Source organism: Quercus suber, unplaced genomic scaffold, assembly GCF_002906115.3.
Source record: "Quercus suber isolate HL8 unplaced genomic scaffold, Cork oak 2.0 scaffold_9, whole genome shotgun sequence".
Lineage (NCBI taxonomy): Eukaryota > Viridiplantae > Streptophyta > Magnoliopsida > Fagales > Fagaceae > Quercus > Quercus suber.
Window position 1 is genome coordinate 2188577 of NW_027069475.1, and position 72089 is coordinate 2260665.

Here is a 72089-nt window from a genome sequence, read left to right on the forward strand (position 1 = left end):
ACACTCTCCACATTGAAGAATTTTATATAAACAAAAAGTCTAAAGCTAATTAAACCACATTGTGATATGCCAATTGCTGGGCCACGTGAAGTACTGTGATACTCCCACTGCCTCAAAGACTTATAAACTCCCTGCTGCCTATCTCACTCCCACTGCCTCAAAGACTTATAAACTCCCTGCTGCCTATCTCGCCTCAAAGACTTATAAATGCCTATCTCGCCTCAAAGACTTATAAACTCCCTGCTGCCTATCTCAATCAAATGGACAAATATTGACTTATAAATGCCTATCTCGCCTCAAATAAACTCCCTGCTGCCTATCTCAATCAAATGGACAAATATTGACTTATAAATGCCTATCTCGCCTCAAAGACTTATAAACTACCTGCTGCCTATCTCAATCAAATGGACAAATATTGACTTATAAATGCCTATCTCGCCTCAAAGACTTATAAACTACCTGCTGCCTATCTCAATCAAATGGACAAATATTGACTTATAAATGCCTATCTCGCCTCAAAGACTTATAAACTACCTGCTGCCTATCTCAATCAAATGGACAAATATTCTCGCCTCAAAGACTTCTAAATGCCTATCTCGCCTCAAAGACTTATAAACTCCCTGCTGCCTATCTCAATCAAATGGACAAATATTCTCGCCTCAAAGACTTATAAATGCCTATCTCGCCTCAAAGACTTATTAACTCCCTGCTGCCTATCTCAATCAAATGGACAAATATTTGATACTCCCACTGCCTCAAAGACTTATAAAGTTCTTTTACCATATTCCTCCACATCTACGTGGATTGTCCCGTCGTACCATACGGCTCCCAATTCAAATATTTTATAGTTGTTAATAAAGTTTAGTATGTTCGATGTGGGACTCACTTGATATATCTGTTTTCCTTTTTCAAAGGAATCTCCCGTATATCTCATCAAATATGAATGATGCTATCAAGCTCTTTATAAAGAGGCCCAGACTTTGGTTTTTCTCACACCAACCGACTAAGCAATCCCTTTTTTTTCCTCTGGTTTCTCTCTTGCTGCCTTGTTCTCCCTTTCTCATTGCTTTCTGCGTCTCTGTTTCTCAAATTTCTCAATTAGCATGGACAAGCCTATTACCGTCTGTGAGTTTCGTTCTAAGTTTCTCTTCAAACCCACTTGGGGTTCTCACAGACGAAGATCAAAGCCTCCTTCCAGTGTGAGTTTTACTTTTACTACTGTGATGGATATAAAGCTTGAGCTCCACTCATGAAGCACTAGTTTATATTTGTTTGTTCAACAAATATGTAAAGTTGAAGCCTAAATTTAACTTACAGGCTATCAAAAGAGCCAAGATTTTAAAGTTTCCGTGCTTCTTATTCTAATATAAATGTTTAATGGTTAGCATAAGATTTACTATGTATTTATTCACATCATAATTTACGAGGAACTCAAGCAATTTTCATACTTTGCTTGCAGGTTTACAGCCAACGGTGGAAAGACAAAGCTAAGGGGTCTCCCAACAAATATCATCATCATCACAAGTTTGAGGGTTTGTCTGTGCTTGCTCATGCCGTTTCACTCATCACCAGTCCAAACCAATCTGACTCTGTGCTATCTAAAGAAAAGCCACCCAAACCCAAGAGGCAGCGGATCAAACCCAAACCCAGACCCAGAGTCACTCGGAGAGCTAGTCCTCACCCACCACCTTGCTTGCCCACCCAATTCAAGGACAAAATTAACGGGCTAAACGGCCAAGATTTGAAGCTTGTTATCCAGAAAAGATTGTCCAAAACCGATATGAAGCCTCACTTTTCTCGCCTTTCCATACCAAAGGGTCAAGTAAGGACTGACTTTCTCAGCCAAGAGGACCACACCATTCTGGAGCAAAGGGAAGCAAATGGAATCAATTACAAAGGAATGGAGGTCCCCTTGATAGAGCCCAGTCTTGCAAAATCAACAATCGTTTTGAAGAAGTGGAAGTTGGGTTGCAGCAAGTCCTACATACTCAGCTCTGGGTGGCAAAAGGTTGCAGTTGACAATGGACTTGAAGCTGACAACATCATACAGCTGTGGTCCTTCAAAGTCAACCAAATTGTCCACTTGGCCCTAGTTAAGCTTTAGATTTCTGAACGTGATGTTTACTAGTTATTTTGCTGTTTCATTTTAAATAGAGTGTTGTTTAGTTTGTGATAGGCTACCCAAAAAAACAAAACAATGGTATTTCTTGCAGGAAAAAAAAAGGTATTACTTTTTGATAATCACCCTAATAGCTGATACTGATAGTTGAGTCTGTTCTACTTTGGTTACTCTGTTCTTAGGTATGGCTCAGCTTGTGTAAGAGAATTTGGTATGACAGTTATGGATATTATGTTTTTTTAGTTATGGATGGTGTTTACAAATTGAGTTTGCTATAATCATAACTTTTACCATAAATCTGCCACAACATATCCACGTGGAGAGTTATGAGTGGTGGATTTGTGGACTCATATGAATTCACCACTCACAACTTGCCACATAGACAAGTTGTAACAAAAATTGTGGTAAAAGCAGTGATTCTAGCGTTTTCCTTAGGAATTTTGAAGTTTTGAGTTGCAAATTTTCTAAATCCTTGTGCATGTATTTGACCACAAAATGAAATTTCCTCCAATAGATAACAATTGTGTTGATTTTTGAGGTTTACTTATTAGTATTATAATAATAATATTATTATTAATTGCAATTGTATGAATGTTGTTGGGGACTCTTGATGGTAATTAGTCTAGACTCTAGACACTAGACATCTCACCCTTACGGTAATTAGCCTAGAAATCATTCATTATTATACCATGATGTTTTTGTGGATAAAATATCCTATGAATTTTAATACTTTTGATAAAATGTAAAATTTGACACAAACTATTTATGAAAGGAAATAACCACTAAAGTACCAAACCATTCATTATACCAAACTCTCAAGTGACGCATTATTGATTGATGACACATTGATATTCCACACTCAATTCTGTATGTTACGAAGAATATTTGATTGATTGGATTTTCAGTCTTCAAGACAATTATTACTAATCAAAATTGCTAGAAAGTTTACATCATTTGATGCGATCAAGACCTTTACCAAAAATCAGGTCCATCTCTAAACTTGTTGTGGACTCTAAACTCGTAAAAATTACGGAGTATTGTTTTTATGATGATGATGATGATGCATGGATGAATGGATTGATGCACCAAAATTAATCAAAGCATTAATGTAATGAGTTACTTCAAAAGCATATAATATAAAGCATATTCCCCTCTTCATTGAATCTCATTGACTCATTTTAATCTATTGTAACCACTTTTTTTTAGAAAGTTTCAACTTATGACGTCCACTCCTGATAATAGCTCTCAATGCATTTCAATCCAAGCTTTGAGGACTCTTTCTAGCTCAAGTCTCAACGTGCCACTTCCCCTATCAAAAAAAGAAAAAAGAAAAAAAAAAAACGTGTCGCTTCCCTTTTTGGGGACTCTCAAGGAAGAAAACTTAGGCTGAATTTTCTGTGTCATGCATAACCTGAATAATGGTCCCTCTCTTTTGGACCTCAAATTATGGTTTTCTTCACATCCTCATTTGTTTTCTTTGTTTTTTGTTTTTTTAGAGACTCAAAGTTAAGGGCGGATATAGGAATTTTTGTTTGGGAGGCCGAGACTAAACTATCAAATTAACTAGTAATATGTGCTTATACACAGGAATTTGTCAATTCTAATGGTGTTAGGGGTTATTTTTATATCTTATTTTATTTATTATTTTTGTCAAAATATGTAAAATTCTTTAAGTCATAGGATTAGCTAAAAATCATGATAAAATTCTATTAATAAGATATAACAACACTTGATATTTTTATTTTATTTTATTTTTGTTTGTGTTAATTCTTCGACATTATCATTTTTTTTGTAAGAATTGTGGCGGTGCCAAAACTTCTTTGCATTTTTTAAAGAGAAGTAAATTTTGTTTAAGAATTCTTTAGTTATAGGATAATGAACATTAATTCCTTCTAGAGAAGTAAATTTTTTTCAAAAAGTATTTTAGTAGTATGACAATGATTTTAACAAAATTGGCTATGCTATGTGCTAAACGTATGCCAAATTGACTATGCCACTTGTTATTATGTGAGACAATTTAAGCTTTTAATAAATTTTATTGAAATCAGCCCTAGTAGGAAGAACATAAGTCTTTTAATTATAGAATGATGATATCTACAAAGGTAGTTATGACACTCGACAAAATTTATACAATATTAGTGATACCATGAGACAATGATATTTATAAAGTTGTCTATGCCCCTTGACAAAATTTAAACAAATATAGCTATACCACTTATCAATACATGAGACAATTTAGAGTTTTTTGGGTTTGCCTTGAAATGGAATTAGATATTTAGACCTCAAAAATTGATACTTTGTTGAATCTTAGAAAGGCATAAAAATTGGAAACAAAATTGAAATAAAACACAAAAGAGTTCTTTAAAAAAAAATGAAAACATAAAATCTAAAACACTTCTACATTTTGTTATAATTTTTTTTTAATGCCAAGTCATTATTCAATTAAAGATATAAAATAAATAAAGAAAAACCTAACTTTTGTCACAACTGATTTGGATTTTAAAATTAACATTTGATTAAATCTTAGAAAAACGAACCGAAAAAAAAAAAAAAACATTTGTAAAAACAGGAAAAAACACAAACCTGAAAATGCATATTATTGATGTTAATCCTGCAAAAGACATTGGAAATTTTGGTCTACTTTGAGATCTCATATATGTTCCAAAAGCCCAATAAATGATCTCACAGAGAAAGCAAACACGACTAATTTGTGTAAAATGTACAAACGCAAACCCACTCATGCGTGATCTTATACAGTAAAAGAATTTATATTAGAAGGAAATTGTGTAGTCGTAGCTTCCATTGCAAACATTCTCCCCTACGCTCAAATACCAAAACCCCACAAACCTTACTGCCAAAACAATCCCACTCTTTCACCAACTCTCTACTAGAAAGAAGCCCAAATTCACTACATAAATGACATTTTTATCACTCAAACCCTCACTATATCTTTATGTACAAATTTCAAACCAGGCCTACAAACGAATAACTTTGATTTTATGCTAGAATTGAACATGGGTCCATTGAAAATCGACGATTCAAGCACTATATCAATAAATTATACCAAGAACTAACCTCAACATGGCCCAAAATTCTACCCCTGAAAACTAATGGGTATACATAGGACAAAACTATGTAAGAATATACTTTAGAGCTTTACAGTTTGGGAAGAGGGGCATAAAGCTATATAATTTGCCCGAAAATAGCAAAGGAAAATTTTGTCCATAAAACTACGAAGCAATAATATGAATAATCTACCTTCTGCTATCTTGGAGGCTTGCAGGTTCTATTGCTCTGCCTTTGGATTTAATAAAAGTTGTAGTCTACCAAATACAGTTTAGTAGTTTACCAATGTGACATTAATATTGGAATATAAGTCACAAATTACAATGAACAATATTTTGGTTATGTGATGCAGGGTTAGAGAATGAGTCCCCTAACCAAGTATCCATCACTTCCACAACATTGCCTTTTTTTTAGTCTCTATTATGTCTAAAAAATTTAAAATATTGAAACCTATTTGTCTTTGGTCGGTCTAACATATCCTGAAAAGAAGTAACTATTAAAGATATACGTATCCTATGAGGTTAAGGCTGAAAATTAAAGATCGTAGCAAGAGAAATATAGTTTGGTTTTAAATTATGAATTTGAGAGACAAATTGAAGAATGGAAAGGTCAGAGAGAGAGAGAGATAGAGGGAGAGTGTACCTAGGTGAATGAATGTAATTATTGTGGTCTCCTTGATTTTTGAGATGTGTGTTGTCAATAAGTCATTGGGCACTTAGATTAAAAAAAAAAAAAAAATTAATTAGATAAATGGCGCAAAATTAAACTCCAATTATAGAATCTAATTACACTTTCTTTGAGCTTTGGTTTATATATGTCTGTATGTATACTCACAAAAGTTACACATCAACAAAATTATCTTACATGAGACTTTTGCATCTTTCTAAACTCTATTGAGGATTAAGAGTTTTTTAATTTGCTACATACATATTTAACAAGTATTTTAATAAGGATTCAGTATCTTCCATTAAAGTTATGATTGCATGATAGTCTTTCATATAATAAAAATCCACCCATTATAATCTCCATTGTAAAATTTTGGGTGATTTCTTTTACAATACAAACTACTATTCTTTTCAAAAATTAACATTTTCCATTTGTATGCACCTCTCAAGATTTTAATGTCATTATTGCTTATGTTCAATAAGAAACTCTTTATTAAAGAAGAGGGAGGACTTAAGTAAGAATGTGAGAGCATTAGATGAAAGTGATGAAATCATGAGAGGCTTTTGCCTTTGGGAAATAGGGTAGTTGGTTTGTGTAAGAGTTTTGAGATATGAGGATAAAAATGTGAAGCTTCTAAAACAAGCCAATACAAAAATTCAAGGTCAAACTTGGTTAAAGCACCTTAGGTATAGTACATCAAGTCAATTAAATTTAAAAACTTAGTTGCATTCACCAATAAAATTAAAAAAAGTGATTATTTTCAAAAATAATTAAATGCAATGCAACTATATATTTGAATTTAATTTAAGAACTTAATATATTGTCCCTTATATCTAAATTTTACACAAAAAATTATTCGCTATGGTCAAAGCCAAAATAATAAAAGCAAATCAATATAAAAGGTGGTGCTGAATTTGCATCTGACAACAAGCCAAATGTCCAAGCATGGCCTCTTGATGATTGTACGAGTGCTTTTCTTATGATTTTAATGACGGGTTTTGACATTTAAAAAGAAAAAAACAAAACAAAAGTAAAAAAATGAGAGCAAACTTTTAATGTACACGTACTGAGGGTCCAAATTTTTCCTTAGGTGGGCCAATTCTTGCAAAGTGCAAACATGGATTGGTTCTTAAATATAACCTACTATAATCAAATTAAAAAAAAATATATATATATATATATATATATGGGTTCGAAACTTCTTAAGTTTTTTTTTTTTGCAAAGCTTATAATTGGTGTAAATATATGAAAATTTTTAAAACGGTGAATATTTATAATTTTTTTATTTTAAGTAAACATAAAATTATTTGAGAAAGAAAACAATATGGCATCATTTATTTTAGTATAAAATAATAATTAAAAACATCGGCCTTGGTCTGTTTTTGTAAAGGGTTAAATTAATAGTTTAATACACTTAAGATTAAATATTTTCTAGAATATGATCCTACAAATATTCTAGAAAATAAATTATATATTATATCGCATTACAAAATAATTACATATTCTTGCATATCACAATGGCTGTGACTGTTATTAATCAATGCCTCAACCCAACCTCGAGCCTCATTGTTTATAAGATCATCTACAATTAAAGGCCCCTTTGCAAATCCAGATTACTATTTGGGTTGGCTTTAAATGCCTAGAACCATGGAATCCAAAGACCTTGTTACATATCAATGCTATTAGTATCACCTACATATCATGCACTTATTATAGCTTTTTCAAAACCACTCCATAACAAGAGTCCTTTCCCTTCAACCACCTTTGCCACTTCTTGCTATATGGCCATACTTGCCTCTTAACACTTGAAACAAAGGATGTGGTCAAAAGCAACCATCCAACCTAGTTTGGCAAGTATGGCTTGATTAAATTCTTTGAACTTTCTGAAACCCAGTTCCCCACTTTTGCTTAGGCTGCCGAATCAAATCCCATGTTTTCCAACCAACAGACCTGCCATTTCCATCAAAATTTTCTGACATCAGCTCCCCTTTTTTTTCACACTGCAAATTGAAAGAAGCCATAGTGTATGTAGATATAGATTGTGTCACACAGCTGCTGTATCATATATTAATTCATTTGATATGAATTCGTATGCTGCAAATGAAACCGTGTATACAAGCCAGGGGAAATTCAGTTGTTTTACAACTGGCATCCAAAATTCATAGAGCTAATACTATTTCTTTTGGTAATTAGAAACGGTTTGCTCGGGCTAGTCGAAGTTTGTCTACCAAATTAGTAGATTTTAATTTTAAATTAGATTCATGTTAACTTAATCTAATATTGTTGTTTCATTAATTATAAAATTATTAATTATTGTTTAGCCTAACATAGTAACATAATTTAATTTGTTTGTCTTTTATAATGTATTAGTTAATTAAATTATTAATTATTGTTTATTAGTTGCTTCCTCCAATTAATTATTGGTTAATTAAATGATTGTTTATTAATTATTAGTTGCACTATTGCACTAGCACACAGCCACACACCCATGTGCATTTACCCTGGCCCCATGCCCCCATTCGCCAGACAAGCCCCAATGCCCCCATGGCCCCACTCACAAAACTAGAACCAATCAGATAAAGCCAATTAATTGTTTCTCACCAAAAGACACCAACACCAACACTAAAAGACAATTAATTTATCTCACCTACACCAACACAGACGGATAACTCCAAAAATAGGGCAAATATTAATAAAAATTTATAAAGTAAACTAGGCAAAAGCAACAGACAAATGACCATCATAGTTCAAAGTCTTAAAGAGAAAGAGTGAGAGAGAGTCTGAGTCAGTGATTTCATAATATCATTTTTTTCACTTTCATTCTTCCCTCTTCAAATCAGATAAAGAGCAAAGAGACTGAGACTGAGTCACAGAGATGAAATACCTGAGGCGCGGCATCGTCAGGCACACTGGCGAGGCGAGGAACTGAGGAAGACCGATTGGGCAAGCGGGGCAGCACGTCGAGGTGTAGCTTCCGTTTGAATGGGAGATCGAGTTTGAGCCTTTGAGGTCCGATCTGGCGATCTCCTACTCCGTCATCCATTCTGTTGGTTGTTGCGTCTATGAAGTTTTTGCGTCTGTGAAGTGTGAAGTGTTTGAGGCCCGATCTAATTTCAGTATATTAGGTTAGGTACTTTATTTATTTATTTATATATTTTTGAGAATTCGTGGGTTATTGGGTTTGCTACCATCTGTTGGGCTTGCGGTGGGCTTGATGTTGGGCTTGCCGTCCGTTGTTTTTTTTTTTTTGAGAATCAGTGGGACCATCTGTTGGGCTTGCGGTGGGCTTGATGTTGGGCTTGCCGTCCGTTGTTTTTTTTTTTTTGAGAATCAGTGGGCTTGCCGCTTACTCTGTTACAATATATATATATATATATTTTAGATTTTAGTTCAAAAAAATTTTTTTTTGGCTTGAAAGTAGAACAAATAAAAATTTTTTTAGGGTGTTCCTAACTTTGATTGAGGTTGTTCCTAATTTTTTTTAAAGGGTAAACAAATAAAAAAAAAATTTAATTATTATATATAATATTTTTTTTGGGAACACCCTGAAATGAACGTGGTGTCGCCACTGATAGTATACATAGATTGGGAGATCAGAAACCTATTAAAATAAAAATAAAAATCTAATCCTAATTCCTAACTCTAAACTTAACCCTGCCACCTTTGGCTTTGTCTCTATCTCTCAAGTCTCATCTCCATTCCAAATCCAAAAGATTCGTTTATGTCAGGTGGGTCAAGTTCAGGTCAGAGTCAGGGGCAAACGAGAGTTTTGAGATAGTTTTCTGGGGAATAACTTTGGTGAGAGTCCCTTCCACTCTCTAACAGGACATTTCCTCTTGAATGTATAGGGCTCTTTTATAATCTAAAAAGAATATTACTTTACAACTGAACTTGTTTGAAACTTTCTCCTTTTGAATTGCAAGTAATATATTGTTTCATAAACATTATCTCAAAAACAAATAGAAGGCAGATATGTGACAAAGTTACCTGATACTATTGCTCGCAAGCCATCCAATAGCACTAGCCCACTTGAAATTCATCCAACAAAAAAATATTATAACAAAAACCATAAAACTCCTTATCTGTCAAGAGCTAGACCCCCTTTAAAAATAGATAAATAAATAAATCTTAAAACTCCATTTTCTTTTTGAAACAAGATGATAAGATATGCCACTTGAACAACTTCCCAAATTATTGAAATTGAACCAAATACAAATTTAAAACATCTTATTGAATTGCTTGTGCACATCTAGTTGTCAACGCCTCAATTGATATTCATCCTATGGAAAATAGCTAGTCAAAGTATAAACAGGACATGAGGGTCATCTTCTGTAGTCAAGCCAATCATCATCATCATAATCATCATTTGCATGTGCATCATCATCATCATCTGCATATTCATCATCATCTACAAATACATCTGCATATGAAGCATCATCATCTGCAAATACATCTGCATATGCATAATCATCTACAAATACATCATCATCTGCAAATACATCTGCATATGCATAATCATCTACAAATACATCATCATTTGCATATGCATCATCATCATCATCTGCATATACATCACCATCTGCATATGAAGCATCATCATCATCATCACCCCAACCTGCATATACATCATCACCACCAATTCCATATTTGTCAACATCTGAGTTAGTAGGGTACTATAATTAAAAAATAATAATAATAATAATTCACTCATTACAAACTAGTGTCATTGGAGTTTCTTGTTATCTATTTTATAGGGCATGACACCATTGATTATCAAGTATACACATGGTAGGGAAGGAAATACTATTTAGTCCTTAGATTTCAAGTTTGAAGAAGTTATCAGGAAAAATTGTCTTGCATTTGCCAGCAGAAAATGAATATGCAAAATGGCATGATACTCTGATAGTTACATGCCAAATTAGGATTGAACCATTTACATTACCAAAATTCTTGGTCTTGGAGCAGTGTAACGAGTAAAGCTTTAGAATGTATTTCCTAGGGGGTGGGGGGGTGGGGGGGGACACTCTTTCACGTTCTGCGCACACAGTGATTGTACAGAACCAGCTTTCATGCTGGGCCAACTTGCGACATTGCAATAATTGCATAAGACATTAAAGGAGACACGCTTACGTTGATTATTCAGTATTTCGAATAATTAATAGTAACACTATCTCTCATGTGACAGTGAATAATTTTCCCCGCCGATGAGTTTATCAAAAAAATCTATAGGTGCTACAGATTTTTCCTATAAAATGGCATAGAGCCTAAAGGTATCATCACAAGCCCTTTAAATTTGATTCCTTAAAAAAAAATATAGCTTAAAATTTGCAAGTGATATGGGTTCAGTTCGAGCTACAAAGCCCCATGCAGTATGTGTCCCATTCCCAGCACAAGGCCATGTATCACCCATGATGCGATTAGCCAAGCTCCTTCACTCAAGGGGCTTCCATATAACCTTTGTCAATACTGAGTTCAACCACAGACGCTTAATCCGATCCAAAGGACTTGAATACATAAAGGGGCTACCTGATTTCCAGTTTGAAACAATACCAGACGGGTTGCCACCGTCCGATCGTGATGCAACTCAAGATATCCCAGCACTATGTGATTCCACAAGAAAAAACTGTGTGGCCCCTTTCAAAGAGCTAGTGCTTAAGCTCAACTCATCCTCTGAAGTGCCTTTGGTTACTTGCATAGTTTCTGATGGCATCATGAGTTTTGCTATTAAAGCTGGAGCAGAATTAGGCATCCCAGAGGTTCAGTTTTGGCCTGCCTCAGCTTGTGGCTTTATGGGATGTCTCAACTTCGCTGAACTCATCAAAAGAGGCATTCTTCCATTCAAAGGTACTTTGAACAATTTTTTTGTTTTTGTTAGTACAACTGTTAAAGATCAAATTCATATTATATTTTTCTAACCACACCAATGGTACTGATCAGACGACTATAAACAACTTTATTAATTGAACTGTAACTCAGATGGTAGTATGAGGTTACTGAGCATATCTATCACTTACCACTCTAAGCTTAAATAGCTTAATGGGCATATATACTAAGTCCCCCTGTTCATAAGTTTCTCATTTACTGTCTTTGTCAAGTGCAATGTAACTTACATTATGTAAGTAGCCATCCAGCCTGAAGTTGTTCATAAGACTTTAATTAAGAATTGTAAACCTGGAAAATATTGGTGAGTTCGCAACAGCCAAGTGAGACTGAGATCTCATCAACCAATATTTTCCCATAATTAATTAATAATAAAATTTTATTATATTTTATAAGATTTTGTTTGGTTTTTTTTTTTTTAATAAAATAAAAGGTGAATTATCCAAATTATCCACGGCCATTATATAAAATTATAACCTTTTCCGATTTAATTCTAAATTTTGGGAAAAAAAAAAAAACTGCATTTAGCACTTTGTATACTATTAAATTCATGAAGTACAATCTTGTGAGAATGTCATAAAGTAATCTTAATTGTGAAATAAATGCTCTTAATTTAAGTTAAATTTTTGAACCATCACCCCGTCTCGATATTTCTCTTTGCCAAAACAACCCTCACTTTCTCTCAATCTTGAATATCGATTTGGTATGGTGTCATTGCTGATCATCTCAGAATAGTAACTCTAAAAGTAGTGTAGCTTTGTAGTTTGTCAAATCTCTAAATGTTATTTCTTTCTAGTTACAGTTCTTTATAATACCAAAAGTTTTACAACAAACGCTACAACTAAAACTCCACTTCCTATAACAAAATCAAACAAATTCGTGTTTTTTTTTTTCTCAGTGGATTGCTATATTTCATGAACGCAACTTCTTTATAAGAGGAAAAATTATCTTATAAAATTGCCTTATGGAATGCTCATTTCATAATAACATGAGGACCTTTTTTTTTTTTTTTTTTTTTTTTTCAATAATTAAATAACATGGGGTCTCATAAATGTGTGAGATCCATCAAATAGGAGTGGTGTATTGTTCCATAAGAGAGATATTTTCTCTTGTCCAAGAGTCGGAGTAATTTGTCCTATAGTATGGATAGTAATACTTCTCATAATTTCTTTTTGCAAAATAACTTCACTACTTGTTACATCAAAGTCAAGTCCGCAAAATTAGAAATAATAACATGTCTATTTTACAAAAGCAATCTCTCAATAGGAGGTGGTATTATATGTAACAAGTAGTGAGTTATTTTGCAAAAAAAAAAAATTATGAGAAGTATTTACTATCCATACTTCAAGTCCGCAAAATTAGAAATAATAATACACATCTATTTTACAAAAGCAATCTCTCAATAGGAGGTGGTATTTTATGAATAAAAAATTTGTATCTACCCTCTCATATGAGGGTGGTTTCCATCTCATTTAAGAGAGTAGATATATACATGTATGATGTATTGGATAAATGCAACACTCACACCATGTAAGAAAGTAGATACATACATGTATTAAATACATATGAGATCTAACTCCTGTGGTATACATAATAGATTTTCTTTTGTTCATGGGATAAATAATGTGTAAAATTGCTTTTTTTTTTCTTTATTTACTTGAATATATTTAAAGTTACCTTTAATTGTTGATTGTCATTGTCGTCTATCGCATTTAGTTTAATATTTCTGGCGAATGTGGATTATAAGGGGAAAAAAAGGTTATGCTATGATCTACTAGAGAAATCAAAGAAAAGCGAGACGTAGCCGTAAAATATAGTAATTGCAGGAAAATTTTATATGAAAATCTAGTTTTGGTCTAATTAATGAGAGAAAGGAATTGTGTATATATATATATATACGGTTATGAAACTCTGTATAGCCAATCGCTGATCAATAAATTGAATCCCTTCATAAGCATTATTAACTAAATTAAGATGATTCTCCAAAAGAAAGAAAAGAAAAAAACTAATTAAGATAAACCTATCCTCATCATAATGAAACCTAAGATCATATTTTGTTTTATCAAAGTTTAAGGAATGGGAGAGGGATACTTTGTTGTGTAGACCTGTAGCTTATAAATCAGGATAGTTTCTTAAGGGATCACAATTCCTAACTTTCCTAGCCATCATTTATATTATGAGAATGGGACTTTTAATTTCTTTGTTTTGTGATAATAATTTTATTCTTTTCTACAACAATAATGAGTAGTAATGATCTTATGTCCCAAAAAATATGTTTACAAAGTTAAATTCTCGTTGACAAGATACAAGAAAAATGTTTAATATACTGAAAAATTACATATGGGACATGCAATTTTTTCATTCAAGATGATTTCGGTTTGTAAAAGTTGAAATATTAAGAATCACTCTAACAATATTTTCTAAAAGCATATAATCTAGAGTCAAAGATAAAGCCAGGATTTTTAGGTTTTGGAAAGCCAAAACGTGAAAAAAAAAAAAAAAAAAATTCAAGAATGAAAAAATATAATGAAATTCATGTCTAAGTATCCTACTATCCTATAAAAAAATAAAATAAAACTAGCACTCATTCAATATTAGAAAAATGAAAATTAGAAAATAGACATAGAATAATTGTTTCAGAAGACATTTTAAATCAATCATTTGTCCTATTAAAATTAGTTTTTTTTTTTTAAATCCCAAAAATAATCTATAATTGTTTAAATATACTAAATTCAGAATAATTTTCCTTTGGAAGTACAAAATCAAATAGTAATTTAGATTATGAAACTTAGTTTTGACAATATTTATTATTGAAAATGCATTTTTTTTTGTGTGTGTAGTTGTGATAAAAAAAAAGAGTAATTATAAGTACAATCACTCTATAAACAAGTTAGTAAGTAAATGATATTTTTATTCTTACAAACCGTTTGATATAATTCAAAAAGAAATCATAAAAAAATATATACAAACCTTATAATTTTCAATCGATTAAGAAAGAGAATCTTCTTTACAAATACTAAAAGATGAAAACAATTTTTAAAAATGTTTTACGTTAATTAATTAATTTATTTATTTAGAGGATGGCCACACATTAGACTATAACATTTTTTTAAAACTTATTTGGACTAATTTATTTTATAAGATGAAAAGTGTGATACCTAAATTGTGCGTATTTGATTGGATTTGATTGTTTTAGCGTGAGTTGTATAGGCATGCGCTGAGTTCCACATTAGGTGTATACTAGGTGAATCTTAAGTTCATAAGTGATTACAAAGATTCTTAATCGTAACAAATAAGTGACTAGTTCTCTTTTTAGGTCATTACAAATTATATATATTAGAACAAACATGGTATAACACCATGTGTGTTGTGTGGGCGTGTACATAGTCTCACATTAGATATTTACTAGGTGGATTTTATGTTTATAAGTGATTATGTGTGTGTTGTGTAAGCATGTATAGAGTCCAACATTAGATATTTACTAGGTGGATTATAAGTGATTATGAGAAGTGCTAATTGCCACTTAACTAGTCATTTTGGGGAGGATGATGACAAATTTTAAATATGCATTATTAACAAAAATTAAAATATTGAAATGGGGAGGATGGTTTAGCGTTGGGCTAGTGGTTGGCCTCCCTTGGTCCAAGCATGAATTTGTTCCTGTCTAGAGTAATGCTATAAACTACATTTTTCAATATTACTTAAACAACATTTTCAATATTGTTGAGTGGAGAAGTGATTATTGATTTTCATATAGACTCACTATTGACACCATTTTATTATTAATCGTTAACAACTTATTGCATCAACAATTTATGAGAAAAGTTGTGATTCTAGACTTATTGTTTTATATTTCTATTGTTACAGATGAAAGCTTCAAAGATGATGGAACACTTGACAAACCAATAAATTGGATCCCGGGAATGAAAAACATCCGGCTCAAGGACCTTCCTACCTTTATTAGAACTACTGACATTACTGAAACAATGTTTGATTTTCTGGGATCAGAAGTACAAAATTGCTTAAATTCTTCCGCGATCATCTTCAATACATTCGAGGAGTTTGAACATGAAGTCCTAGAAGTACTTTTAGCCAAATTCCCTCATGTTTACAGTATAGGCCCACTTCACTTACTAGGTCGGCATGTACCTGAGAGCCATTTCATGTCTCAAGGTTTAAGCTTATGGAAAGAAGACTCCAAATGTCTCCAATGGCTTGATAAAAGGGAACCAAACTCAGTTGTGTATGTAAATTATGGAAGTATAACTGTGATGTCAAACCAACACTTGAAAGAGTTTGCATGGGGTCTTGCGAATAGCAAGCACACATTTTTATGGATAGTTAGGCCTGATTTGGTAATGGGAGATTCAGCAATCTTGCCTAAAGAATTTTTTGAGGAGACTAAGGATAGGGGATTGTTAACAAGTTGGTGCCCCCAAGATAAAGTGCTAGCACACCCATCCATAGGGGTTTTCCTAACACATTGTGGTTGGAATTCTACATTGGAAAGTGTATCTGCTGGCGTGCCTATTATTTGTTGGCCTTTCTTTGCCGAGCAACAGACAAATTGTCGGTATGCTTGTACCACTTGGGAGATTGGTGTAGAGGTTAAGGAGGATGTTAAACGTCATGAGATTGAAGCACTTGTTAAGGAAATGATGGAAGGGGAAAAGGGACATGCCATGAGGCAAAAAGCTAGGGAATGGAAGAAGAAAGCAATGGAAGCAACTGATTTTGGAGGATCATCATATAAGAACTTTGAAAGATTAATTAAGGAGGCTCTCCTAGTTGGTGAGTGAAGAGTCAAGATGTCTTGTGAGAAAACTATAATCTTATGTTTACATCTATAATAATACCATCAGATCATATTTCCCCATTGGTGTAGTAGAACAGAACATGGGTTCAACCTATTAATTTTTATTATGTAATTTTTTGAAGATTATAATTTAAGGTTTTATTTCCTTGATTTTAGATGTTTTCATAAATATTTTATGGTATTGTTAACCACAATTTTTTTTATAAAATTAAATAAATAAATTCAATATTGTTTAAAAAGTAAATCCAAACTTCAAATATATTAGTGAAGTTGGTAATTAAGTAAATATACAATGAATGTCATAGGCAAAACTAAAACAACTAGGGATCTTTTTATAGTGTAAATGGGCTTTTGCCCCTAATTTACAAACAATGTAGCAAAATCCTCATGATTTGAAACTATTTAGCATAATGTCATTATTTTTTAAACTCAATTTTAACAAAATCGAGTTATATGTATATTTTTAAGTGGAAGTTTCACTTAAATTTTCAAAAACATTTAAGTGGCAAAATATGCATAGCTAATGTTCCACCTGTAACTTGATTTTCAAAAATATGTGCATTTTGCTAAATAGTTTCAAAACAGAGGCATTTTGCTGCATAGTTTGTAAATTAGGGCCAAATACCGATTTTCCCCTTTTTTATGTATCAAGTACTATTGGAAACAATTCGTGTAGCTCTAGAGATAGTAAAATATTCGAATCTATATGTGCAAAATTTTTTGTTTATTTTAGTAGAAGAACTTACTTTTTCTATTTTGCATAACCACTTTTCAGAAACACCAACATTAGATTATTCATTCAACTATCTATTTTATTCAAATACCATTTCTTCATCTAATATTTTACTAATATTTTTGTCAAATCATCTCTTTCACTCTAATCTCTACTCTAAAGTCACAACACCACCACCAACCCACAACTCCTATCCTTTCTCTTTCTCAACCATAAACCCACCCATATGCAAACTTAGATTTTCAAGCCAAACAAAAAACACCACAAACAAAATCTCAACTGCCGTCACCACCCTCAACCACCTTGCCGCCACCACAAACCCCTATACTACATCACAACACAACACCAATTTCACCCCAAGCATCGCCAAAAACCACTATAGTTGCCACTTGACAAAATCCCTCTACCCAATACCCAAGCCATGAAAAAAACCCATCCATATGCCCACAGATCTCAACTCGACAGAAAAGAACCCAAGCTCTAGTGAATCTGAGACCCAAACCACCATGCCACCAGCACCACACCAAAATCTAGCTCATTTGTCATGGCAGAGGTCACATTAGAGATCCCAAAATTGCACTGCTGCAAGGACTGATGTGACGCCAATCTCTTAGTATTGCATGTCACTGTTGCATTCGATTCATGCATGTTGGTTGGGAAAATTTTTGACCAGAGCTGTAACAACCTTCCCATGTCTCGTTGGAGTCACCTCTGTGTTGTGGTGAAAAGTGAATTACTGAAGACACAAGTAGTGAGAGAAGGGAATCGATACTAAGAGAGGACAGGAGGAGAAGGTTGAAGAAATAGAAATTGGGAGATGTTGACATTGTATTTTGTTTGACCTCGATTTCCATGCCAAAATGTCAATTTGAGCTTTGAAATCCAAAAAAAAAAAAAAAAAAAATTCTAACGTGGAAAATAAGGAATATTACATGAAATAAATTGATTTGTCCTAATTAGTTGTTGGATAAATTATTTCAATGGTTCGAGAGCTCAAAATCCCAAATTTCCTTATTTAATTAACTAAATTTGATTGTGTTTGACTAAGTTGTTCGACATTAAAATTAGCTCCAAATTCATCTAACCACCAAATTCCAATTTACTTTAACCTAATCATTATTTCAAATTATTTGACTTATTTTAACTAAGTTTGACCAACCCAAATTGAGGTTTAGTCAATATTTGACCAAAATTTAAACCATCCAATCGTAATAAATTTGTGATCATGTTAAAGATCATGAAATTATCTTTAAAATGATAGTTCACAAGCCCAAATTGTAGTCGAAACACGAAAGATATTACGAAAACATTGAATCTTTGATAATAAAAAACAGCCATTGAAAATGACCACAAATTAGTTCAAGTGAGGAGTCATTGAAAATGTCTCATTGTGAACTTCAATTTACTTGAATTAAAAGAATATATTCAAAAAAAAAAAGTGGAAATTTATGCAAAATCATGATTTTATCACCATTTTCCGAAGCCTCCAACTTGCTAAATCAGAGTATTGGGACAATAAAACAAACATATTTACAAAATAGGCATCAAAATCCTTCCAATTAATGACACTTTTTTTTTGGGGACCAAAAGTTGTTTTTTGGGGCGTCTTCACACAAACAACTATTTTGTTTCAGCCATAATTTATGCAAAAATCCAGAATATCATTGAATTAGGATCAATTATGTATGTCAAAGAAAAAATGGCTCTGACAATATCGTTTTTGGATTGAGAGATATCGCATGCAAAATATAGGCAAAAATCGGCTTCCAACTGGACTATCTTCGTGACCGCTGCTCTAAATTGAATAAAGCTGGAACCTTTAGAAAGTGGACTGCAAGAACTTTTTAAGGATTGCAAGAACACAAAATCCAAGTCCTAGAAGACCTCCAAACAGCTGCTCAAAGATATGATCCGAAAGAGTAGAAAATGGGGACCGAAAAGGCCTAGACGCTTGTAGAAAAATGAGATGGCCAGCTGACCCAGCCCAGCCCTGCCATATGCCTGGCTCATGGTAGGGTTGAGCCTAATGGCCAACCCATTTCCCTTTAAATATTTCCCCCATTCCCCATTTATTTGATCATCAATCTTTACCCATCATCAAATATCATCTTTTTTTAATCTAATCCTAAGATTCCAAATCCTCTTTTCCTAAAATTTCCAGCACCAAATAAAGGCCTCTTTAGCCTTCTAATCACCCCTAAAGTAAGCCTCTTACCCCCTTTTATTGCTTTATTAGTCTAGATTTCCATTTAAGTTAATAAATTTCATATTTTTCTTTACTTTATGTATTTTTTTTTTTGAGAAAATACTTTATGTATGCTATGTGAGTAGTGTATTATCTCTATGCTTCTAAACTTAGATTAACGTATTAACTATGCTCTTATATTATTGCTTCCATATATGCCTATATTCTCACATACACCTTGATGTACACAATCATATATTGATAGATCCATCGGTATAGAGTTTTAACCATGGTGTCGATCTATGCTTTTTGTGAATAAATTTATCTATATTGATCTTTGTATACTTTTAGTTTATATAATCATACTCTATGTGTTTAAATATCTAGATCTTGATATTGAGATATATGCACCTATTATTTATTTATTTTAAGTCCTTTGATTTTTATATTCATATGTATATAGCTATATGGATATTGAACTGATGTTACAGAGTAGATGAATGTGTGATTTTTATCTCCTTCTCCCCCACCCCACCCCCCCCCCCCCAAAAAAAAAAAAAAAAAAAACACACACACACACACACACATATTTATTCATTTATTTGAACTTTTGTAATTCTTGAATGATTTCTCATGGGTGGAAGTGTTGATATGCTAGCTTTTTAGTTATCATCACAAACACAATCCCACCAAAAAATAAAAGGCTTGGTCCAAAGGAACTCTCTAAAAAAAGTGTTTTCAAAAGGCTTTTATTAAATTGTTTTACAAAATGCTTTTCAAAAAGCTTCCTAAAGCTTTGCTTTAAAATTTGTTATCAAAAAGGTTGTTCAAGTTGATTTCTAAATAAAACTCTAAAAAAATATTTTCAAACTAAATCATTTGATAGATGTATTTTATAAATGAAGTCTCAAGAGCCCTAAAATTTGGATTTCTTGAAAAATACTTTAATAAGCCATGAAATTTGGCCATGAAAAGAATTTTTACTACAAAAATCCGTGGAAATGTATTCTTTAAAAAAAAAAAATCCATTTTCAAAAATGCTATAGATTTAATCTTGAAAATGATTGTCTAAAGTAAGTAAAACAAGTGGGTTCTAGTTAACTCAACTGGTAAAGTCTCTAATGGTTGAATAAGAGATCTGAGGTTTAATCTTCGCATATACTAAAAATCGATTGGTGTCTCGGTTTGATGATAGCTAGCGGACGTTATAAATTGAAATTAAAAAAAGAAAAGAAAAGTAAATGAAACATTACCAAAAAATAAATAAATAAATAAATAAACGAAACATTACCTTTCCAATTACTCACTATTGTGATTGAGAATTAAATGCAACATATGACCAAAAACCACGCAAACAATACTAAAGAAAAGCTAAGGTGTTGTTTGGTTATTAATATCAATTTTTTTTTTTGCCTACTAAGAAAATGTGAGAATGTATTCATTAATGATTACAAAGTTTCTATTGTTTGGGGGGGGGGGGGGAAGGCCTCTGTCCAGTGGCTAGTTCCATTAGACATGTTGAGATGCGAACACGTGTCTAGTTTTGAACACGTGTCCCGATGCCTTTAAGGGAGCTGAGTAAGAACAAAGCAACAAGTTGAATCAATGAAAATTAACGCTTCTATTGTCTTTAATTGAGTTATGGATTAATTTCTTTGAAACAATATCTTTCTGAAAATATTTACTCCAATCTTACTATTTCACTTTATGTTCCACTTCCACCAATCACCTCTTTGTTTTGTAAAATGTAGTTAGAATTTTGCTCGCTGCTGGCAGGACTTGAAAAGTAGTTAGAATTTCTTTGTTGGCAGGGCTAGAATCTTAGTTCTAGAGGTTCCATAATATGTCCTGGTTAATATATTTATATACAATTAAGACTAGATTACCTTACTCCAACTACAAAAATCTTACCTCTCCACTTTTCGGTTCTTTGAATAGTTTGGGTTTCAAAACCAACAGAAGTTTTAATTTTCTAGGATTAAGAAATACCACAAAATACCTATTTTTCCCCTTAGTTCCCAATTAAGCATTCCTGAATTTTGGTAAATTGGGGGAATCAAATCACTTAAGGGTAAAATAAACGAGTCTAGGTTTAGCCTATTTTGTATTGTGTCTGTTCGGGAGCAATTTATTTTTTTGGGCTTAGGTTGTTTATTAAACAAGCCTAAAACTAAAATTCAAATTTGGCTTGTTTATAAACAAACAAACATGATTTAGCTTTTGTATTAACAAATATGAACGAGCATTAATGAGCCTAAAACACATACATGTTTGAACTCTAGCTTGTCAAAAAGTCTACAGTTTGAGCTTGGCTTAAATTTATTAGTCAAGCTGAGCTTGAGTTCAATATCAAGGTTTTGAGCTTCTAATCCAACACAAGAATTATCATACTCATATGAAGCTTATAACCATGCTCATAAATGAGTCTAAGCTCAACTTATTTTGTATTGAGCCCAAATGTCCACGAGTCTATTCATGAACAATTTTTTTTTTCTTTTTGGTCTCAACTCATTTATTAAACAAGCTTATATCTAAGGCTTAAGCTTGGCTTGTGTATAAATAAATAAACATGAATGGGTTTCTTTATTGAGTTAAGCCTAAGTTGTTTATGAATGAATTGGTTCATTTATAACCCTACTTCTTCCATGACTTATTAAAGTGGTTGACTGCTAGTGGTAGAAAAAAAGTAGTGAGTTTATGTAAAAGTGACTTTTTATTACTCATAGATAACCACTTCATCAAGTTGTGGGAAAAGTTATAGTCTTAGATTTATTGAAAGGATGGCTATGTGAACACCTTTTGTTCATCTGCTATGACATCCTTACCGTGGCAAAGATCCAGTTGGGAGAAAATTGGAAAAGAAGAAAAGAGGGAGGTGGTGAAGAAAATAAGAGAGTGAAAGAGATAAAATCTTAATTTTTCTTAAAAAAGCACAAGAAGCTTTTTGGGATTAAAAATTGTAAAATGAGACAAAACATTGTTGTTAGAGAGGAGTTAACAACTTTTGATAAAATTGGACATAAGGATGACATTGAAAACAAATATAAACTAGTCAACTTGGTATACCTTGGGAACAAGGCCGAGGCGGAAGTGATGGGCTTTCGATCTACTTGTGGCAATTGCGTTAAGGCCCCCATATGTAAAAAGACCCTGCTACTGATTAATAAGCAATAAGGATGTATCATTACTTGTAAGAGTATTAATTAAACATCTTTTAGTTAATACATAAAAAAAATAATTTTTTAAAAAAATAAAAATGCTAAAATTACAACTTTTATCAACCACCTAACAAATTATTGGCAATGAATATTGTGGGTCATAAGAATTTGAATAAGGTACCTGTGCCACGTGTCATATCCATGGCCAAGGAGTCCATTATTGTGCCGAGGAGGCCACACGCTAGGACAGTAAGGCCACATCAGTGGCACATTGTCAGAGGAGGTCCTATTGTTGAGAAAAAGCCTCGGAGAGGGGGTTATCCTTGACATAATTGAAGGGATGGTGGCTGCCCCGACATTTAATGCATTCTACCAAACCTCTTGATTGCATTTATGTGGAGAAGATACCTGAATAGTATTGCCTTGGCCGCTGCAACTCACAAGGGGTTTAGGAAGGTGTCTGATGGGATAAGCACTCAAGTAGTGGACTAAACGATCAACAAATGGAGGGCCAAGATTACCTGAAGGGAGCTATATAATGTGAGAGACCCTCCAAGGAAAGGGGGCAGCAGGAAATCTGTAGAGAAAATACTGTAGAATTAAGAGCAGCAACTGTAATCAAATCTAAGAGAAATATATTCAAGAACCACTCTCCTCGGACATCGCCAAGAAAGAATTTCTACACTACATTTTTCTATTCATTGTCTTTCCTTGCTCTCTTATCATCTTTAGCCCCTAAAGGGCGTTGTCCACTTTGTTGAAGCCTTACTTTTTAGCCTACTCTTTACAAATTTATTGTATTGTGCTCTTTGGGTCTTAATCTATTTATCTTTTGCACCTAAGAATCAAAGCTTGCCCCAACAAATATGATTGGACCTCCTAATAAATATTTTATTTTTTTGTGATTGATGAAACATATCACTCATATAAAAAAGAAAAGTGCTACGTTTATAACATTTTTACAATACTTTTACAATAAATCATAGGTGGTAAGTTGTTATTAGTTTTAATTTAAACTTACCGCTAAAATCATTTTTTTTTCTACCAATAACAAATCATAACAACTTGTTACTTATAATTTATTGTGAAAGTGTTGTAAAAATATTGTGAATATAATATTTCTCTATAAAAAAAAAAAACCAATGATATTTTCAAAAAAAAAAAAAAAAAGGTATAACCAATGGTTGGTTTTCTCTATATGGGAGTTCTAGAGTGTAGAACTTATAGTCTTCCACACATAGAAGCTAGAAAATCACTTACCCTCTCTTTCTCTCTGCAACAAAACAAATTGAAATAAACAAATAATAATAAAAAATCTCAAACCTTATTTTGAGATTTAAAGCATTAAAAATAAGACGAAAACACTATTTAGGTCCTTACATTTTTGGATCACATTCAATTTGGTCCCTACATTTTGATAATAGTCAATTTGGTTTATGTTATATTCAACTTGTGACCAATTTGGTCCCTACTGTTAACTTGCTAATGGAAAATATCTACGTGGTAAACGGTTTGCATTGTTGGCGCACACATGACTATAATAATAATTTAAATTCAAATAATTAAAAATTAAAAAAAGCTACCTAAGCATTTTAATGAAAATGAAAAGGCCATGTCAAATAATAAAAAATTGAAAAAAATATTTGAAAAAAAAAAATCAAATAAAATGAATTAAAAAAAAAGAATCAATTTATTTTCTTTTCTTTTTGTATTCATTCACTTTCTTAGCTACCGAACACTATATCCAGCAAGCAACACAGTAATCTGAAAACTTTGAAGCTTTATCAGTGCTTCGGTCCGCTTATTATCAAAGCGAATAGTTTGAAAACTTTGAAGATTTATCCGTACTTGGCGATAAGGATAAGATAAAGGAATGAACACCGTGCTTGAGAATTGTTCATCTTTTGAAAACCCTTGAATTGTTCAAATCTGAGAGTTCAAACAGCTACTATTGTGATTGGAGGAGTGGGTTTGTTGTTGCATCGGTACTTGTGATTCATCATGACTTCTATTTGTTGAAGAAGAGAAAATCTGAGTAGTCAGTATTGCAACAATGAGATTTGTAGAATATTAAACCTAAGTTGAGCTTTATAACACAAATATGATCATAACACGGATGCTTCTTGTTGGATCTGTGTATAGTTTTGATAAATGTGTGAATGTGTGATTTGTGTCTTGTTTCTTGCTTGCTGGGTATTGTGTTTGGTAGTTAAAAAAGTGCAAGAATACAAAAGAAAAAAAAAATTGAAGTTTATTAAAAATCCATTTTCTTTGATTTTTTTTCATTAAAATAATTTTTTCAGAATATTTTATCTGATGTGGCCTTTTTTTTTCTTTCATTAAAATGCTTAGGTGGCTTTTTAAATGTTTAATTATTTGATTTTATATTATTATTATAGCCACGTGTGCACTAACAATGCAAATTGTTTGCCACATAGACATTTTTCGTTAGGAAGTTAACAATAGGGACCAAATTAGTTACAAGTTGAAAATAAGATAAACCAAATTGACTGCTACTAAAATGTAGAGACCAAATTGAGTGTAAGTTTTTACCTAAAAATAATTTTTTAAAGCTTCTTCTTTATAGTTGTGTTGGACCTTCTTCTCCGATCCTTTTAGAGTTGTGTTAAAAAAAAAAAAAAAAAAAAAAAACCTCTCTCACTCACTTTGCTAGCTTTTATAGGTGAAAACTAGCTTTAACACTGATTTCTTTCTTTGTCTCCTACCACTACCAAGGGTATATAAATCAGTTATTTTTGTTTAGCTTAGCTTTAAGTTTTTACACGGTCCATATTTATTTTAATTATCATTAGTTTGGGGGTGGTGTAGCTTGGGTTTTATGAAAGGAAAAAAATTATAATATAGGTGGTCACGTTTTTTATTAGATAGAACTTCGCTTTTTATTTTATTTTATTGATAGTAGTATAGGTGTTGCTTTATTGATATATTATATACTAGTTGTTAACAAATTAAAAAAAAAAAATTGTGAAAGAAAATCATATATATAATTACTAGTTAATAAATTATTTAATTGATATTTAAATAGATTGAGAGTCTCAAGATTTGCCCCAGCCCCATGGAAACCTGATAATAATCCAAAAATGAAATTTTCATTAGTAGAATCTTGAATGTAGAAGGTGACTTCTCTTGACTTTCGTTTCTGGAGTTCAATGGGGACACCTGAGCTCGTGTCCTGTCCACATATTGCTGGTCCAAGATTTTTTTTTTTTTTTAGACAACTTCATCATTGCAAGATAATGAAATCTCTTATACGATTCCTATCCTTTTTCTAATCTATATTTTCTTTTAATAATTGTAATGTGTTAACACAACATGTTTGTACACACACATAAAATGTAAACACTAACATGAAATATTAGGCTTTATTATTTTTTTTTTTTTCAATCAGTGTTGAAATGATGTTCTTTCTCAAAAAGAAAAAAAGTGTTGAAATAATGTTTGTGCAACCTCTTCTGCATATGTATAATTATGATCAGGTAATGATAAGAAATTGACCTCTAACAATGCATATAATGGGTACTAACAACTTGCTGAATCACATCAGAATTCTAGAGATGGTGCATTCAACCCAATAACCCAACTCAACTGAACCCAAATTGATATCTTATCCTTATTTTTTATGGGTTGATGGATTGGGTTGGGTAGGGTTGTAAAATTCTTTTAAAATTGGGTTAGGTTGGGTTTGGGTAGGTAAAATTTTGAATCCATGTAACCTAACTCAACCCCACAAATGTGCATTTCAAATTTTTAGTTTGATTTATCTTGGATTTTTATTTTGATTAAATTTTTAATTTGAATTATTTTGAGATTTCTAGTCTTAGTCACGCTCATTTGTATACATTGTAATATTTTATTGAATAATGGGCTTAAATAGTTGAATAAAAATCCTTTTTTTTATTTTTATTTTTTTTTATTTTATGTTAAACTTGATGAAATGGAAACAAATTAGGTTGGGTTGGGTTGGATATTTATCAATCCGAAAAAGTTGAAAAATATTCAAACTCTACCCATGCACACCCCTACTTAGGGGAAAATTATTTTATACATTACTTGCATGCAATCGATGCCTCACAATTGGTGGGGAGCACAAATCCATTGATCTCACATGTTGTGAGACATTGGTTGCATGCAACAATTATGCAATATACTTCTCATCCATAGGAACCCTGCATGTCCATGTTCAAGGAACTTTGTGCCCATGCTCCAAGTACACGCACCCTATTCTTATTCTAGTGGAAAAAAGGACCCTCAAAACCTTGTAACCTTGCTGCAGACCATCTTGCCTCTAATACCACTTGTTTTGAAAAGAACACCTCAAGAGACTTTGCAATTAAGTAATTAGTATAACATATGTGCGGCACCCGAAGTGTTGGGCCTACTCAACCCCAAGTCTCCGTCCCAAAACACGCGGTCTTTGGGCCCAATCCTCATTTCGCCCCAAGGCCCAACCCTTGCTATCACAGCTCGGGAGTGCCGAGCTTCATTAGTAAGTTATGATCGGCATAATTTTTACCGAGCACTTTTATTGAACGGCACTTCAACTTTGTTCGGCTCAAAGAGGGCCCTCCAAACGCCAGCACCTCGCTCTGACCTGATGTGGGCACCAAGTCCCAAAGCCACCCAGACCTAGACTCCCACTTACCACCCCCCTAATTGGACCACTCGATAAACAACTGCGCCTCCTCGGTTCGCGAAGCGTCAGACAGTAATGGGGGTTGTAACGCTTGGCCAGATCCAGCGCGCCTTTTCAGAGAGCATTAATGAAATCCTGCACCGCCCCTGACGTCACTCCACTGAACCCGTAACGTGCGCTCTTTGGAGTTCCTTGATTCACGCCGTGCATCGAGCGTAAATCAAGGGGGGGCTAATGTGCGGCACCCGAAGTGTTGGGCCTACTCAACCCCAAGTCTCTGTCCCAAAACACGCGGTCTTTGGGCCCAATCCTCATTTCGCCCCAAGGCCCAACCCTTGCTATCACAGCTCGGGAGTGCCGAGCTTCATTAGTAAGTTATGATTGGCATAATTTTTACCGAGCACTTTTATTGAACGGCACTTCAACTTTGTTCGGCTCAAAGAGGGCCCTCCAAACGCCAGCACCTCGCTCTGACCTGATGTGGGCACCAAGTCCCAAAGCCACCCAGACCTAGACTCCCACTTACCACCCCCCTAATTGGACCTTCCGTAGCACTCAACGCGCCCTGACTCTGCCGAGCTGCCAACGAATGTGGGCACCAAGTCCCAAAGCCACCCATACCTAACCTCCCATTTAGAGAAAATCCTACTGGACCCTCTGTTGCACAAACATGAGAAGCATTAATGACCCTCGCCTGAGCTGGGCACTATAAATAAGAGGGAAGGAGAAGAAAGAAGGGGTTGGTCAGAAAAAGGTCAGAAAAAGAGAGTCCGGAGAGCAGTTGGGAGGAAAGATTGTGTCGCCAAGAAGGAGAAAGGTGATCTCAGTGAGTCCTTGGTTGTAGGATCACCCATAGTAGGAAATTCAGCCTTACAAACAAATTAGTTGTGAGCCCAAGTGGGGCTGAGCCCATTGGCCTCATTTGCGACCCGCACAACATATATGGACATCACGTATTTAACCCAAAAGCTTAAGTCAATGAGTTTAAAAGCTAATAACAGGTGATAAATGATCTTGCAAACTTAGAGTCCTATTAATAGGTGCCCTTAGGAAAATTTTTAATTGAAAATTTTAGAAAAATTCAAATACCATTTTCATGGGAAATATAAAAATGTGTCAAAAAAGTCAATTATTTTTCACTTTTCCCATAAAAAGTTTTTAAAAATATTTCATAATCAAGGACATTTGTTAACTTTCTCAATAAATTTTTCATGCGAGTTTTGCAACCTACACAAAAAAAAATTAACAAATTTTTTTACATGTGCCCACATTTTCAACTCATTTGGATCCCACCATAAACATAAATGCAAAGCATTTTGGTGAAAAAGTGTGTAATTTTTTTTGCTTTGAAACTTACTATTGGTAAAAGGGTGTGGTCCTAAATTATAGAACAAAAGCAAGGCTGGTCCGAACGATTTGGAGGCCTAAGGCAAAATCTTCAAATGAGGTCTTTACTTTATCACTTAAATAATATTTAACAAGAGTTTTATATAATAATTTTTTTAAACCCATTATTTTTACTATTTAATATGAATTTTTTTTTGGGAAAATGCTAAAGTTATAATAAATTTTACTACAAAAAAAATTACAAATTAATGTAATAGCAAATGTGATAAGTGACATGAGGCTTATAAAGATGCTAGGGATATTATTAACTTTACAACATGAATCTTATAAAGATATATCATCAATCACAAAAAAAAAAAAAAAAAAATCATTCAAAAATGCATTTAATAGATTGTTGAAGTCCATCAATTATATTCATTATCAAATTAAATTATAAAGGTTATATAGTAAAATTTATAGTATTTTTAATATTATCCTATTTGAATTACTTGTGATTAGTGTTACATCTATTTGTAAGACTTATGTATATAAATTTGTCTTATCTCTAGTAATGCTCAATTCTTTGAGCATTTTTATTAGTGGGAAAAAAAAATGTAAACTAATTTTTTTTAAACCCTCCAATATATATATATATATATATATGTATATATATTTATTGGAGGTATTAAAAAAAATTAGGGGCCTAAGTGGCCTAGGCCTAGGGCAGACCCTACACAATAGAGAGTGGTCATAAATTTGTTTCAGTACAAAAGTCAAGAGCAAAACGATGGAGATGCAGAATTCTGAAATTAATGATTTTTTGTTTGATGCAGGAAGCTGGAATCCAATGCGTTCAAAAAGCAAAGAGCCAAAAAAAAAAAAAATAGAGACCCATGAACAAGGTGTCTCCGATAGTAGCATCTTCAATATCTATAAGAAATTGAACAAGGTGTTCAGAATTAGATGTGATTTTTCCTCAGCAGCTCATGAACTAAAGAAGACATTGTAAATTATTTAAGCTCGTCCATGTATAGCCAAATCACCATGTTTGGTATGGGTGGATTTAAGGTAGAAGATATTATAAGGAATTTTGACGGGTGATTCATTATAAAAAGTAAATATTCTGTTATTATTTAGTATATTTTACCACTGTACATCTTTAGTGCGATAATTATTACACAAATATAAATGTTTATAGAGTATAAAAGTAAGGGTTTAAGTTTCGAGGAGAGAGTTTATATCTTATATATAAAATATATATATATATATATATATTTTATACAAATAATAAATAAATAAATAAACTTTGACCTTAGATATTACGTTTGTGAATAATGCTCTTCTAAAATTTAAAAAAAAAAAATTGTGCATAATGAAATCTACTGTTGGCAAATTTCGTTGAAGGATAAGGATTTTTTTTTTTTAATTTTTTTTATAGGAATTAAAGGATAAGGATTAAATTACATGATTTGCATATGGTACAATGGTAGTAAATAAGAACATTTCAAAATTAATATGAAGTGGTTAAATTTTCAAACCAAAAGTTTAGTCTGATTGGTTTTGTAAAAATACACTACATTTTTTGGTATTTGGTAATTGGTATAGCACAGAAGTCAACTGAAATTATTTTCCGTGGCCAACGAAAAACAAGCAAAATAGGGAAGAAAGGGTTTTTTTTTTGGAACTTATATATACATATTCAACAAACCATTCCCAAATAATTTTCATTACAAAAAACTCTCCTAATGATAACTTCTCTCTTTGCCCCCTCTCTTCATATACAAACTGTTGACCAACGGTTGATTTTTCCCAAAGGAAATTTTTATTTATTTATTTATTTATTTTTAACCCGATCAAATCAATTGCTTTTGCACTGGATATTTATATTTCAGTCTATTTTAGGTAATAAAGTTTTTCTCAAATAATTTTTTTAAAATTATAAGAAATATTAATGATTTTTGTAAGAGTCAACTAATAGGGAGCAGGGAATTTCATAATTTGACAATTATGACCTATTTTATTAAGAATTGTGTAATGTTACACTACTCAATATTTTTTAATTGGATGCAAAATTTGACAAATCTACCGTTAACATTATTTTCATATATTCTCCATACTTGCAAAATTTCATGGTAATAAAAGATTAATAGTCATGTCATCAATCAATTTTTTAGATTCAAGTTTTTCTAGTTTAAAATAATACATAAAAAATGAATTTACAAATCAAATGGTAAATAACATCCAATTGACATGAAAATTGGCACGGTTGTTAAGAACATATAATTTAATTTGTGGGATTTTTAAAATATAAATTCTATAACAAGTTATTGGGTTAGGAGGGCTAAGAAATAAATATAAATTGACATCTTAAAGGAAAAATTGACATTTCAATTGTTTTTTAATCTCCTCCACTTCACTTCTCTTCCATATCTCTCCACTTTGAAGGAACTAAAAATGAAGGGTTAGGAGGGCTAAGATACCCTTCCAAAATTCCAAATCCCTTCAAACCCTTCCCCTTCCTCTCTTTAAAAAAAAGATCCAAGCAAAGTCATTAAACCATACACTTTCCATTCACTCTCATCTTCTCTCCTCCCCTCCATCTATGCAAGTTGTTCCAAGATGCTAGTACTAGTGTACCATTACCAGAAAATTGCTAATATTGCCTTAAAAAAATAAGCTTTGAGAATTGAACACAAGTTTAATTACTGGAATAAGTTTAATTACTGGAATCTTTGTATAAATTAAATCCATTACAAATATGGTAGATCATTTATCCACGGTTAGGGTTGTAAACGATTTAAGATTTGCTTAGTACTGAATGTTCAAGCTCGGGTGGACAACAAATACAAAATGTTCAAGTTTGGTTTGAGCTTGAACCAAGCATATAAACTATATTTGAGCTTGAACTTCTCAAAAGTCCTAAAGTTCGAACTTGGCTTGACTTTGATTGATTCATTAGTCAAGCCTAGCTTAAGATCTAATACAAGTATATTATCAAGTCCATATTAATCATGTTAGCAAGCCCATTTGGGTTGGACATTTGGTCCCAACATCCAATTTTTATCAAAAGTTTAGTAAGATATGAGTTTATTATTTAAGATCATATTAAAGTTATTACGAAGCCCATAAACGTGCCTAAGCTCGTTTTGTTTTTTTTTTTTTTTAATCAAGCCCTATTGTTTATGAGCTTGTTCATGAACATTTCTTTCTTTTGCTTGGACTCGACTCATTTAATAAATAAACTTAAATTGAAGGCTCAAGTTTGACTTGTTTATAACCAAATAAACATAAACGAGTTTTTTTATCTAATCAAGCCTGAGCTATTTATGAATAACACGGTTCATTTACAGCTCTATGGACCACGGTTTATTGGAAGTTTGGAACTTTGTAGCATCACCTGATTGCAGTAGCAATACTACCACCAAGTAACCACTAATAGTACTTTAAACATTTAGGAGAAGAAAAAGATTATTCTCATACGATTTTGGGACTTGGGAGCATCATTAGCAACTGTGTTGAGATGGAGTGGAGGGCTCGATTATTGTCAACATTAATAGTGTGTTTGGTTGTAAATGAGGGGAAGAGAAAAGAATAGAAGAGAGAGAGAGAGAGGGGGAAAAGATAAGAAAATAAAATGCTACATTTTTACATGTTTGGAAAGAGTTAGGGAAGATAAAAGAAAAGAAAAGAATGTATTTAATTTAGATATATGTTTTTACCTAAATACCCAAAATAAAAACCAATGTGTTTGTTTTGGTGATGGACAAAATTGAACTTTTAGAAGTCATTAGTAGTGGGGCCCCAAAAATTGCAAGCTTTTTACTTGTCTTTTTTCTCATTTCCACCCAATTTGGGCGGATGAGAAAACTAGGCCCGGATGGATGCTCACTCCTTCCACTTTATCTTCATTTCTTTCCTACAATGCCAACCAAATAAGGGAAATTGTCATATTAGCCTAATTTCCTCTCTTTTTTCTTCTCATTCTCCTCCGTTTCCAAATAAAGCATAAGAGAGGAGAGAAAAAAGTTTCCAAATAAAGCGTAAGAGAGGAGAGAAAAAAGTAATGCTATAGACACAATTTTTACATGGATGAATTGACATAATTTTATTAGTTCTCTGAGTTCATTATTGTGTCAACAAAATTTAATAAGATCAAATTTTCACATAATAATAACAATTTGCCACATTTGCAAGCTGTGGAATTCTTTTTTTGGGGAAAAAGTCTTTCACGTTTTTGACTGACTGAACCAGCTTCCAGACTGGGCCAATTGGTTGTTGGGGGCAAGCTGGCACCAAAGTCCAGCCCACGTGAAGCTCCTTAATAAGCTAAGCCCAACTGACGAGGACTTCTATTTCAACTTGAAATAGGAGACACGTGGAAAGTCAACACTCCATATGTTCCTAGGAGTGTGAGGCGGCAGGATTGAATATATAAAAGACACGCGTGTGGTGTGCTAAAGAGCAGGAGACAAACAGGAAGAAAAAGGAGGTGCCGCATAATGAAAAAGAAAAGAAAAAGGATTGCCGTGAGAAAGATAATTTGTGTGTAAGGGTAAAGAAAAATAAATGAGGTTTTATATTTTTTAGTTGTGAGGTTTGCATAAGAATTATTATAATTGATTTGATAATAGTGAAATTATTTAAAATTTATCTTGTGATTTTTTCTTTCAAAGAGAAAAGATTTTTCACGTAAATATTTGTATTCTTATACGTGTTATTTTGAATTGATTTTTTTTAATAATATTATTTGAGACCCAACTCCGGTGGCTTGCAAAAGTTGCACAAGATAAGACATTAAAGGAGACTTTAAGGAGATAATATTATCTCTCATGTGACAGCGAATAGTTTTCCCCGGTGATGAGTTTACTAAAAAAATCTATAAGACTAATATCCTAATGCTACGCATATTTCCTATAAAATGGCATAGAGCCTAAAGGTATCATCACAAGCCCTTTAAATTTGATTCCATAAGAACTCTCAATATATATATATATATATTTTTTTTGATTCCATATAAAAATATAGATAGATTAACTTGCAAGTGATATGGGTTCAGTTCGAGCTACAAAGCCCCATGCAGTATGTGTTCCATTCCCAGCGCAAGGCCATGTATCACCCATGATGCGATTAGCCAAGCTGCTACACTCAAGGGGCTTCCATATAACCTTTGTAAACACTGAGTTCAACCACAGACGCTTAATCCGATCCAAAGGGCTTGACTACATAAAGGGGCTACCTGATTTCCAGTTTGAAACAATACCAGATGGGTTGCCACCATCGGACCGTGATGCAACTCAACATGTTCCAAGCTTAATGGATGCCACCAGAAAGAACTGTTTGGTCCCTTTCAAAGAGCTAGTGCTTAAGCTCAACTCATCCTCTGAAGTGCCTTTGGTTACTTGCATAGTTTCTGATGGCATCATGAGTTTTGCTATTAAAGCTGGAGAAGAATTAGGCATCCCAGAGGTTCAGTTTTGGACTGCCTCAGCTTGTGGCTACATGGGATATCTCAACTTCACTGAACTCATCAAAAGAGGCATTCTTCCATTCAAAGGTACTTTGAGCAATTTTTTGTTTTGCTAGAATAACTGTTAAAGATTAGATTCATATTTTTCTAACCACACCAATGGTACTGTTCAGATGACTATAAACAACTTTATTAATTGAACTGTAACTCAGATGGTAGTATGGGGTTACTGAGTATATCTATCACTTACCACTCTAAGCTTAAATAGCTTAATGAGCATATATACTAAGTCCCCCTGTTCATAAGTTTCTCATTTACTCTCTTTGTCAAGTGCAATGTAATTAGCCATCCAGCCAGAAGTTGTTCATAAGACTTTAATTAAGAATTTTAAACCTGGAAAATATTGGTGAGTTCGCAATAGCCAAATGAGACAGAGATCTCATCAATCAATATTTTCCAATAATTAATTATATAATAATAAAATTTTATTATATTTTATAAGATTTTGTTTGGGTTTTAAAAAAATAAAATAAATAAAAGGTGAATTATCCAAATTATCCACGGTCATTATATAAAATTATAACCTTTTCCGATTTAATTCTAAATTTTAGAAAGAAAAAAAATCTGCATTTAGCACTTTGTATATTATTAAATTCATAAAGTACAATCTTGTGATAATGTTATAAAGTACAATCTTAATTGTGAAATAAATGCTCTTAATTTTAAGTTTAAATTTTGAATCCTCACCCTGTCTCGATATTTCTCTTTGCCAAAAACATCTCCTCCCTTGTCTCTCAATTTCGAATATCGATTTGGTGTGGTGTCATTGCTGATCATCTCACAGAATAACAGTATCTCTAAAGTAGTGTAGCTTTGTAGTTTGTCAAATACTCTAAATGTTAGGGTACGTTTGGTACACTGTAATAGCTCCTGTAATGTAATAGTTATTCATGTGTAATATCAATTCGGTCATTTAGTTGCATCTTTATTACATGGATTAGTTATTACAATGGAATAACCATTCTTTAAATTGAAGAATAGCTATTCCTCTTTAAAATTGATGTAATAGCTATTCCTTAGTGTATATAATAAGTTTTAAAATTAATATATTTCCAAAAATATAAAGTTTCCTTATACATTATCTTTTACAAGTTTTCCATATGTAACAACCAAACTTATGAATAAGAATAGTTATTCCATTACAATGTCTTCTATTCCCTGTAATAAAGATTACTATTTCTAATGTAATCTACATTCAGTGTACTAAACGTACCCTTAATGTTATATTTCTTTCTAGTTACGGTTCTTTATAATCCCAAAAGTTGTACAACAAAACCCTACAACTAAAACTCCACTTCCTACAACAAAATCAAACAAATTTATTTATTTATTTATTTTTTCATAATAACATGAGGTTTTTTATTTTTTATTTTTATTTTTTTTTCAATAATTAAATAACATGGGGTCTCATAAATGTGTGAGATCCATCAAATATAGGAGTGGTGTACTGTTCCATAAGAGAGATATTTTCTCTTGTCAAAGAGTCGGAGTAATTTGTCCTACAGTATGGATAGTAAATACTTCTCGTAATTTTTTTTTGCAAAGTAACTTCAGTACTTGTTACATCAAAGTCAAGTCCACAAAATTAGAAATAGTAACATGTCTATTTTACAAAAGCAATCTTTGAATAGGAGGTGGCATTACATGTATAAAAAATTTGTATCTGCTCTCTTATATAAGGTGGGTCCCACCTCATTTAAAAGTAGATACATACATGTATGATGTACTGGATAAATGCAATACTCACACCATGTAAGAGGGTAGATACATACATGTATTAAATTCATATGAGATCTAACTCCTGTGGGATACATAATAAATTTTCTTTTGTTCATGGGATAAATAATGTGTAAAATTACTTTTTTTTTCTTTATTTACTTGAATATATATAAAGTTACCTTTAATTGTTGATTGTCATTGTGATCACATCGCATTTGGTTTAATATTTCCTGGCGAATGTGGATTATGAGGGGAAACAAAGGTTATGCTATGATCTGCTAGAGAAATCAAAGAAAAGCGAGACGTATATAAACTACATTTTTCAATATTACTTAAACAACATTTTCAATATTGCTAAGTAGAGAAGTGATTATTGATTTTCTTATAGACTCACTATTGACACCATTTTATTATTAATCGTTAACAACTTATTGCATCAACAATTTATGAGAAAAGTTGTGATTCTAGACATATTGTTATATATATATTTTTTTGTTACAGATGAAAGCTTCAAAGATGACGGAACACTTGACAAACCAATAAATTGGATCCCGGGAATGAAAAACATCCGGCTCAAGGACCTCCCTACCTTTATTAGAACCACTGACATTACTGAAACAATGTTTGATTTTATGGGATCAGAAGTACAAAATTGCTCAAATTCTTCCGCGATCATCTTCAATACATTTGAGGAGTTTGAACATGAAGTCCTAGAAGTACTTTTAGCCAAATTCCCTCATGTTTACAATATAGGCCCACTTCACTTACTAGGTCGACATGTACCTGAGAGCCATTTCATGTCTCAAGGTTCAAGCTTATGGAAAGAAGACTCCAAATGTCTCCAATGGCTTGATAAAAGGGAACCCAACTCAGTTGTGTATGTAAATTATGGAAGCGTAACTGTGATGTCAAACCAACACATGAAAGAGTTTGCATGGGGTCTTGCGAATAGCAAGCACACATTTTTGTGGATAGTTAGGCCTGATGTGGTAATGGGGGATTCAGCAATCTTGCCTGAAGAATTTTTTGAGGAGACTAAGGATAGGGGATTGCTAACAAGTTGGTGCCCCCAAGATCAAGTGCTAGCACACCCATCCATAGGGGTTTTTCTAACACATTGTGGTTGGAATTCTACATTAGAAAGTGTATCTGCTGGCGTGCCTATTATTTGTTGGCCTTTCTTTGCCGAGCAACAGACAAATGGTCGGTATGCTTGTACCACTTGGGAGATTGGTGTGGAGGTTAACGAGGATGTTAAACGTCATGAGATTGAAGCACGTGTTAAGGAAATGATGGAAGGGGAAAAGGGACGTTCCCTGAGGCAAAAAGCTAGGGAATGGAAGAAGAAAGCAATGAAAGCAACTGAATTTGAAGGATCATCATATAAGAACTTTGAAAGATTAATTAAGGAGGCTCTCCTCGTTGGTGAGTGAAGAGTCAAACTGTCTTGTGAGAAAGATATAATATTATGTTTACATCTATAATAATACCATCGGATCATATTTCCCCATTGGTGTGGTAGAACAGAACATGGGTTCAGCCTATTAATTTTTATTATGTAATTTTTTGAAGATTATAATTTAAGGTTTTATTTCCTTGATTTTAGATGTTTTCATAAATATTTTATGGTATTGTTAACCATAATGTTTTTATAAAATTAAATAAATAAATTCAATAATGTTTAAAAAGTAAATCCAAACTTCAAATATATTAGTGAAGTCGGTAATTAAGTAAATATACAATGACTGTCATGGGAAAAACTAAACAACTAGTGATCTTTTTATAGGGTAAATGGGCATTTGCCCATTTTTACAAACTATGTAGCAAAATTCTCATGTTCTGAAACTATTTAGCAAAATGCCATTATTTTTTAAACTTGATTTCAACAAAATCGAGTTATATGTATATTTTTAAGTGGAAGTTTCACTTAAATTTTCAAAAACATTTAAGTAGCAAAATATGCATAGCTAATGTTCCACCTGTAACTTGATTTTCAAAAATATGGGCATTTTGCTAGACAGTTTCAAAATAGAGGCATTTTGCCGCATAGTTTATAAATTAGGGCCAAATACCCATTTTCCCCATCTTTACGTATCAAGTACTATTGGAAACAATTCGTGTAGCTCTAGAGATAGTAAAATATTCACATCTATATGTGCAAATTTTTTGTTTATTTTAGTATAAGAACTTACTTTTTCTATTTTGCATAACCACTTTTCAAAAACACCAACATTAGATTATTCATTATACTATCTATTTTATTCAAATACCATTTCTTCATCTAATATTTCTGTCCAATCATCTCTTTCACACTAATCTCTACTCTAAAGTCACAACACCACCACCAACCCACAACTCCTATCCTCGCTCTTTCTCAACAATAAACCCACCCATATGCAAACTCAGATTTTCAAACCAAACAAAAAACACCATAGACAAAATCCCAATTGTTGTCACCACCCTCAACCACCTTGCCACCACCACAAACCCCTATACTACATCACAACACAACACCAATTTCACCCCAACCACCACCAAAAACCACTATAGTTGCCACTTGACAAAACTCCACTACCCAATACCCAAGCCACCAAAAAAAACTCATCCATATGCCCAAAGATCTCAACTCGATAGGAAAGAACCCAAGATCTAGTGAATCTGAGACCTAAACCACCATGCCACTAGCACCACACCAAAATCTAGCTCATTTGTCATGGCAGAGGTCACATTAGAGATCTCCAAATTGCAGTGCTGCAAGGACTGATGTGACTCCAGTCTCTTAGTATTGCATGTCATTGTTGCATTCGATTCATGTGTGTTGGTTGGGAAAATTTTTGACTAGAGCTGTAACAGCCTTCCCATGTCTCGTTGGAGTCACCTCTGCGTTGTGGTGAAAAGTGAATCACTGAAGGCACAAGTAGTGAGAGAGGGGAATCGATATTGAGCGAGAACTAGAGGAGAAGGTTGAAGAAATAGAAATTGGGAGATGTTGACACTGTATTTTGTTTGACCTCAATTTCCATGCCAAAATGTCAATTTGAGCTTTGAAATTAAAAAAAAAAAAAAAAACATTTCTAACATGTAAAAATAAGGAATATTACATGAAATAAATTGATTTGTCCTAATTAGTTGTTGGATAAATTATTTCAATGGTTCGAGAGCCCAGAATCCCAAAATTTCCTCATTTAATTAACTAAGTTTGATTGAGTTTGACTAAGTGCCCGTTTGGTTGAACTTTCTAAGCCTAAAAGTTGGCTTTTACAAAATGTTGGCTCTATATTTGCGTTTGGTGAGAGTAAAGCCAACTTTTTCTGAAAGTTGGCTTTTACATTCCTTCAAATCTTGCGCGTTTTGGAAATGAATGCCTTTTGCTCCATAATTGAAAAGCTGGGACTCAGCTTTTATTTTTATATCCGTTGGGCTCGTGGAGTTACAAAACTGCCCTTGACTAAAGGGCAAGGGTTACACTTCAGAATCTTCACACACGCAGCCCACACATCTGTCTTACCCTTCAGAGAAATTGCTCTCTCATCTTAAGGAGAAAAGAAGGCTCTGGAATCACAAGTGGAATATAAAGGGAAAAAAAAAAGAATGAAGGAATCCTATGGGGCACGTGTGTGGTGGACAAAATGCAAGAGAAGAAAAAAAAAAAAAAAAAAAGAAAAAAAAAAGAGAGGAAACGTATGGGTGAAAGAAAGTCAAAGAACCAATTTAAAAATACTACCACAATATTTATCACAATATTTTCACAATAAATTTTAAAGAGTAGGTTATTATTAGCTAATATTTGTGAGAAAAATAATTATTATTTTAGAAAGAGAAAAAAAAATTTTAATAGTATGTTAAAATTAAAATTTGTATCAATTTTTATCACAATATTTTCACAATAAATCTTAAATAGTAGGTTATTATTAGCTAATATTGGTGAGAAAAAAATAATTTTTTTAAAAAGAGAAAAAAATAATTGTAATAGTACGTTCAAATTAAAATCAGTATCAATTATCATAATATTTTCACAATAAATCTTAAGTGGTAGGTTGTTATTAGCTAATATTGATGAGAAAAAATAATTTTTTTAGAAAAAGAAAAATTGATTTAAGTATATGAAGTAGTTGATTTAAGTATGAAATAAACTCGCATTAAAAAAAAAGTATGAAATAAACTCCCTTATATATACATTGTCCTTTTTGGTAATTTATCCCTCAAACTGCCACTTTTATAAGTGTTACCAAACACTCAGCTTTTTCAAAAAGCAATTTTTAACAGCTTTACCAAACACTCAGCTTTTTGAAACTCAACTTTTTCATTATGGACTTTTTAAAAACTCAACTTTTTCATTATGCACTTTCACAAAAAGCTGAACCAAACTCACCCTAAGTTGTTTGACATTAAAATTAGCTCCAAATTCATCTAACCACCAAATTCCAATTTACTTTAACCTCATCATCATTTCAAATTATTTGACTTATTCTAACTAAGTTTGACCAAAATTTCAACCATCCATATTGTAATAAATTTGTGATCATGTTAAAGATCATGAAATTGTCTTTAAAATGATAGTTCACATGCCCAAATTGTAGTTGAAACAAGAAAGATATTACAAAAACATTGAATCTTTGATAATAAAAAACAGCCATTTTTGTAATGTTTGATTATAGTTTATCTTGATTAAATTATAATCAAACGACCACAAATTGGTTCAAGTGAGGAGTCATTGAAAATGTCTCACGGTGAACTTCAATTTAGCATGGATGGCAAAAACCCCACTTGAATTAAAAGAAAAAAAAGTGGAAATTTTATGCAAAATCATTATTTTATCACCATTTTCCGAAGCCTCCAACTTGCTAAATCAGAGTATTGGGACAATAAAACAAACATATTTACAAAATAGGCATCAAAATCCTTCCAGTGACACTTTTATTTTTTGGGGACTAAAAGTTGTTTTTTGGGCGTTTTCACACAAACAACTGTTTTGTTTCAGCCATAATTTATGCAAAAATCCAGAATATCATTGAATTAGGATCAATTATGTATGTCAAAGAAAAAATGGCTGGACAATATCATTTTTGGATTGAGAGATATCACATGCACAATATAGGCAAAAATCAGCTTTGCAAATTTCTACACTGAACACCTTCTGCCAACTGGACTATCTTCGTGACCGCTGTTCTAAATTGAATAAAGCTGGAACCTTTAGAAAGTGGACTGCAAGAACTTTTTAAGGATTGCAAGAACACAAAAATCCAAGTTCTAGAAGATCTCCAAACAGCTGCTCAAAGATAAGATCCGAAAGAGTAGAAAATGGGGACCGAAAAGGCCTAGACGCTTGTAGAAAAATGAGATGGCAGCAGACCCAGCCCACCCCTACCATATGCCTGGCTCATGGTAGGGTTGGGCCTAATGGCCAAGCCATTTCCCTTTAAATATTTCCCCCTTTCCCCATTTATTTGATCATCAATCTTTGCCCATCATCAAATATCATCTTTTTTTAATCTAATCCTAAGATTCCAAATCCTCTTTTCCTAAAATTTCCAGCACTAAATTAAGGCCTCTTTAGCCTTCTAATCACCCCTAAAGTAAGCCTCTTCCCCTTTTATTGCTTTATTAGTCTAGATTTCCATTTAAGTAAATAGATTTCATATTTTCCTATACTTTATGTATGCTTTTGTTTTTTCGTTGAGAAAATACGTTATGTATGCTATGTGAGGAGCATATTATCTCTATGCTTCTAAGCTTAGATTAATGTATTAACTGTGCTCTTATATTGTTGCCTCCATATATGCCTATATTCCCACATACACCTTGATGTACACAATCATATATTGATAGATCCATGGGTATAGAGTTTTGCACCATCCATGCAGATTGAAAGACCTGGAGTTATTACTTCAAAAAGTGGTCCCTGCCAGTTAAAAACTGCGTCGATTTTTCTAAACTTCCAGAAGAGCCTGTGTAGGGTTTGTAGAATTTTGGTTGTGATTGAAGTTTACCCATTTATCTATGGCATTTTCATTGAAGTTGAAAAATCACCCTTTTGATTTACTCAGAAAAAAAAAAAAAAAAAGGTGGGCCGAGGTGGCGGTTGTTTCTAACTTTCTATAGATGGTCCTTATACAGAATTACCAAAAAGGTAAAGTTTGTGAAATGATTTGATTGGAGGGCATTCCACCAATAGAGCTCATTCTCTCTCTTAAAATTATCATTAAATATTGAATGACACCGTTTTATTCTTGGGCTTATGAACAAGTTCAAAGTGCCACACAAAAGAAGGGCCAATAAGTCTAGGGACAATTTTTGCCGCAACTCCTTTCCACAGTTGTAAATAAGTTGAGTTTTATTGAATAATAAATATTCTAGCCGATTTTTCAACAAAAATAAAATGTTCAAGCTTTGCTCGATTTCAAAACAAGCCTACAAATAATGTTTGAGCTGTTTGATTCATTAGTCAAGTTTAGCTTGAGCTCATATCAAGTTTTTGAGTTTGAGATCTAGCACAAATACATTATCAAGCTTATATCAAGCCTATTTAGTTTTTGAATTATATAGTTTTAGTAAATTATGAGTTTATTTGTTAAGCTTATATCAAACTTATTACACAAAGCCCATAAATGAGTCTAAGTTTAGTTTAGTTTATTTTTTTTATTTTTTTATTTTTTTTGGGGTATTGAGCTTGTTCATGAACATTTTTTTTGGCTTGACCGTTTATTAAACAAGCTTAAAACTAAGGATCAAACTTGACTTGTTTATAAATAAGCAAATATGAACAATTATAAATAAGCTTAAAACACAAACATGTTTGAGTTCTAACTTGTCAAAAAGTCTAAAAGCTTGAGCTTAGTTTATCCTCGATTTAATTTATTAGTTAAGCTAAGCTTGAGTTTAATATCAAAGTTTTGAGCTTGAGATCCAACACAAGAATTATCATGCTCATATTAAGTTTATTATCAAGCCTATTTGGTTTGGACCAATGGTCTCAATTCTCAATTAATTGAAGTCTTAGTAAGATATGAGTTTATTTGTCAAGCTCATATCAAGTTTATTACCAAGTTCATAAATGAGCCTAAGCCCAACTTCTTTTGTATAGAGCCTAAATGTCCATGAGCCTATTCATGAACAAATATTTTTCTTTTTGGGCTCAGCTCATTATTTAAACAAACCTTAAAACTAAGACTCAAACTTGGCTTGTGTATGAATAAATAAACATGAACAAATATTTTATTGAGTTAAGCTCGAGTTACTTATGAACAGATTGGTTCATTTACAACCCCACTTCTTCTACAACTTATTGAAGTGGTTGACTATCTCTGAGTTATAGAAAAAAAAAGTAGCGAGTTGATATAAAAGTGGATTGTTTATTACTCAAAAGATACAATAAAAAAAAAAAACAAGGGAACCCCGTATCTAATAAGGAAGACTATTTTGAAGTAACTTTTGAGCTCTTCAGGTAGCAAAGAAACCAAATTCAGCTCAAATTTACGCCATTGGAAGGTATGGTTTTCAAGCTGGAACACGACCCAAGCCAAGTTCTTAAAAAAAAAAAAAAAAAAAAAAAATCCTGGTAAAGCATGGACTAATAATTCGACAATCTTATCATGATATATTTTGAGCCAAAATAAGAGGAAAGAAATAGAAAGATAATTGCGTCTCATAATTTGCCCGAGCCCCACCATGGAACTGATCGAAGCCTAATAATAATATGGAAATTTCATTACTATAGTAGATGACTAGACGTAGAAGGTGACCTTTTGATTTTCGTTTCTTCTGATTTTATTTATTTATTTATTATTTCGTTTCTAGTACTGATAGGAAAGCGACGCCTCTTGTCCACTTGTTGCTGGTCCAAGTTTACGGTAACGATGCTAATAATAATAATAATAATAATAATTATTATTATTATTATTATTTTTTGATAATGATACTAATTAAATTGACCTGCAAGTTCCAACAAACAAATTTAAGAACAAGTAGTTGGGTAGTTGGATCTTATCTCCTAGTCCACCACGGCTCCTAAAAACGTGCCTTATTAGGTACGACAACAATTTTTTATTTATTTTTGGTTTGAGAAGATAACAAAAATTATGTGATCCTGTACCTAACAAAATGGGAGGAAAAACCAATTTTTACTTTTTATATAAAAAGTTACTAAACCCTACATGTTCGTCCGACCAATTTATACTTTTTATATAAAAAGTTACTAAACCCTTCATGTTCGTTCTACCAATAAAGCCTATTTATTTTCATATTTTATTTCTAGAGTATTACTCAGGACATAGAAAAGTGTATAGCTATGTGTTACCGTATGGCGAGTTGTGATTGGTGTAGGTATGTCTTCACATGGCCCGCCATCACACTTACATCAATCACAACTTACCATGTGGCGAGTTGTGACACAAAATTATGTATTTTTCTGTGTCTTAAGTATTACTTTTTCTTTCCAGGCAACTTTCTCATTGCAAGATAATGAAATCTCTTATATAATTCTTGTCCTTTTTCTAATCTACATTTTCTTTTTAATAATTATAAACACATGTTTATATACACAAAATTTTATTATGTTTTATTTTTCTTTTTAATCAATAATGCAGTGATGTTTGTGCAACCTCTTCTGCATATGTGTAGTTACGATAAGTATGATAAGGTAATGATAGTAAAGTACTAAATTGATCTCTAACAAAGCATATAATGGGTACTAACTTCTTTCTTCATCACTCTGGAGTTCTAGGCTTGGGGTGGTGAATTCAACCCACTAACTCAACTCAACCAAATTGAAATTGACATCTTATGCTAATTTCTCATAGATGATGAGTTGAGTTGTAAAATTCTTTTAAGCTTGAGTTAGGTTGGGTTTGGTCTGGTAAAATTTTCAATCCATATAACCTGACTCAACCCACAATACACACTGTTAGTAGTTTAAACAAAAGTGCATTTCAAATTTTTAGTTTGATTTATCTTGAATTTTGATTTTGTTTAAATTTTTAAATTTGGATTATTTCGAGATTTTGCGTATTAGTTTTGATAAATTATATCACGCTTGATTGTATACATTGTGATAATTTATTGAATAATGGGCTTAAATAGTTGAATAAAAATCCAATTTTTTTTATTATTAAACTTGATAAAATGGAAACAACCTGGGTTGGATTGGATATTTATCAACCCAAAAAAAGTTGAAAATATCTCAAACTCAACCCCATGCATACCCCTAATTAGGGGAAAATTATCTTATACATTAGTTGCATGCAATCGATGTCTCACAATTGGTGGGGAGCATACATCCAATATTGATCCCGCATGTTGTGAGACATTTATTGCATGTAACTGTTATGCAATATATACTTCTCATCCATAGGAATTCTGCATGTCCATGTTCATGGAAACCTTGTGCGCATGTTCCAAGTATACGCACATTGTCCCTACTCCAGTGGCAAAAAGGACCTTGAAAACCTTGTAACCTTGTTGCACACTACCTTGGCTCTGATACCACTTGTTGAGAAAAGAACGCCCTAGGGATATTTCAATTGAGTAGTTAATATAACATGTAAGGACACCACATACTTAACCCAAAAGCTTAAGACACTGAGTTTAAGTCCAACTATGTTAATCCCTATATATATATATATATATATGTTATATCAACTACTTACTGTTATCATTATTATTAAATAGTTCTGAGTTGTGCCATAAATAGTACTAGAATTAACTCATGCTTCCGATGTTTACCAAGAGTAAGTTTCAAAGCACAAAAAATCACATCTTTTTTCACCATAATGCTTTGCATTTATGTTTATTGTTAGGTTCTAAGACTTTAGGAACTAAATGTATTAGAACTTCAATTTGTAATATGTTGGCAAACCATAATCAAAACATTGAGTCTAGGTTTAAGCTTGCTCAAAGTGTGTTTATTTGTAAAATTGGAATCAAGTGATTACAGGATTTATTGGTTTAAATCTACAAGACTTGATCGATCGAAAATTAGACTCGATCGATCGAATCTCGTGCAGATTTATTTTTCTGCAAAATTTCCAATTCAGCCCAAGCCCATATGACGTGTAGGGTTTTATGTTTTACTCCAAGTATAAAAATAAAAAGCCTAGCTACGTTTTAGAAGTCTTTTTTATGTTGCGTGTTGAATCTCTTGTGAGATTTAGAGGTGTTTACCTTCATACACAGTTAGGGTTATCAAGATCAAGATTCATGTCAAGAACTTGGTGATCGCATTAGTTGCTGCATAAAGAACTTAAAGAAGATTTGAAACCTTTGAGTGGAGTCTCAAAGTCACAAGTGGGAGTACTTGTGGTTGCAGTGGATCAAGGAAAGAAGTAGTCCCTGGACTCGGAGCTGTCACGTGGTCGTGGTAGTAAGTTTTCTACACGAGGTAGCAATAGGATGTTAGTGGTTCTATTGTACAAACTTTAATTCTTTCATAGTGAATTTTTTTTACCTTAAGGATAGTTAGGTTAATTCCTCTCCAAGTTTTTTACCAGTTTGGTTTTCCTAAATTATAATATCGTGTGTTCTTTATATTTCTGCATTATTTACATAATATGATTTGGATGTGCTTCCTAGAACTAATAATTTATCTAAGTAATCACTTGGCTAAATAACTAGGTTAAAATATTTGTGTTTTAAGGGGTCTAAAAACACACAAGTGGTATTAGAGCAGGTTAGCTCTTGTGTTTTAGATCTTTTGATCTAAGAGTTGATCCTTGACCCTTGTTGTCAATGGAATATGAACGGTTTTAGACCCCTTAAAAGACAACCATATTGAGTAGCCTAGTTAATTAGCCAAGTTGTTACTTAGTCAAATTATGCAATTCTAGGTTAAAACAATCAAACAATCATATCAAGAATATAAAGCAGCGGAAAAGTAAATAACACAAGATATGATTACCCAGGAAACCACATGGTAAAAATCTGAGGAGGATTTGACCTAACTATCTTCAAGGTAAACCTGAATCCACTATGTGAAAGAATCGAAGTTCATACAGAAGGACTACAAGCTCCCTGCTTGACTTCCTAATGCTACCCACCAGTAGAACTTACTAACACGACCACGTGCAAGCTCTGAATCCATGGACTCCTTCTTTCTTGGATTTTCCAATCAGCTACAAGCACCCACGCTTGATATTCTTTAAGCTTCAATGGTAGAAACCGAGTTGATCATCAAGATGTTGAAGTAATCTCTACCTTGAAAACCCTAAACTTTGTGTAAAGGCAAACTCCTCTAGATCTCACAAGAGATTTACACAAAATAGAAAAGTATGAGCAATAACTCAACTGGAGCAACTCTAAAAACGTGGCTAGGGTTTTTCTTTATATACCTAGGGTAAAAACAGAAAACCCAAAATGTTTAATGAGTTAGGGTTGAGCTGAAATTTTCTGCAAAAAAATATTCTGCTCGAGCTTCGATCGATCGAGCCAGGCCGAAATGCACCAATGCATCTTGCAACCACTGAATTCCAACTTTACATGAAAGACCAACTTTGAGCAAGTCTAAATAAGACTAAATAACCTGTTTTGATCATGGTTTGCCAACAATACAAATTAGAGTTCTAAATACATAAATTCCTAAATCTTTAGAACTTAACAAACTCCCCATTTGGCAATCCGTGACAAAACACAAACTAAAAACTCAAAGTTTACAAAGTAAAAGCCCATTACAAAAATAATGCTCATAACAACAAATCCAACCTAACTACTATCTATCAGTTGCAAGTATAGAGAGCAGCTTAATTGAATCAACCTGTATATTTCCTGAAATATTAAACAAAACGCATAAACGCATGTGTGACAGAAAAACAGTAAATCAACAAGTATGTAAACTAACTCTCCCCCTAAGTTAGATACTTCAAAAACAATGTTAACTCCCCCTAAACAGAACATTCTTGTATTTTCCTCACATATTCCTATCATTTTATCTAAATCTCCCCCTTTTTGTCACGAATTGACAAATATAACTCAAACAAAGAGTAACAAAGGTCAAGAGAAAATAGACAATCAAGGGAAGGAAACACAGAACAAAACAACTTTATAGAAAATAGAGACACTTCCCCCTATGAAAAACAAAGGTTAAAAACAAGCTTCTCTCCCTATAAAAATAGGAAAAACAAAACAAGTTTTGGGAAAAATAGTTTGGGCAAAAATAAAGAAGGTGGGGGGGGGGGGGGAATCAGCAGCAACAGCATCACCAACAGGATTAGGAACAACCTCACCAACAGGACCAAAGTTAAAAACACACAAACCAAAGTTAAAAACTAAGGTGAGGATACACATGAAAAAAAAATATTCTCTCTTTCAATAAAATGCAAACATGGCACTATGTGACCCATAAACAGTTGCATGAGTAGAGAAAATATTTGCACATTGATTATCCATCATATCTCTTAAGAAAAATATTTTCTACAGTTCACATATAAGAAATAGCATATACTAGAATGTACAAAACTCAAAAATTAATCAATCAATTTTTAAATCAAGTTGAGTACCCAATTTGGTAAAGTGTATGCATGTTATGTGTGAAAAAAAATGAGAGATATGATTGCAAAACTGCAAGATGGATACAAAAACAATGCAATGCATGTGAATCCTAAGCACAAATGATGCATGAAAAAAAATTTGGTCAAAAACAAAGAAACTAAAAATTTTTCAGTTTCGATCGATCAAGAATCAATCGAACATCAATTGAGTCTGGCAGACTCAAACCAAAAATTTTAATCGCAATTTTGATTGATCGAAAAACAGGTTCGATCGATCGAAAGTCTGGAAAAATCAGATTTTTGAAAAACAGAGTATTTTAATGCAGAAACTCCTCAAAGCACATTGTTTTATAAAAAATGCATGAGTATGAGACGAAAAGTTTTTCAAAAACACTTGAATTTAACCCAGATCTTCCAAAATCAAGATTTTCAATCAATTTGTCCTTAAAGCGCAAACATTAAACACATTTTGTATTAAAATTAAGGAACTTTTAATCTTGGATGGCCACAATAAGATCACACACAATAAAATGTACCAAGTTTAACAAAGAGTAACTTGTGTAGTGTGTGCAACTAGCAAAAGCTTGAGATACATGTGAGGTGATATGTGAATAGTAATCAATTACAAAATCTACAAAATTCATCACATAGAATTTAAAAGAGACTATCACCTAAAGAGTTACATCATATAACTCCCACATCTCCAAGAACATAAGCTTGCAATCATGTAAGTTTCTTGAATTTTGCCTCATAATGCATACACAAATTTTAGTTATGTGAATTGGCATCAAACCTAATAGTACACACCAATTTTAATTATGTGAAATGGCATCAAGCCTAATAGTACACACAAATTTTAAGTATTAAGCAATTAAATTGAGGCTACACCTTATGTTCTTTTTGTGCATGTGCTACACTTTTTAGAGCACAAAATCTTATGATATGCACTAAGGTGTTCATGATTGGCTAGTGAATAGTGGTGAGATAGTTATTTATGCATTTCTCAAAAGGATCAAGTCCGACAGTCAAACAATATGTGACTTCAAGATCAAGACAAAGTGATAAACACCATAAACATCTTTCCCACACAACATGCACTACAAAGTTTCAATTAGTCAAGTGCAATAAATAAGCTCATCAAAGCTAAACAAGGTACATAAACATGTTATGTAAAGATAAGGTGGCCAATCCTTGATTATAAACCCAAGATGTGAAATACAAATCACAAAAATCTTTTTGGTTTTAAAAGCTATATGACCAAAAACAAAAAACACATATTATGCTAAATGAACAATGCAAATACAATGCATGATAGTGTTTAACTAAGTTCTAAAGGGTACACAAACAAGAAATATCAATTTCTTAATTAACCCATGAGTACATGTACAAACTAGTACATACTCACACAAAATCAGAAATAGCTTAGCACAAACTATTCAAGTTTCTCCACAATGTCAAGCATGTTCTAAATCAAGAGAGAGATATCATAACTCATATAATCCTCAAAAAGAAAAACTAGACACAAAATAAAATATTTTTTTCTTTTTGAAAATTTTCAATGTTTTTGGATTTTTTTTTTAAACAAAAAACAACCTAAAAAAAAAACAAAACAACCAAAAACAAAAACAAAACAAAACATGTCCACAATTAATTGAAAGAATTAAATCAGGGACAAGTTAGCAATACTCACCTTGGAGAATCTTTTCTCACCCATTTAGCACGAGTCTTCGGTTTTGTAGGTGAAAATCCATGAGAAGCAGAGTGTATTTGAGGAATTACACTAATCTTCTGAGAAAGACTAAAATCCTGCAAATTCTTTTCACAAGCCAACAAGCTCAAATTTTTCAAAAAAATATGAAACAATTTATATGGACTTATGGCAGGAGAAATATCATCACATATCCTAGATTGACATACAGAATGCTTAAATTTCAACTTATGACAATTAGGACGAACGTGACCACGAACACCACAAAAGTGACAAACAGGAACAAATTTAGGAACATCAATATTCCTAACAGCAAACCTATTCTCACATTTTGGTTTTTGCCTCAACAAATAACAATTTGGTCTAATATGACAAACAACACCACAAAGGTGATAGGTAGGCACAAAAACAGATTTATTATGCTCTCTAACAGTAGGTTTAGACTTAGGTGTAGAAACCTTAGCGTCTACATCAGAACTTTTACCTTTATTTAACTTAGCAAAATAAACATTTTCTTTATTATTCCTCTTAAAAGGAAGGATATAAACTTTCTCAGTTTTAAACTTAAGAGAAACAGAAACACTTCTGTTATTAACAGCATGCTTGGTACTAGTCAAATTTTCAAATTTAGTTTGAGACTCAACTAACTCTTGTTCCAAGCTTTTCATTTTCTCATCTTAAGAGGAAATTTGATTTCTCAAAAATTCATTTTTTTTATTAGACTCATCTAATCTCACAATCAAATCCTCTTTTTCAAGATTAGCCAATTTTAACTCTTCCTTGAATTTCTTAGAGATTTTCAAAAATTTAGATAAGTCCTTATGAAGAGTTTCAAAAGCATCAAAAAAATCAACAGAAACAATAGTGTCCTTTTTATTCAAAACATCACGGGCATCAATAAAATCAGCAGAAGCATAAGCAGAAAGACACTTCAAATTATCCATGATAACAGGGGTCAAGGATCAGCTCAGAGATCAAAAGATCTACAGCAAGAAATGCAACCTGCTCTGATAACACTTGAACAGTTTTAGACCCCTTAAAACACAACCAGATTGAGTAGCTTAGTTAATTAGCCAAGTTGATACTTAGTCAAATTATGCAATTCTAGGTTAAAACAATCAAACAATCATATCAAGAATATAAAGCAGCGGAAAAGTAAATAACAAAAGATATGATCACCTAGGAAACCACACGGTAAAAACCTGGGGAGGATTTGACCTAACTATCCTCAAGGTAATCCTGAATCCACTATGCGAAAGAATCGAAGTTCATACAGAAGGACCACAAGCTCCCCGCTTGACTTCCTAATGCAACCCACCAGTAGAACTTACTAACACGACCACGTGTAAGCTCCGAATCCACAGGCTCCTTCTTTCTTGGATTCTCCAATCAGCTACAATCACCCACGCTTGATATTCTTTAAGCTTCAATGGTAGCAACCGAGTTGATCATCAAGATGTTAAAGTAATCTCTACCTTGAAAACCCTAAATTTTGTGTAAAGGCAAACTCCTCTAGATCTCACAAGAGATTTACACAAAACAGAAAAGTATGAGTAACAACTCAACTGGAGCAACTCTAAAAACGTGGCTAGGGTTTTTCTTTATATACCTAGGGTAAAAACAGAAAACCCAAAACGTTTAATGAGTTAGGGCTGAGCTGGAATTTTCTGTAGAAAAACATTCTACCCGAGCTTTGATCGATCGAGTCTTTCCTTCGATCGATTGAGCCAGGCCGAAATGCGCCAATGCATCTTGCAGCCACTTGATTCCAACTTTACATGAAAGACCAACTTTGAGCAAGTCTAAACAAGACAAAATAACCTGTTTTGATCATGGTTTGCCAACAATACAAATTAGAGTTCTAAATACATAAATTCCTAAATCTTAAGAACTTAACAGAACACGGTCACTCTCTTGTGATCCCATCTCACTTTGATGAGAACGACTATGCCTACTGAAAAGTAAGGATGAAAACATTCCTGAAATCTATTTATGAGAGAGTTTGGAATTTTCTTGAATACGGATGGGAGAAACCGACTACTTCTGTAAGCGAATGGTCAACTTCTCAGAAAGAAGCAGCCGCTTTTAATAGCAAAGCCATGAATGCTATTTTAATGCTGTTTCTATGGAGGAATTCAAGAGAATCTCAAATGTTGAGATTGCTCATATTGCATGGAATATTTTCCAAACTGTCCATGAAGGCACAAAGGCAGTTAAGATTAATAAACTGCAGCAGCAGTTAACTATTAGATTTGAAAGTATTAGAATGTCTGATGATGAATGTTTTTATGAATACTATAATAAACTGAATGATATTGTTAACTCTGCTTTTAATTTGGGTGAAATTTATGATCAACCTAAGATTGTTAGGAAGATACTTAGATACTTGACTAAGGATTTTAGACTTAAAGTGACTGCCAATACTGAAAGCAAGGATGTTGACTCCATCCCTGTTGATGAGCTTGTAAGATCTCTCTAATCCTATGAGCTAGACCTACCTAAGACAAACAAATCCAAATCAATGGATTTTAAGTCAGTTGATGATTATTAGGACATATGTGATTCAATGTTAGGAACATATGTCACTATTTTATGTAATTGGCTAATTCTTTGACAAAACGTATTTTACTTGTAATTGGATAGATCTAGCATGTGTTTAATACTTCAAGGAACAAGGTTTCAAGTTCAAGTGTTAAAACCATGCAAGTCTGTCTAAGAATCAATTGAGAAAGTGCTGGATTGTAAAACTTGACAGCTAGCTCGATAGCTAGCTCGACAACTAGCAACAATCGAGGTTTAAAAGCTGCTGAAGCTCGTGGCTCGATCGCTAGCTCGATGGATGGCTATTTATCAAGGTTTATGAAACTTAGTTTTTCAGAGCTGATTTTCATCAAATCCGTGAGTATGTGTTTAGGCTTTCTTTTCTCACAACCCTAAACATATATAAGGATTATTTTAAGGGCCGTAAAAGATAGCACAGTTCCACAAGTGTGGAGCAAAGTCTTGTTCATGCAAATTGTGACCAGAGATAAAATTTGCCCTAATTCATCTTTTTTTTGAAGAAGTTGCTGTGTTTGTACTCTGTAGGATTTTGTGACCAAGGAGCTTCTTGATTTTCATCGTCTAGATAAACTGAAGAATTTTGCAGCCAACATCTTTCTCAAGTTAGTGATCAAGTTACATATTGGGATCCGCATATCTATTGGTTAGTTACGTATTGGGAGCTGTGCATTGAAAGGAGAGATTGTCACTATAGAACAAGTCCAATTGGGTATTGGGGTAAGGGTTCAACTGTAGGTTGTTATAAGGTATTGTGATTCCTTTACTTGTAATCGCTTGTGGTGATAATAGTGAAGCTCGTAGTTCGACAGTTAGCTCGATAGATAGGGTATCTGTCGAGGTTTATGAAGTTCAAATTTTCAAGCTGATTTTCATCCAATCCGTGAGTGTATGTTTGAGCTTTATTTTATCACAACCTTGAACATATATAATGATTATTTTAAGGGTCGTCAAAGGTTGTGCGAGTGTGAAGCAAAGTTGTGTTCATGCAAATTGTGACCGAAAACAGAATTTGCCCTAGTTCATCTTTCTCTTGAAGAAGCTACTGTGTTTGTATACCGTAAGGTTTTGTGACCAAACAACTTCATGATTTTCATCATCTGGATGAATTGAAGAACTTTGCAGCCAACATTCTTTTCAAGTTGGTGATCAAGTCGTGTACTGGGATCCACATAATTGGTTAGTCACGTACTGGGAGTCATGCATTGAAAATTGAACGGTTTTAGACCCCTTAAACCAACCAGATTAACCTAGTTAATTAGCCAAGTGATTAACTTAGTCAATTTATACAATTCTAGGTTATCACAAACACACAATCATATCAAGAATATAAAGCAGCAGAAAAGTAAATAACACAAGATATGATGACCCAAGAAACCACATGGTAAAAGCCTGGGGAGGATTTGACCTAGTTATCATCAAGGTAAACCTGAATCCACTATATGAAAGAATCGAAGTTCATACAAAAGGATTTACAAGCTCCTCGCTTGACTTCCTAATGCTACCTACCAGTAGAACTTACTGACACGACCACGTGCAAGCTCCAAATCCACGGACTCCTTCTTTCTTGGATTCTCCATAAGATACAAGCACCCTCGCTTGTGTTTCTTTAAACTCCAATGGTAGCAACTGAGTTGATCATCAAAAGATGTTGGTATTATCACTATCTTGAAAACCCTAAGTTTATATGAAGGAAAGCTCCTCAATGATCTCACAAGAGATTCACATAAACCGTAAAGTATGAGCAACAATACAACCAGAGCAACTCATAAAAACGTGGTTAGGGTTTTGTTTTTATACTTAGGGCAAAAACAGAAAACCCAAAACATTTAATGAGATAGGGCTGAGTTGGAAATTCTGCAGAAAAACATTATGGCCGACTTTCGATCGATTGAGTCTAACTTTCGATTGATCGAGTCAGGCCGAAATGCACCAATGCATCTGCAACCTCTCGATTCCAGCTTTACATAAATTAAACAACTTTGAGCAAGCCTAAACAAGACTAAACATATTGTTTTGATCATGGTTTGCCAACATTACACATTAGAGTTCTAAATACATCAAATCCTAAGTCTTTAGAACCTAACAAAAATAAGAGATTGTCATTATAGAAGAAGTCCAATTAGGTATTGGAGTAAGGGTAAAACTATAAGTTGGTATAAGGTACTGAGATTTCTTTACTTGTAACCGCTTGTTTTGATAATAGTGGATTCTCGGAAATGGTGACTTTAAAATCACCAGGTAGGATTTTTATTGTGTAGGTTTTCCCCATTCGTAAACAAATCATCATGTCAATTTATTTTCCGCTGCATACTTTAGTTAATTGATGATTTGTTTGTGCTGCCACGTATAATTGCATGTTAATTTGATTAATTAATTAACTTGGCTAATTAATCAATTAATTCACCACAAGGGATCAATATGTTTTTGGCCTATCAAGTGGTATCAAGTAGGCACACTTTGATTAGGTTTTAATATTTGCTGTGTGATCTATTGACCCTTATTTGTCATGAATAGAGAACAGTCTCTTATTATACCTCATTTATTTGATGGCATTATCTATGCATATTGGAAAGTACGCATGAGAGCTTTCTTGTAGTCTTTAGATGAGAAAGTATGGCAAGCTGTGGAGATAGGTTGGACCAAGCCTACAGAAGCGTCAGTCGACTGGGATGATGCTAAGATTAAGGCGGCAAACTTGAACAGCAGGGCATTGAATGCTCTATTCAGTGCAATCACAAATGAAGAGTTCAAAAAAATATCCTCCACTGAAATTGCAAAGGAATCATGGACCATCCTTTAGACAACTTACAAAGAAACCAAGGCTGTCAAAGACTCAAAACTTCAGAGGCTCTCTACCAGCTTTAAAGAGATCAAGATGGAGGAGGATAAGTTGTTTAATAAGTTCTATACCAAGCTTAAGGACATAGTAAACTCAGCATTTAATTTTGGGGAAACCATTTCTGAACCCAAGGTTGTGAGAAAGGTGCTCAGATCTCTGCTTGAAAGATTTCATGCCAAGATCATTGCAATTGAGGAATCAAAGGATATTGAAAAAATTCCTTTGACATAGTTAGTTGGCAATTTACAAACCTATGAGTTGGGTTTGACAAGGATTGGAAAATTGAGCAAGAATAAGAGCATGGCATTGAAGGTCAAAAGCAGTGATACTGATGAGTCTTTTGATGATGAATATTCTAAAATAAAGTCCTACATCACCAGGAAATTCAAGAAGTTCATGAAGAATGCCAATGCAAAGGGCTTCGACAAGGACCGTAGACAATCAAGTTCTTCTCAGTTTATGAGCCAAGGCAAAGGGAAGAAGAATGCTAGGGATGGTGATTAGTACACTGTTCCCTTAGGACCAAAGTGCTTTGGGTGTCAAGGTTTCAGTCATATGAAACAAGAGTGCCTTACTTATCTCAAGACCATTAGGAAGAGTAAGGCACTTGCTACTACATTGAGTGACACTGAGCCTGAGGATGACTCTAATAATGAAGATAATGGAATCCTAAATGCCTTCACTGCCACCGTAAATCCTACTGGAGGGATTGTTGAAGATGTGGATGAAAAAAAGGAATTGGTAGAGTTTAAATCTGAAAAGATGGATGAACAAGATGCCATCCACACAGCCTATGCAAAGTTATACAAGGTCTCAGAAAAGCATGAGAAGTTGTATAGGTTGGCCACAAGAAGCTTAGTAATGTGGAGCTTGAGCAGGAAGAAATCTCTACAAAGTTTTATGAAGCAAATCAGACTATTGGAGCACTAAGATTTGAGATTAATTTCTTAGTTGAGAAGACCAAGAAGCTTGAGGCAGAACTGTTTCAAGTCAGAGCTCAGCTAAAAAGGACTTCAAGCACTAAGCTCGATGAGATGCTTATTCTTCAAAAATTCACTTCCGATTAAACTGGTTTAGGGTATGATTTCTCCTCTTCTAGTATTGCTTTTGCTAGTACTACTATTTTTGTTCCTCCTGCTAATAATGTTGAAACTGAGAACAATAAAGTTAAAAATGAATTAGCTAGTGAGAACATAGATAAGGGTAAGTTTATCTTAGGAGCACCCCCTAAACTTGCTAAGAATGAGACTAAAAAACCTAGGACTAAGAAGGGAAATAATCAAAAGCCTAAACAGAAAAAGCAGCATTTCTGTCATCACTGTGGAGTAGCTGGACATACTTGACCTAATTGCTACAAGTGGTTAGCCACTCAAAAGAGCAACAACGTGATCATGTCGGGAGATTAGAATCCGTTTCCATCCTCTTTCGCTCCTTTTGGAGATCTTTTCAAAGCTCTCATGTTCCTTTCGAACTTGAATGGTTTTAACTCTTCCCCCTTACCGCTAGATCAAGGTTTTTCTAAATGAAAATGTTCTTCCAAGATGTGGAGGGAAAAAGGCTCCAAGTGATTTTGTCACTTCTTCTTTCTCTCTCCCTTTCATGTTTTTGTTTTTGCATTACTTATGTGTTTTGTTTTATTGGTTTGAGTCAGTCTAAGTTTTATGCATTGCTTCGTTTTGTTTAACATGTTTTTGTTTGATCAGTTTTCAATTTTGTTTTATTTTGTTTTTCATATAAAAATAAAATAAAAATTGAAAAATACAAAAATGGTGTGTGTTTGTGTACATTAGTACTTGTGTACCTTGGATGGCCATTAAAACAAATTTTTCTAAACTTTATATCTTTTGTAGTTTAGATGAGCATCTCTATGCACAACTAAGTAAGTGAGCTTTATGGCTTGTGTTTGTGATGAGTAAGATTAAGTAATCTCTTGTATTTAACACTCATATCATTCTTTTTGACAGGAAGGACTAAAAAATCCTAAGAGAAAGGCATAGCTAACCATCTCACTACTATTGTCCGCCAATCATGAAATGACATCCATATGCTTCGGCATAGTAAAAGTGTAATGTCAAATGCTTAACATCATTGGGTATTTCTTTTCTCTTTCTTATACGCCCTTGCATGGTTTGCTTAAAAGAAAAATATGCAAAGAAAAATAAAAAGCAAAAAGAACAAAATGCTTTATATATGATTGCAAATGTGTATTCTAGGAGATATGGGAGTTATAGGATATACATCGAAGGTGATAGTCCCCATCAAACAGTTATGATTGTGTGTGAGTTAAAGTGATTCACTCATATCTCAAATCGTCATAACATGTAGACACTTATGCAATCTTGTGATGTTTTTCACACACAACACGCAATATTCTTTGCTACTTTTGATTCATGTGCAGATACAATGTGATTTGACTATCACAAGAAATACTTGTGTTTATGTATGCTCACTAAACTGTCTTAACTTATTTTTGAAATATAAAATTGATTAGACTTATTTAGTGTATATGTGTTTTTTGGGATCTATGTGCTTACACTTTTCTTGATTAAGAGATGTTTTTGAGGGATTAAAGTGTTGATTGGATCCTTGGTTGAGTTGCATATTTGATTGCATTCATGTTTGTGTATTTCTCTTCTTGAAAAATTGTTTTTAAGCAATCTCAACAGCTCCTCGACACCTCTCGACACCTGGCTTATCTATTGAGCCCTTCAGCTTCTTTTTATCACAATCTCGACTACTTCTCGATAGCTTCTCGATCCATTAAGAAAGTTTCTGTCTTCTTAATAGCTGCTCGATAGCTCATCGATCTATAGAGCTTGTTTTTGCTGTGGACACCTCTCGGTAGCTGCTCGATAGCTGTATCTATCCATGCCTTTAAAGCTCAACACCTCTCAATCTGTTGAGAATTATGAGATTCCTATAAATAGGATCCTCGTGATACCAAGTTCATTTCTCCCCGATTTCTTTCAATTGAACCTGATGTTTCACCTCCCAAAACCTCTCTCACTCTCTCCAAACCTCATTCCCACTTAGTTTTCGGTCTCAAGATCTTCTTGCTTCACTGGTATGATGCCTTCTCACTCATTAATCATGCATTTCACATCTTTTGACCTAGAATTTGGGGTTTTTGAAAATTTTTGGGATTTTTCAATATTTTTGAGGTTTTTGCAAAATTTTTGGGTTGGGTTTTGCTTTAACAAGTTTCAAAACGTCATGCATTTGCATCTCACTTGCATTATAACAATATTTTCATGCATTATAGATGTGTGTTATATTTGTTGCAATGATTGTGTGCTAGTAGGATTTGATTGGGCTGAGCCTATGATGTTTTTATTATTGCATATCACATGTTCATACATTTTCATGCATACGTACCTTACATTCTTTATATTCTTATATATTGATTGTATTGGTGCTTTTCTGTGTGTTTGTCTCTCCCCCTCTCTCTCTCTAATTTACGTTAGTTGTGTCATGGCACCTAAGAGTAAATCTACTCCATCCCAGAACCCTCTTCATTTTAGGGCATCCATATCGTCTGATCCTACTCCTTCTTCTGTTTGGTTCTGTTATGAGCAAGCCCGAAAGGACTTCTCGGAGAACTTTTCTCGACTAGATGTTCATTCGGAACGCCAAGTCATTTTGTCGGACTTCTTTGAAACTGACATACCCACTGTCATTCATAATAGGGGTTGGGAGTCACTATGTGACGACTTGGTCACTTGTCCATTTGTGTTGATACAGGAGTTCTACTCCAACATGCATGAATTTGATTATTCGGTACCTCTTTTTGTTACTTGCGTTCAAGGTACGTGCATTGTGGTTACACCGGATATTGTATTCGATGTGCTCCGTGTCCCAAGGGTAGAGCATCCTGACTACCCCGGTTGTGAGCGTCTGAGGACTGTGTCCATAGACGAGCTTATGTCAGCTTTTTGTGAGCGTTCGTCTGATTGGGATGATCGTTAGTTTACTCCGTGTTCAGCCTTTGCTAAAGATTCTAGGTTCATGAACATGGTTATGAATTTTGTTTTGCATCCTCTTTCTCATTATAACTCTATTACCGAGCCCCGTGCCCGATTTTTTCTTTCTCTTTTAGAGCATCTCACTATAGATTTTCCCTCTCATTTTATTCTTTCTATCATAGATGTATTTAGGGATACAACAATTCATGATAAGCTCATCTTCCCTTCGGCTATCACAAGGATTTTACGCAATCTTTCTGTTCCCTTTCCCTTTTCTCTCCTTTTTAGATACATTATATCTTGTATATTGGTCTTGTGACCATTTTGACATAAATTGTACTTATATTTGCCTTATATATATTTTGATGTATGTTCTATAACCTATTTCTCCATGTGTTGTTTCTTTTCTATCTTTATAAATATGTTTCTTATTTAATGTATGTAATCTATTATTTCTATTTCACACTAAGATGCATTGATGAGTTTTGTTTAAAGTGTTTCAGAGATACAGGTTGTCAAAGTTTACTTACCATAAACTCTGTTTTTGCAAAGTTTTTCAAGAGTTTGTGTTAGGATAGATTTTATTGTATTCAACAAGTGAATATGGGTTGTGTGATTTATGACTTCTCTCATATCTCATTTGTTTGTTATGGTTTTGTCACGGATTGCCAAATGAGGAGATTGTTAGGACATATGTGATTCATTGTTAGGAACATATGTCAACATTTTATGTAATTGGCTAATCTTTTGATAAAACATACTTTACTTGTAATTGAGTAGATCTAGGATGTGTTTAATACTTCAAGAAACCTTGTTTCAAGTTTAAGTGTTAAAGTCATGCAAGTCTGTTTAAGAATCAATGAATGAAGTGCAGGATTTTAAAGCTCGACAGCTAGCATCTATTAAGGTTTAAAAGCTGCTGAAGCCCGTGGCTCGACAGTTAACTCGATAGACAGGGTATCTGTCGAGGTTTATGAAGTTCGGTTTTTTAAGCTGATTTTCACCCAATCCGTGAATGTATGTATGGGTTTTCTTTTCTCACAACCCTAAACATATATAAGGATTGTTTTGAGGGCCGTCAAAGGTTGCGTGAGTGTGAAGCAAAGTTATGTTCATGCAAATTGTGACTGTAGACAGAATTTACCCTAGTTCATCTTTCTCTTGAAGAAGCTACTGTGTTTATACACCGTAGGGTTTTGTGACCAAGCAACTTCATGATTTTCATCGTCTGGATGAACTGAAGAAATTTGCAGCCAACATCTTCCTCAAGTTGGTAACCAAGTTGCGTACTGGGATCCATGAAACTGGTTAGTCACATATTAGGAGTCGTGCATTGAAAAGGAGAGATTGACACTACAAAACAAGTCCAATTGGGTATTGGGGTAAGAGTTAAACTGTAGGTTGGTATAAGGTACTGGGATTCCTTTACTTGTAACCGCTTGTTTTGATAATAGTTAATTCTCGATAATGGTGACCTTAAAATAACCAGGTGGGATTTTTTACTGTGTAGGTTTTTCCTATTTGTAAACAAATTACTGCGTCAATTTACTTTCCACTGCATACTTTAGTTAATTGGTGATTCGTTTATGCTGCCACGTATAATTGCATGTTAATTTGATTAATTAATTAACTTGGCTAATTAATCAATTAATTCATCACAAGGGGTTAATACATTTTTGGCCTATCATCTCAATACCATCGGAAAAAAGCAAGGCACTTGCTGCTACCTTGAGCGACACTAAGCCTGAGGATGACTTCAATAATAAGGATGATGAAATCCTAAATTCCTTCATTGCCACCGTAAATCCTATTGAAGGGATTGTTGAAGATGTGGAAGAAGAAGAGGACATGGTTGAGTCTAAATTTGAAAAGATGGATGAACAAGATGACATCTACACTGCCTATGCAAAGTTATACAAGGTCTCGAAAAAGCATGAGAAGTTGTATAGGTTGGCCACTAAAAAGCTTAGTGATGTGGAGCTTGAGCGAGAAGAAATCTCCATAAAGTTTGATGAAGCCAATCAAATTATTGGAGTATTGAGATTTTAGAATAATTTCTTAGCTGAGAAGAACAAGAAGCTTGAGGTAGAACTGTTCCAAGTCAGAGCTTAGTTGGAAAGGACTTTAAGTGCTAAACTCGATGAGATGCTTAGTTTTCAGAAAGCTTCTTTCGATCGAATCAGTTTAGGGTATGATTTCTTTTCTCTTAGTATTGCTTCTACTAGTACTACTATTTTTGTTCATCCTGCTAATAATATTGAAACTGAGAACAATGATGTTAAGAATGAATTAGCTAGTGAGAACGTAGACAAGGGTAAATCTATCTTAGGAGCATCCCCTAAGCTTGATAAAAAAGAAATTAATTACTCTGTGGCTAAGAAGGGAAATACTCAAAAACCCAAATAGAAAAAGTAGCTTTTTTGTCATCACTGTGGCGCAGCTGGACATACTCGACCTAATTACTATAAGTGGTTAGCCACTCAACAGAGCAACAGCATGATCATGTCGGGAAACCATAATCAGCTTCCATCCTCCTTTGCTCCTCTTGGAAATCTTCTCAAAGCCCTGATGTTCCTTTCGACCTTGAACAGTCTCAATTCTTCCCCTTCACTGCCAGATCAAGGGTTTAGTAAACGGAAAGGTTCTTCCAAAGAGTGGAAGGAAAAGGGTTCTAAGTGATTTAGTTACTTTTCTCTCTCCCTCTTTTTGATTGCATTACTTGTGTATTTTACTTTATTGTTTTGAGTCAGTCTAGTTTTATGCATTACTTTGTCTTGTTTAACATATTATTGTTTGGTTATTTTTCATTTTTTCTTTATTTTTTTTCATATAAAAAAATCGAAAAATCAGAAAAATACAAAAACAGTGTGTGTTTGTGTATATTGGTACTTGTGTACCTTGGATAGCCAATGAAACAAAATTTTCTAAACTTTGTATTAGTTGTAGCTTAGATGAGCGTCTCTATGCACAACTAAGCAAGTGAGCTTTGTGGCTCGTGTTTGTGATGAGTAAGATTAAGTGATCTCTTGTACTTAACACTCGTATCACTCTTTTTGATAGGAAGGACTATAAAATTCTAAAAGAAAGGCATAAATAACTATCTCACCACTATTGCCCGCCAATCATGAAATGATATTTGTATGCTTTGGCATAGGAAAAGTGGAATGTTAAATGCTTAACATAATTGGGTATTTCTTTTCTATCTCTTATATACCCATGCATGGTTTGCTTAAAAGAAAAATATGCAAAGAATATGATTGCAAGTATTTTAGGAGATGTGGGAGTTATAGGATGTACCTCGAAGGTGATAGTCCCCATCAAACTGTTATGATTGTGTGTGAGTTAAAGTGATTTCCTCATATCTTAAATTGTCATAACATGTAGACACTTATGCAATCTTATGATGTTTTTCACACACAACATGCTATATTCTTTGCTACTTTTGATACATGTGCAGGTACAATGTGATTTGGCCATCACAAGGAATACTTGTATAAATGTATACTCACTAAACTGTTTTAACTTATTTTTGAAATATAAAATTGGTTAGACTTGTTTAGTGTGTGTGTGTTTTGGATCTATGTGCATAACATTTTTCTTGATTGAGAGATGATTTTGAGAGCTTAAAATATTGATTGGATCTTTGGTTGAGTAGCATGCTTGATTGCATTCATATTTGTGTTTTTCTCTTCTTTGAAAAACTATTTTTAAGTAATCTCGATAGCTCTTGATAGCTAGGCTATCTATCGAGACCCCTCAGCTTTTTCTTATCGCATTCTCGATAACTCTCAATAGTTAGTTCAATCCATTGACAAACTTTCTATCTCCTCAATAACTGCCTCGATCCATCGAGCTTCATTACTGAGGAAACCTTTAGATAGATCCTCGATAGCTGGTTTGATAGCTAAAAGGCGCGTTTTTAAACCTTGATAGCTCTCGATCGATCAAGGTTTATGAAATTTCTATATATACGCACCTAGTGATTTCAGATTTATTCTCTTCGATCTCTCTCGACTGATTTGAGTCTTTTCACCTCCCAAACACCTCTCACTCACTCCAAACTTCATTCCCAAGTGTTCTTCGACCTTAATCTTGCTTTTCTTCACTGTTAAGGTCCTTAATCCCTCTCTTCATCATGCATTTCACATTCTGTGACCTAACCTTTGGGATTCTAGGAAAGTTTTGAGATTTTTCAAAATCAATGAAGTTTTTGCTCAAATTTTGGGATGGGTTTTGTCAAAATGATGTTTGAAACTTCATGCATTGCATCACATGTGCATTATAACAATGTTTTATACATTTTAGATGTGTGTTTACTTTGTTGCTATGTTGTGTGTTGCTAGGTTTGGATTGGGCTGAACCCATGATGTATTTAAATTTACACATCACATGTTTATGCATTTTCATGCATACGTACCTTCTAGTTTCTATATTTGTTATATTGTATCTTGTTGGTAATTTTCTGATTATCTCTCTTTCTCCCTCTCTCTCTATTTCTTTCGTTAGTTGCGTGATGGCACCTAAACGTAAATCCTCTCCATCCTGGAACCCTCTTCGTTTTGGGACATCTTCTTTTTCTGCTCCTTCTAACCCCACTCCATCTCACGTACGGTTCTGTGATGAGAAGGTCAAATCGAACTTCTTGGAGAACTTTTCACGACGTGGCATTCATTCGGAACGCCAAGTCGTTTTGTCAGATTTTTCTGACACTGGCCTACCCACTATCATCTATAGTAAGTGTTGGGAGTCACTATGTGGCATCCCGGTCACGTGCCCTTTCGTGATCATACAGGAGTTTTACTCCAATATGCATGGATTTGATTATTCTATACCACAGTTTGTCACTCACGTTTGGGGCATACACATGGTAGTTACTCCAGATATTCTGTCTGAGGTACTACACATTCCTAGGGTAGTGCATCCTGACTACCCTAGCTGTGAGCGTCTAAAGATAGTGTCCAAAGATGAAATTTCTTCTTTATTTTGTGAGACACCTTCTTCTTGGTGTAACCATCAAAACACCTCATGCTCGGCCTTTGCTAAAGGTTCGAGAATCCTAAACATGGTGATGACATTCGTTCTCCATCCATTGTCTCACTATAATACTATTACAGAACCTCGTGATCAGTTTTTGTTATCCCTCTTTAAGGATATCTCTATTGATTTCCTTTCTAATTTTATACTCTCCCTTATAAATGTCTATACGGATATGGCGACTCGTGATAAGCTCTTTTTTCCTTCAGCTATCACGCAGCTCCTTCGCCATTTTTCTGTCTCCTATCTTGAGTCTCCTACTTCACGTTCTTGTGTGCCATTGACGCCACTACCGTGAAGACGAGTGTTGCACAGCTTCGCTCGAGGCGGACTCAGAGTGAGACGGTAGCACCTTTAGCTTCTACCATTCCATCCACCTCCATTCCTTCGTCTTCAGTGAGTGAAGTGACACTTGAGGCCATCATGGCACAGCTTGTGCGCATGGATGCTTGCCTTGACACTCTTAGCGATGAGTTGTGTTAGGTGAACACCTGTGTTGGTCGTATCACGTGACAACATGCTGTCATGAGTGGTTTCATTGTGGCTTCCTCTCCTTCTCCCGAGGCATCTGAGGATGAGAGTGACGATGGCTCCAGCAGTGATGATGCTGATGAGGATGATGATGATGGCTCACCGAGTGATGATGAGATGTCTACTTGACGTACTTACTCCTTTGTCACTTATGACAAAAAGGGGGAGTAATTTTGAGATGAGAGTAGTCATACTCAGATGGGGAGGGTTAGTATAGAAGATAGGGGGAGTGTTTATGAGGGATGTAGTGAGGATTTATATATACTTTTAGTTTATATATCCATGTTCTATGCGTTTAAATATAGAGATCACCTATGATTTATGTATTTAAGTCCTTTGATCTTGATATTCATATATGTTTATAGCTAAATGGATATTGAAGTAATATTACAAAGTAAATGAATGTGTGATTTTTATCTCCTTTCCATATATATATATATATATATATTTGAACTTTTGTAATCCTTGAATGATTTCTCTTGGGTAGAAGTGTTAATGATGCTAGCTTTTTATCTACCAAAGAATAAAAGGCTTGGTCCAAAGGAACTCTCTAAAAAATAAAAAGTGTTTTCAAAAGGCTTTTATTAAATTGTTTTACAAAATGCTTTCCAAACAGCTTCCTAAATCTTTGCTTTAAAATTTGTTTTCAAGTTGATTTCTAAAACTCTAAAAAATTATTTTAAAAACTAAATTATTTGATAGATGTACTTTCTAAATGAAGTCTCAAGAGCCCTAAATTTTGGATTTCTAAAAAAAAAAAAAAAAAAAAAAAAAAACTTTAAAAAGCCATGAAGTTTAATCATCGAAAGAATTTTTACTACAAAAACCCATGGAAATGTATGTTTTTTTAAATGATACATCCACAATATTTTCACAACAAATCTTAGGTAATTAGTTATTATTGATTCAAATTTTAAACTACCACTGAGATTATTTTTTTGCCCTAACAATAACAACTAGTAACAACTTATCATTTTGGATTTGTTGTAAAAATATTATAAAAATATTTGTTGGGGGGGGGGGGGGAAGCCCAAAGCTACTTAATGGGCCCGGAGCCCACTGATTAAGGGTCATGGTGCTTCCGAGAATTAATAGAGGGTTGGGGCGGCCCACCTAAAGCAGGAAGCCCTGAAGCAGAAGGGGAGTGCCGTCCGAGGAGGCCACCATTTGTCCGAGGATGTCTTTCTCCTCGGTTGTGATAAGCTTTGATCAAACGAATGTGTGAAAAGTCCGTCTAACCTCCCCAACGATCCCAACGGTGATGATGGACTCTGGGTGGATCCGGAAATTATCAGAACTAGAAAATATCTGAAGGAAAGGCTGGTACCACCGCATTTAATGCGCTGCAATAGCTTTTCTGGCCGCATTTATGTGGAGAAGACCCCTGAACAGTGCATCCTCAGCTACCGTCACTCACAACGAACTAAAGTAGACGCACGACATGACATGCACTCGAGTGGATGCGTGGATGAAGGACAAGTGGACGATGGAGATTATAGGAAGGGAGGCTATATAAAGAAGAAGGGTCCCTAATAATGAGGGGAGAGAAAAAGGACGGAGAAAAACTTTACTAGAGCTCCAAACGTTGTAATCGCTGTTTATTCAATAAAGCACCTCTTCGGACATTCATTCATAGAGTTATCCGATCTTTAGTTCACGCTATCATTATTGCATGTGACCTAGCTGACTGCTCTGTGCTTCATAACCAGCCCAGCTCTTTCGCCCACTTTCTACAAATTTATTGTTCTGGGTTCGTTGGGCCTATAACCAATCCCTTTTGGGCTTAAGCTACAAAAATCGTCCCTACAAATTATACACATAATATTTTTCTTTTTTAAAACCCATTTTTCAGAAAGTCTTCAGATTTAATAATGAAAACGATTCTCTAAAGTAAATGAAACAAACCTTTCCAAAAAAAATTAGTCCTCCTTTAAGGTTGAGTTTTTCCACCAAAATTCATTTTCTTCAAAAACTCGTGAGAGAGTGAGAGTCCCTTTTCAAAATATCCTTTTCCTCAAAAACTCATGAGTGTTTTATGACGCCATCCGCTTGAGATATTATTTATCATCTGCCAACTAGTTCGGCATAGATTTTTCGTAGATAAAAGCCATCAATATAACAATGTAAGCAATATATCCATATCATAACGTGTTCAGTGCACAAGCTACTGTAAAAAAGGTTGACTGAAATTTTAGCATCGGTGCAGTGAACACTTGAACAGTGATTCTGTCACACGTGGTACTTATGCTGAAGTAGCATGAATATGTGAAGCACACGTGTGTTGCAGGCGCCAATATAAAATGGCGATTAATATTCCAATTTCCAAACTAGAACGATTTTGTCTGACTGTTTTAGCTTCTTGGAAGTTGGAACCTGGAATCTCGGTGGCTCTATCCAATGCGTACAAAAAGCAAACAGCTAAACGATAGAGACGGAGAATTCAATCTATTTTTCTTTGTAATTCTAGACCATTAATATTGTAGTCAAGTTGCATCTTTCTCATTTGTTACTCAAGCTATCAATGGAATAAATCAACGTATTGACAAAAAGAAAAAAAGGGGCATTGAGCTTTCATACAAATGTCTCGGTGTGATTTGATTTGTAGGCAATTTAAAATTTAAAGAGATTGTGATTTGTTCCCTAACGCAGCCTACCATACCTATTGACTATTGCAAACTTTATAATCCCATCGATATAGCCAATTCACCCACTTATCATGAGGTATGTTATTTTAATCTAATATGAATAGTTTTTTGACCATTCTAAATTGGCAAAGCTGATGTTGACTTGAATTTCTTTCAAATTGTAAGCTATCATTATGGCATTTTCTGAAAAATCAAATAATTAGAGAAGGGTAGATTAAACGTCAATTTTCATATTATTAATTTATGAAATAATTGATTGTATAGTTGATCAATGCTCAATTGCTTCTTTTCTTTTCTTTTTTCTTTTTTGGGTGTTTAAAAAGTTAGTTTTAAGAACAACTAAATGTGCAATAAGTGGTCGCAAAGTATTGGTTAGAAAGTCTAGTCTAAGATCTCATAGGATCACATGAATCCTTAGAGTTACTACACAAACTCCTTGGGTTTATATTAATGATTAAGGAGATAAAACGGTGAGAAACAACTTATAAAATTATGTAAATAATATATTAAAATTATTAATTAAAAAACAAAAATCATGTAACATATAAATTCTATTAAGAATGACAAAGCAAATAGAAGATTTGGATTTTTACTTATAATATATGGGGTTTTATTGTACAATAAATAAATAAACCAAAGAGATACTAAAGAAATAGAACTAACCGAACTTACCCAGACGCCAATATAGATCTCAAGCATCCATATATATAGATCTCAAGCATATTTGGATGATTAAAACTGATTGTTCCCCCTGAAGTTTTAATAATCTTGCCATGAGTATATGTTTGCAATGAGTTTCAAGTTATAAGGATAATCAACTCTGGATAAAAGGCTAATCTAATTGAGCTAACCCCAAGCATCTAATGTCTAAATGATTCATACTGATTCTACCTTCTTTTTATTTTAAAAATGTAATGTGTAGACTAAAAATTGGATGGTAAAACTTAAGGTTGTGTAAGAAGCCTTATATTATTTAAGTGTGCTTTTGGAATTGTTGAAAAAATTAGCTTTTTTTCCCCCAAATAATCTATCTTTTTGCTTCTTCTTTATTCTTTTTTTTTTTTTTTTTTAATGTGTTGAAATAAACTAGCTTTTAAGTTTTTGTAACACATTTAAAATAAAAGTTACCAAAAATCATATATTTTAATAAATACTATATGTGGGGCCAGAAAATCAGGCAGCCTCGGCCCACCTCAAACCAGGCCCAGAGGCTCATGCCGAGGATGCATGTGGGGTCCGAGGATAAAAGTACGACGTCCAGCCCCTAAGGAACAGATCCGAGGATGACCCCGTCCTCAGACATCCGAGACCTTAGAAGTACATGAGCACCACTCCACCAAAGAGGGGTCTTCTTGAATATCCGAGGAGGAAAGGGCAAGTGCCACGCGTCGACAACGGGAGCACGGTGGAGGAGCAAGTCCAAGGCGAGCTGTCACCTCCACATTAAATGTCCACAACTAACGTCCTGGCCGCATTAATGAGGAGGGGATTACAGAACAGTGTTGTCTTGGTTGCCGCAACCCACAGAAAGAATGGTAAGGTGGCTGATGGGACAGGTACTCAAGTGGTGGCCTGGTTGCTCAACAAATGTAGGGCTGTGATCAATGGGGAAAGGGATATATAATGTAAGGAACCCCTCTTAAGGGGGGGAGGTTAGGAGGACAGCAAGCTGGCCGAAGAAAGGTCGAGGAGCACCATTGTTCACATTCGTCTGAGAACTACCATGCATGGTCGTTACACCACTTACTAGGGCCTAGTTCTTGACCCCGCTCTCTACAAATTTATTGCAGGGCTAGCTGGACTTGGGTTCACTCCCATAACACACAGGGAGGCCTGAACTTGGTCCTTACAATTGGCGTTGTCTGTGGGAAGAACTCGTGCATCGGTAAGGACAACAGCCAGGCATGGTAGGGTTAGACCCTCATCAAGGGAGTTCCTATCGGCACAAACCGGCTAGATCCCAGCGTCCGAATAACTATGGTGACGCTGGGCACAGCTAGAATGAGGAGAACGGATGATTCTGAGAAGGAAGCGTGCATACCTCACAAACTAGCGAAAGCCACACGCATAGAAGCGGCCGCGTGCCCCAGAGGAGCGATAATGGCCTAGCCACGCGATCGCAAGAGGATAAGAGTCACACATCCCAGAGACAGGACAGTAAGGTGGCCATGCAGCGAGAGATAGATGATCTGAAGAGAAAGCTGCGCCATGCACAGCGAAGGCAATCCAAGCCCAGCCCTGACTTACCCTCTGACGACAAAAATGATGACGACTACAAGCAAAGGTCGACAACACCCCCGAGCAAAACTTTCTCCCACGAGGGTGAGCCCTACCAGAGGCGTAGGCGTCGCAGCCCAACCCCTAGGGGCTTAGGAAGCGACGCCATGAGCAGGGCGCTGGACCGGCTCTCCAGGTCACCCTTTACGCATCGCATAGAAGAGGCGGTGCTCCCTCGGAGGTTCCAGTAGCCAACCTTCACCGTTTACAATGGCAAAATGGACCCCGTGGAGCACGTGAGCTAGTTCAACCAGGGGATGGCCGTTCACTCTAAGAATGAGGCGCTGATGTGCAAAGTCTTCCCGTCCAGCTTGGGACCTGTGGCAATGAGGTGGTTCAACGGCTTGAGGACGAATTCCGTAGACTCTTACAGACAGATGACCCAGGCCTTTGGTTCCCGTTTTGTCACGAATAGCAGACCTCCTCGGCCCATGAGCACGTTGCTGTCCCTGACCATGCGCGACGACGAGACCTTCAAGCCTTACTCGGACAAGTATTGGGAGATTTACAACGAGTTGGACGGCAAGTACGACGATGTCGCCATCAACACATTCAAGAACGGGCTCTCGATGGGGCACGACATGAGGAAGTCCTTAACTGGTAAGCCCGCCACCAGCGTGCGGCAGTTGATGGATCGGATCGACAAATACAAACGGGTGGAGGAAGACTTGCTACAAGGCAAGGGGAAGGAGAAGGCTATCCCTCAGAAGAGGAGGGATTCCAGGTCGGACAGGTATAACAACGCCTGTCCGAGGAGAGATTTCATGGGACAATCTGGGGCGGCAAACGCCCAGGCTGTCGGCACTGTGTTTCGAGAACCGATGCACAGGGTGCTGGAAAAGATCAAGAACGAACCATACTTCAAGTGGCCGAATAAGATGTCGGGGGATCCTGAGAAGCGTAATCAGGACCGCTACTGCCAATATCACCAGGACCACGGGCACGCTACGGAGGACTGCAGGAATCTCTGGAACTATCTGGACCAATTAGTCCGGGAGGGGAAGCTGAAGCACCTCTTGCACCATTCCAACAGCCAGCAGGGCCAGACCTACTAGGAGCCACGGAGGGACACTGCCATGAGGCAGCTTGCTAGAACGATTAATGTGATCTTGGCTGCGCTAGGAAGAACAAGCATGCGCCCCTCGCGAGTGTTGTCCGTGACCCAGGTGGCCGCCGGGGAGTTCCAGTCCAAGCCAAAGAGGGGCAGAAGATCAAATTGGTGTCCGAGCATCTGGGGGACCTCAGCTGTATATTCGACATCCTAAGAACGCACAGGCTGCGACTAAATGCTTCCAAGTGCTCGTTTGGCGTGGGATCTGGCAAGTTCCTAGGCTACATCACCACCCACCAGGGGATCGAGGTTGACCCCTACCAAATCAGAGCTTTCCAAAACCTAAGGCCTCCGTGAAACCCCAAAGAGATCCAGAAGCTTGCTGGAATGATTGCGGCTCTGAATCGATTCATTTCTAGGTCGGCCGACCGATGCAGACCGTTCTATCTTTTGATCAATAAGTGGAAGGGATTTAAGTGGTCCGAAGAATGTGCCATGGCCTTCCAACGACTCAAAGATTACCTGGCCCAGCCACCCATCATGTCTAATCCGGAGGCCGACGAGGTCCTATACGCATACATTGTCGTGGCGCACCACGCTGTGAGCCTAGTGCTGATACGAGATGACAGTGGCATCCAAAAACCAGTCTACTACATTAGCAAGTCATTGCACGAAGCCGAGGTCAAGTACTCACCCTTGGAGAAAGCCATACTTGCCATGGTCCACGCTACGCAAAAGCTGCCCCATTATTTTCAGGCTCATACGGTGGTCGTTTTAACTCAACTACCCTTGAAGTCCGTACTTTGGGCCGCCGACTACACGGGAAGAATTGCAAAGTGGAATACCATCCTGGGGGCCTTCGACGTTAAATACATGCCTCGAACCGCCATAAAGGGCCAGGTTCTGGCAGACTTGACGGCGGAGTTCGCTGAGCCTACTATAGAAGTGGGGGCAGAGGGAAGGATCACTGAGGAGAAGCTAGTTGGAGCAGTCTTTGTCCCGAGGTCACCATGCTGGAAAATATATGTTGATGGCGCGGCAAATCAAAGAGGGTCAGGAGTAGGACTAGTCTTAGTATCCCTTGAAGATCATGTCATAGAGAAGTCCCTGAGGCTCGGATTCTCGGCCACAAACAACGAGGCCGAGTACAAGGCA

The 72089-nt window shown here is 34.4% G+C and overlaps 4 protein-coding genes across 4 annotated transcripts; all 4 read left to right on the forward strand.

Moving 5' to 3' along the window:
• Window positions 1-1103: 1103 nt before the first annotated feature.
• Window positions 1104-2104, forward strand: LOC136069144 (B3 domain-containing protein At2g24670-like). The gene is made up of 2 exons (XM_065777353.1): window positions 1104-1199; window positions 1460-2104. The coding sequence occupies exons 1-2, from the start codon at window positions 1104-1106 to the stop codon at window positions 2102-2104; spliced, it is 741 nt and encodes a 246-aa protein (XP_065633425.1).
• Window positions 2105-11021: 8917 nt separating this feature from the next.
• LOC112020197 (linamarin synthase 2-like) lies at window positions 11022-16697 on the forward strand. Its single transcript, XM_065776904.1, has 2 exons — window positions 11022-11695; window positions 15599-16697. The coding sequence occupies exons 1-2, from the start codon at window positions 11188-11190 to the stop codon at window positions 16528-16530; spliced, it is 1440 nt and encodes a 479-aa protein (XP_065632976.1). The 5' UTR covers window positions 11022-11187; the 3' UTR covers window positions 16531-16697.
• Window positions 16698-33491: 16794 nt separating this feature from the next.
• On the forward strand, window positions 33492-37449 carry LOC112020345 (linamarin synthase 2). The gene is made up of 2 exons (XM_024052906.2): window positions 33492-34157; window positions 36351-37449. Exons 1-2 carry the CDS (start codon window positions 33650-33652, stop codon window positions 37280-37282), a joined length of 1440 nt encoding a protein of 479 aa, XP_023908674.1. The 5' UTR covers window positions 33492-33649; the 3' UTR covers window positions 37283-37449.
• Window positions 37450-70140: 32691 nt separating this feature from the next.
• On the forward strand, window positions 70141-70938 carry LOC136069150 (uncharacterized). Its single transcript, XM_065777357.1, has one exon. It carries the CDS (start codon window positions 70141-70143, stop codon window positions 70936-70938), a length of 798 nt encoding a protein of 265 aa, XP_065633429.1.
• The last annotated feature ends 1151 nt before the right edge of the window (window positions 70939-72089 follow it).

Coding starts and splice junctions, on each gene's coding strand:
- LOC136069144 (XM_065777353.1), top strand. CDS start 1,104: ATGGACAAGCCTATTACCGTCTGTGAGTTTCGTTCTAAGTTTCTCTTC. Junction 1,200..1,459: donor GATCAAAGCCTCCTTCCAGT/GTGAGTTTTACT, acceptor CTTTGCTTGCAG/GTTTACAGCCAACGGTGGAA.
- LOC112020197 (XM_065776904.1), top strand. CDS start 11,188: ATGGGTTCAGTTCGAGCTACAAAGCCCCATGCAGTATGTGTCCCATTC. Junction 11,696..15,598: donor AGGCATTCTTCCATTCAAAG/GTACTTTGAACA, acceptor CTATTGTTACAG/ATGAAAGCTTCAAAGATGAT.
- LOC112020345 (XM_024052906.2), top strand. CDS start 33,650: ATGGGTTCAGTTCGAGCTACAAAGCCCCATGCAGTATGTGTTCCATTC. Junction 34,158..36,350: donor AGGCATTCTTCCATTCAAAG/GTACTTTGAGCA, acceptor TTTTTGTTACAG/ATGAAAGCTTCAAAGATGAC.
- LOC136069150 (XM_065777357.1), top strand. CDS start 70,141: ATGGCCGTTCACTCTAAGAATGAGGCGCTGATGTGCAAAGTCTTCCCG.